The 71,984-nt window shown below is 26.2% G+C and overlaps 2 protein-coding genes across 5 annotated transcripts; both read left to right on the top strand.

Annotated features, from left to right (window-relative positions):
* The first annotated feature begins 16,287 nt into the window (after positions 1-16,287).
* Positions 16,288-54,586, top strand: LOC135924661 (uncharacterized). Of its 4 annotated transcripts, none has more exons than XM_065459748.1 (13): positions 16,288-16,396; positions 25,651-25,843; positions 25,892-26,133; positions 26,233-26,305; positions 31,207-31,411; positions 32,052-32,165; positions 34,171-34,273; positions 43,676-43,749; positions 51,978-52,273; positions 52,465-52,730; positions 53,064-53,105; positions 54,047-54,125; positions 54,301-54,586. In XM_065459748.1, the coding sequence occupies exons 1-13, from the start codon at positions 16,305-16,307 to the stop codon at positions 54,514-54,516; spliced, it is 1,995 nt and encodes a 664-aa protein (XP_065315820.1). In that variant the 5' UTR covers positions 16,288-16,304; the 3' UTR covers positions 54,517-54,586. The 4 variants fall into 4 exon arrangements, with proteins under 4 accessions (XP_065315820.1, XP_065315819.1, XP_065315823.1 ...); XM_065459747.1 differs by having other exon boundaries at positions 51,975-52,273; XM_065459749.1 differs by lacking the exon at positions 16,288-16,396 and adding an exon at positions 18,916-19,094 and having other exon boundaries at positions 51,975-52,273.
* A 4,544-nt stretch (positions 54,587-59,130) lies between these two features.
* On the top strand, positions 59,131-69,064 carry LOC135924210 (echinoderm microtubule-associated protein-like 1). The gene is made up of 8 exons (XM_065459257.1): positions 59,131-59,177; positions 60,276-60,440; positions 61,882-61,939; positions 67,691-67,777; positions 68,281-68,421; positions 68,470-68,628; positions 68,669-68,779; positions 68,840-69,064. Exons 1-8 carry the CDS (start codon positions 59,131-59,133, stop codon positions 69,062-69,064), a joined length of 993 nt encoding a protein of 330 aa, XP_065315329.1.
* The last annotated feature ends 2,920 nt before the right edge of the window (positions 69,065-71,984 follow it).

Raw genomic sequence — 71,984 nt, 5'->3', positions numbered from 1 at the left:
TCTCGCGTAATGCTCGGTTGTGATCGTAACCTCACTTTGGGTATTTAATCCTCCCATCCTCCTCCAATTTATTTTTGTCTAAACTTTTCCCATCATCCATTGGATTATATATAGCTGTTTCACTTTTGGGCAACTACATCATACCACAGCTCAGCTTTCACTTTTGAACAACTACATTGTATCACAGCTCAGCTTTCACTAGATCAAAATATTATGACCATGATTAGTTTTGCCCAATCTCTGCTTGATTTAATTTGCCTATAAATCATCAACTTGCTCGCTTATATGTCTGACTTTTATCTAGCTATAAATTGAACGTTCTATTTACTTGGGTCGCAAGAAACCTTTGCTCATTGGTCTACGATAATAAGATGTTGATACTTAATCCACGATGATATCGCTCTTGTGTTGGTCCACGGGGATATCGATCTTGTTAGTTCACAGTGATATCATTTTTGTTTTGGTAGACGAGTATATGGCACTTGTCTTTAATATCATTGAATTAATTTTCTAATTCCTTCTTAATACGTATTGTTCAAGTCAGCAATTACATAACAGGATTTTTACTGGATGCGAACCCCCCTTAAACTATATTTACTTCCCTCCCTAAAAATTCCCGGTACTCCCTTCATAAATAAGAATAACTTATAATATTAATGCTCTACTATCAACTATCAAAATATTGTGAATTTAAAAGAGTTACTTTTTAGAACTTAAATTCAATTAATAGCCCCCTCAATTACAAATTCATTATTATAGTATATTGTTTGGCATGAATATGAGTTTACTGATAGAATGCCTACTCCCTTTTATATTACATTTAAAATGATAGCGTAAAATTATCCATAAATAGTTTCTTTTGAAAATAATGTCTATATGATTATGTGTAATATATAGATTTGGTCGATGTTTAGCAATCATAGTATTAAAATACGTCTATAATTAAAGTATTAATTTATACTGCAATACATTTGCCTTATTTTATCTAATAATTTAATAGATAACCCCCTAATAAATTTATCATATCACTAGTATATCCACTTAAATGAAGATCCTCTTCACTCCCCCCCCCTTAAAAAAATTGGATGTAAACTGTTTCTACCCCCTCTCCCCATTCATGTAGACGCTAGTTCAAGTTCCCATATTTTGTCTCTATAAATAAGCAATGAATAAAAAGTTTGTCAAACCCTATAAAATCTTCAATTTTTATTATTTAATTCATTTCATGATTCGAGTTAGAGAAGAAAATTAAGATCATATCTGATTTATCCTATTTTATTAAAATGAGCCATATTCATACTGAAACTGAAATCTTAAAGTATTGCAATCTATGCTCAACTAAATATAAAATAATAATTGAAAAGTGTTTCAACCTCTAATTTCATACTCCAATTCAAGCTAATTTTATTATCTGTTACTCATTACAATTTTATAAAGTGTGGACTTATATAAGAAATAAGTTTGTCCTACAACTTTTATTGCATAAGGCATCAAAAACGAAATTCAATATGCAATACTAATAATACTACTAAAAAATACAATTCTTCTCTAAATGTATATATGTTAAAAACGGTGACAAAGAAAGGTTATTCTAATATTATATATTTTATCTTGGTCATAGGATAGTTGGTCTATTAATTATGTCATTTTTATTATTTTAATTAAAACAAATGTAATTATCAATCTAAAATAATTTTTAAATTACTATACTTTGAATAATATTTTATTTTAATATTTTTTACAAAAATTCCTAAGTTTCTTAAAATCTCAAAATTCAATTTAATTTACTAAATTAATGCGTATGATATTATTAATAAATTATTATACTTGTAGCCTCTAGTATTATAACAATATCAAATAAGAAATTTTTATATTTAGACCTTTATTTCATGTATGCACCAACTATCAGATATAGGTGTCCCAACGTACCCAGAGTATGGCATGTTTGAGCCAAATAAATATTTTTAGATTCATGTTTCTAAAATAAGTATAGTTTTAATAATATATATTAACTAATTCAAATAGCCTATACTTTTATGATTCAGAAGATGTTTTATTTATTTAGATAGGTCTAATATTATTGAATTCTCAGGTTTGTAATGAAAAGTGTCAAAACCATCATGGTCTCCCCTACTGGTTGCAGATATAGTTTCTAAGCTAAATTAGAAAATCTACGAAGTTTCAGTAACTTTTTTCTAAAAGGTTAGTGCATCATGTACTGGTATAATATATAGCCAAGAAAAATGTGACATACTTGCTCTAGATCGCTTGTATTAAATAGTCGTTGCTTGAAAATATTTGTTTGATATTTTCGCTATATACAAATTGGATTGCCCATTATCTTCACCCTGAATCCCATTCTCTGCATTTCCATGATACTTTATAAGTTTTAAATATTTAATTAAAAATTGCAATGATCTCGTAAAATTATAATTTAAATATTCTGAAACAATTTTAAGAACTTGAAATCTTGGATTAAATAGTTTCTAATATCTAATGTGCAAAATATTTAAGATAACTGCTTATTAATGAAAATATTATATAAAAAATTATTATAAAAAATAAATTACTTGCAAATCGGTAAGAGGAAACCTTTGATCAATTTTTTTTGCTTTTCTTTTAGACAAATGAAATTTGAGGTATCAGGCTTATCGATTTGTATATTTGTTTTTATTTCACTATGAAATACAAATAATAAACCTAAATTAATTGCTAGTCCCATTTATGAGGGAAGAAATTCTCTAGTTGGATTTAGTAAATGCTAATAATCAACTATATTCCATTCTTTATTGAAATGTTTTAAAGATTGTTTCCCTGTTTTATTTAGCCTATTATTTATATGTCTCATGTTGACACCGCAGATACTTTCTAGCAAAATTAATATGCTGTGCCAACGGTAGGGCAAGTTAATATTAAGGTTTTTATATTAATTCAACTTGGTGCATTGCAATAAGTACTAAATATACAAATATAATTCATAATTTCTTTATATTTCATTAATATTAATATTCAGATTTGATTAATAATAATTTAATTTATAAATATAATTATATAGCATTTTCAAAATTTTACATCTCGCGCTACTGCCATAAAAAAATTGGCGACGAGCCTAGCAGTTTTACTCATCTTAATTTGTGGCTTGTCAAAAAAATTGCCGCTAGCGTAGTCATTCTTTCGGTGCATCTAGTTCCATCATGTAAATCAGTGGCGTAGCTAAAAAATTCTTTAGGAGGTCCATATTTCTAAAATCCTAGAGGGAGAAACCCCCAGGCCTCCCGTTAACTGACCTTTGGCTCTTTTGTTAGGCCTTTGACCGGGTTTACCATAAAAATCATGTTTCTATCTACTTTTTCTTTATAAAATTTTTAGTAATATTGTTCATTTTAATTAAAAATTTGCCATTTAATCATTTTTATTAAATATTAACATTTCAAACTATTATGTTTTTAACTATTTTATAAGTTAAATTTTAACTGGTATAAAAAAAGAGGTAAAAGATGATTTATAACGGCACCAGGAATAGGTATTCTATACTAAATATATATAGGTAATATTTTACATTTCTCTAAAAAAATTCAAAGTCTTGAGCAATCAATTATATTTAAATGAGTTGTTTTTAAAGTTGATCAATGAATGGGGCAGTTAAAATCAATTTATTAATGAAATAAAATGGACTAATTTTATTACAAATATTTGCTTATTTAAAAAACGGTTTCAATTTAGAAATAAAATAATATATATGATATCAAAATTAAATTAAAAAAACAAATAAGAATTTATAATTTTATAAGCCACATGGTTTAATATATTAAAAATTATATGAACCAAAATATTCAATAATATTGGGGGGGGTATAAAGATATATTGTAAATATTTTCTGGCATATTAGAGCCGAGGATGGAAATAAAATTAGACATGCATATTTCGAATAATATTTTTTGAAAAACATTTTTGAAAAACAATTTTTAGTTTAATAATATCTATATTGTTAAACAAATTAGATACTTATAAATTTAATAATAAAATTTATATTGTTAAACTAATTACATAGTTTTAAAAATTCACTGTCTCACATTTCCTAAATTTGATGATATCTGAGGCATGCCAAATTCTAGACATCCGGAACAATTGGAATTAATATTTTATTATTTATAGATATCTTTATATAATTATAATATATTTTTCAAAATTTAGAAACAATTTCATCGGTTTGTAACTTTTTCACACCACTCAAGAAGAGAGAGCTTTTCATCCGAACTTTTAATGACATTGATTCAAATAATCAAAAAAAAACTAAAAAGATTTTGCCCAAATTTATTGAAAGACAACAGTCATTGAGACTTTTCATTGATTTATATGAAATATTTTTGCAGTGCTCGAATACATATCAAGCATAGAAAAAGATTTCGCAGACGTTGAAAATCTTTTGCAGGCTATTACGAAGACAATTTTTAATATCAATTCAATGCCTTTATTTTTTATTTAATTATACATATGATTTTTAGCAAAATGCTATAATAAAATGATTTGGATTTAAGGGAGGTTATGAATAGGGCAAAGGATATTGTTGAAATATTAACAAATATCAGAAATGTGGATGAAAAATTTCATGAAATATTCGAGAAAGTATTGAAATTTTTAAACCTAGAGTAGTTTCTAGACAATCCATTGGCTTAAATATTGATGCATCTACGATTGTGGATTTTTATAAAATAAATATTTTTATTCCCCTTATTGATACATTTTTATTTCAATTAAAGGAAAATTTATCAATTTATTTTAGAAAGCTTTTATTTTCTTTTGCTGGTTGAGTCTGAATTGTTGATTGCACTTGAAACACGAGAAGATATTAAGAAAATCTCAGAGTTATCAGGATAGCGTATGATAAGTTACTTTGTTATGTCGAATTTTCGTATAAAAACCTTGACAGAATAGAGTACTCTTTGAGACCAAAAAAGCTTTGCAGGCCCTTTCCATGTGTAATTGTACTTTCGAATATCAAAATTATGTTTATTATTTTAGCTACCTTACCGATTAGTACCTGCACTAATGAAAGGTTTTTTCTTTGAAAAAGTTAAAAACCTATTTAAAAAATAGCACCTATGAAAACCGTTTAAATGAGTCCTATTAAATTTAAGAAGATATTCTAGATAAAAATTTGATTCTAAGTAGACTTTTCTTTATAAATTCAAATCATAAAATTGCAATATGATTATAATATGTTCTTAATCATAAAATTTTTATATGCAAAACTTAATTATAATAAATTCTCAGTCATAATATTTATATATTTTTTTATTATATTATACTATTTTCAATAAAAATATTGCACTTGCATTAAGAATTATTTATATTTTGATAATATAGTCATTTGTATTAATTATAGTTGTTAAATTATATTTTTTTAAAATACCGTAATTTGCAACAAGAATTACTTATATTTTATTGTAATTATTTTTTAAAAAATACAGTTATTGAAGTTACGGGGCTTAAATTATGGGTATTTATAGCAGGAGACACCTCGTCAGTCAGTCCATGGGAGTGGGTATGGACCATAATAGGTTAATTAAGAAAAACTCGCGAATATGATATAAAATGGACACGTATTTTATAAAAAGAAAACTTTATTTAAATTTATCACGTAATAACAAATTAATTATTTATAAATTTACATATCAAAAAAATATAAGATTGTTCATAAACATAAAAATTAGTCCCTTTTATAGGGAAAATAAAAAGCGCAAATTTAAAAAATAAATTTGGCTCAACGTTTTTGCGAAAGGGAGTTGTGTTCGTTTTATCTTACATAATTGGAGATAAAACCAACCCCCCCCCCATACTTTTCGAAACTCAAATTATACCTCCGGGTTCAGGACAATCTCCGAGACCTAAATATCTAATTTATAATTACTGAACACTCAACAGGAATCCGAAAGTAGGAAAAATCCCTGATTAAAATAAAATACAAAAACTATATGTTTTACTTTTAATGTAATTATATCAAACAAAAGAGGGACTTAAAAAACTACGTTTCATTTTTATGTATTTAAGGCGAAACAAAGGAGGGATAAAAAAAATATTTTTAATTTATATATATTTAAGGCTAAACAAAAGAGGGACAAAAAAGGAACCAGTTTTGAGAAACCATATTTAACAGTTATTTACAATAAATTTTTAATATACAAATCTGTATAAAATTTGTACATTTTGAAATTTAAATATATAGTTAAATAAAGGGATGTTATTTATACCAAAATATTTTAATAATAAATAAAATCTATAATAAAATTCTCTGTAAAATTCTGTTATATGCAAAAATTGAATTAAAATAATTTTTAACATAGAATATATATTGAGTAATCATAAAAATGTGAGGTTGGGGGGGGGGGGGGCAAAATTTTTCTATACCGAATGAATTTTGAATTAATTTACAATTGAATACTAAACATTGAAAAAATTTTCAGAATAATGCTTTCAGTCGCTTATTAATCATAAATTTGGCCAAAATTTTGTTACTAATATTTTTTTTCATTTATGCTGGCTACTATAGTGCTTTGATATTAATAAAGCACATAATATTGGCAAATTTTAGAGTTAGTATTTCCAATTGTTCAGCCAACTTTAACAAGGATGATATAAAGATAAGTATTGAAAAATTAATATTATACAATATTTTATAGGGACCTGACCGAAGCCCGGAGAAAATGGCGTTTGGGGGCGAACCCCAAAAAAAATTTAAACACCCCCCCCCCCCAATGAATAAATCATATTTAATAAGGGTATATTAATTTTTTATCATTTATTTTATTAATCTTGATAATTTATAATATTACTATATTCACAAATTTTAATAGTTTCAAGTTCTGGTAATCTAATTTTAATATTTGATATGATAATCTCTAAACGGTCTATATACAATTTCATTTTTTCTTGATGATATTCTCGATAATCTTCATTTCTATGAAAAATTTATACATGTTTATGTTCTTTTATGATCTCATTTTCATAATGTCTTTTTTCTATGTTTCGTTCATATGGTTAATTTTTATGGTCATTATTTTAATTATGTCATTTATAATCATTTTGATATGTTTTTTGATAAAAGTTATATTTATTAAAATGTTTTTTTATATTTTTATTATGATAATATTAATTTTTTATATGATATTTATCCATTTTAAATTTATTATATTTTCTAATTTACTTATATCAATTCCAAAAATTAAACAATGGCAATATCTTTTTTTGAAAATTTTTTTGCATGTGCAAGGTCCCATATTCATTTCTTCATAAAGACCGAATTTTATTTCCATGTCTTTTGAATAGGATCTATAGACTAATCTTAGATATGTTAGAATTATGTTGGAATCTGCTATGATAATTAATATTTCATTTAAAATATCATTGATATATCAATTAAAAGATACCATCTTCTCCTCGAAGCTGCCAAAGCTGCCACCATGTTATTTAAAGAGTATGGTGATTGAGAACAGATTTATCTTTATTAAATATTGTATTTAACACATTATCTAATTGGCATCAAGTCAGATTTTAAATATATAACCAAAACTTTATTAAATCATGTTTCAAAATATATATATCTCAATTCAAAAACATCCTTTTATATATTTCAATAAATCGATTTATAAATAATAAGTAAATAATTTTCGATCATCGAAGTTGCGCAATAAATAAAATAAAATAAAATGTAATTTAAACGATGACATAAACTGAATTTAAGTTAATGATAAAATAATAAAAAATGTAAATTGTAACGCGATAAATTATAAGTAAGACTAAAATGTTTTAACTCATGCCATGAGGCATAAAACTAAAATATATTTATATATAACAGATAAATATAAACTAAATAGTATTGTATTATTTTGTGTAGCATATATTATTATTAACTATAAACTTTCTTGATGAAGCAAGAAATTTGAATTGCTTAAAAGTATATTACATGACATAGTTCCTGCATTTAAAGTTAAATACATATCCTATTTCTAGAAATAAAGCTTGAAACTAGAAAATTTTGAGAATATATTAAATATGCTCGAAATGAAAGAAAGGTATGAATTTAATGATAACAGCGTCTTAAACGGGAGGGGGGGGGGGGGGGGGGTGTTGGTAAGAACAGTTTGCATCCTATTTTCTTTGAAGGGCCTAGGGGCTAGGTTTTTAAGGGTAGGGGGAGTAGGCTAGGGATAAGATAAATTAACTGTGGGGGGGGGGGAGGTATTTATTAAATTTTTAGATAAAATATAGCAAAATAATTTGCTATAAAAATCAATACTTTTATTATAGACCGATTATATAATACAATGTTATTGGTAGTACATCGACCAGATTTTAGGCATTATTTTACAAATAAAACTTTCTGCTATCCCTTTAAATGTAATTTATTAGACATTCTTAACAAACTCATATTCATGCTAAACAAACTCATATTCATACCAAAAAACTCATATTCATATCAAACAAACCCATATTCATCCCAAACAATATTCTATAATAATGCCATCATTGTAAATGAGGGGTTTTGATTAAATCCATGTTCTAAAAAAATAACTCTTCATTCACAATATTTTAATAGTTGGTAGTAGTATATTAATTTAAGTTATTTTATTTTTAAATTTAAAAAGGTCTAATTAATAATGTAAAAATATCGTCACCAAAGGTGGCGAGAATTTTTTAGGAGGGGAGGGGGTCGATGTATGTTTTTGAGGAGGGTTTGAATTAATCAAAATCCTGTCCGCTAAATGATAATAATTCAACTTATGCAATGATTAAAATATTACTCAGCAGATAAGTTTTTAATTTTTATTATAAAATTTACATGAATATCCTAAATATATAATACATGTTTTACTATATTGAATTATGATAGCTACCGAACACGGAGATTGACAGACAAAAATGATCAATTCACATCATGTGGTTTTCTGAGATGGAATAAAGTTCTAGAATAATGGCTGGTGTTATGGATTTTATATATTGATTATAATGATGTTGTCATCGGAATATATATATGATTAATATTATAATTATTTATTTGATTGCATAAAAGAATTATATCAATTCTAGTGCAATTATATATATAACTATATATCATTGTTCTAATGACTTATATGCTATAAGATGCATTTAATAAAAAGTAAGGGATAAAGATAAAAAAATCTATTGATAAGAATTAAAATTATAATTCAACATAACTGTGTAATAAATATTTTACAAAGGTTTTATTTGTAAAAATATAATTGTTTATGAAGTATATTTTTGAATTATATCTTTTATTGTATCATTTCATAGAATCGCATTTTTCGTGTGTATTGAAATTCACAATCTATATTATAATTTTCCGATGTCCTCACTACGTCATCGTGACGTCATGTCATTGCTACATCATGTCATCGCTACGTCATGTCATCGGTACGTACTTATTTTTATTTTTTTATTGATGTTATTTTATTTTTTTTATATAAAATATTTTTAGACATAATGCAAAATAAAGTTGTTCATCTATATATACTAAAAAGGTTTATACTTTTCATTTTAGAATACTTAGCTTATGATGGATGATATTCCCACTATTTCTAGAGAGGTTAACCTAATATTGACTCCTCTTCAGATATTCCCACTATTTTTAGAGAGGTTAACCTAATATTGACTCCTCTTCAGGTTTAATACATTAATATATTTTTTTTTATTTATTCTTTTGTATTTATTTTAGATAACAAGCCATGTCCCAACCTCACTTAATGATTGTACAGGTGGTATATTGACTCCTCATCAGGTTCAATGCATTTATTTTTTTTATTTATTTTGTTTTTATTTTAGGTAACAAGCCATGTCCTAACCTCAGTTAATGATTGTACAGGTGGTGATTTATCCATCATTAATAAAAGAAAAAGATGGCAGATCAATCAAAAAAAGAAATGCACTAGGGATAGCGAGGACCTACAAAATAGAACATTCTCTTATTTATCAAGTATAATTTTTCTCAAAATTATATTGGGATTTTTTAATGTTAAATGTTAGTCTTATGTTATTATTTTTATAAAGTAATATATTTTACCTGTATAATAATTGGTAAATTAGAGATTTCCTCTTCATTAATTGTAAATTTTGGGCTTGGTTTCAAAATTAGGGAAGGTGGGTTAGAGTAATTCTTTTTAAATATTAAGATCTTGGATGCTTTTTTCTTGAACCTATATTGGGAATTTCAAAATTATTAGGGAAGGTGGGCTTGAGAAAATCTTTTTAAATATTAATATCTTGGATGCTTGGATATTTTATCCAGATATTGTAGGCTTGAACCTATATTGGGATTTTTTAATGTTAAAGGTTAGTTTGGATGCTTGGATATTTTTTCCAGATATTGTGGGCTTGAACCTATATTGGGATTTTTTAATGTTAAATGTTAGTCTTATTTAATATCTCTGGGCTTGGTTTCAAAATTATTAGGGAAGGTGGGTTAGAGAAATTCTTTTTAAATATTAAGATCTTGGATGCTTTTTTCTTGAACCTTTATTGGGATTTTTTAATGTTAAATGTTAGTCTTGGATGCTTGGATATTTTTTCCATGTTTAATGTTAGTCTTATTTTATTCTTTTTATAAAGTAATATATTTTACCTGTTTACTAATTGGTAAATCAGATATTTCCTCTTCATTATTTATAAAATTAATATCTCTGGGCTTGATTTCAAAATAATTAGGGAAGGTGGGCTTGAGAAAATCTTTTTAAATATTAAGATCTTGGATGCTTGGCTATTTTATCCAGTTTAACCTATATTGGGATTTTTATTATTAAATGTTCGTCTTGGATGCTTGGATATTTTTTCCAGATATTGTAGGGTAGAACCTATATTAGGATTTTTTAATGTTAAATGTTAGTCTTATGTTATAAATTTAATATCTCTGGGCTTGATTTCAAAATTATTAGGGAAGGTGGGCTTGAGATATTCTTTTTAAATATTAATATCTTGGATGCTTAGATATTTTATCCAGATTTTGTAGGCTTGAACCTATATTGGGATTTTTTAATGTTAAAGGTTAGTCTTGGATGCTTGGATATTTTTTCCCGATATTGTAGGCTTGAACCTATATTGGGATTTTTTAATGTTAAATGTTAGTCTTATTTAATATCTCTGGGCTTGGTTTCAAAATTATTAGGGAAGGTGGGTTAGAGAAATTCTTTTTAAATATTAAAATCTTGGATGCTTTTTTCTTGAACCTATATTGGGATTTTTTAATGTTAAATGTTAGTCTTGGATGCTTGGATATATTTTCCATGTTAAATGTTAGTCTTATGTTATTCTTTTTATAAAGTAATATATTTTACCTGTTTATTAATTGGTAAATCAGATATTTCCTCTTCATTAATTATAAATTTAATATCTCTGGGCTTGATTTCAAAATTATTAGGGAAGGTGGGCTTGAGAAAATCTTTTATAAATATTAAGATCTTGGATGCTTGGATCATTACATTTATCATGTTATTTTTTAACTTTTAGAATATCATAATAGACTTGATTAGTCCCCCCAAAAATTTTATTTGATGATAGCCCTCCAACTTATTAGAAATATGCATCTAATATTGACCCTTCTACCGGTTTTACAATATTTTAATGTTTGTTTAATTTCAACAATAGTATATTTATATTTTTGCCTGATTTCTTTATTTGTCTAGGCTAACCCTAATCCCTCACATTGCTACCAAACATGATGAATCTTTTATTAAAGATAAGCAAAGAATAAAATGGCGATTCAACAACCGCCTTACCCGTTTTAGAGTTACTGGTGGCCAAGATAATAAGGCACTGTGAACTCCTCTGGAGGTTTGTTTTGTTTTTTATCGAATGTTTTATATCTATATGTTTATTTTATACACCCAGTTGCCTCCAAATGATATTTCTATCACCACTACCACAATCCCTATGCCACCTCTGCCTAATTTTTAACAAATAAAAGCATTTAATTCCACTATCATTTACCTCATTAGGAGTTATTATAAATAATACTTTATCCGATTCCCTGAGAAACTTTCATGAATATTTAGAGAGATGTTCAAACGTGAATATGTAGTGCGGCCAATTTCATTAACATTATTAATGGGAAAATATGCGGTAGTTTTGTCATGGCCTTTATAACAATACTTACGACCGTTTTATGGTTGAGTTGACAATGTCGTTCATGATTCTATTTTAGAGGGGGATACTAAAACTGACACTTTGGCAGAAATATCATTTTGCGTTCTTCTTTTACCAGTAGCCCAGGGCCTCAGCTTTATCAGGACGCAATGGGTGTTGTACACTGCTTTGGTAATTCGTCATTATTCATTACTTTCACCTACAACCCTAAATGGGATGATATTATACATTAATTTTTTCTTCTGCAGACGACTGAAAGGATTTGCTCTTAATTTTACCAGACACACGGAGTAATAATTATTCCTCATCATTTTTTAAAAAAATTACCTAAATTTATATGGCAAGAAAAACAAATTTCTTAAAAAATATAAAAAAAATTGCATATAAGTTTCATTAGTATTGAATGGCATTTTTGTAATTTAAATAAATAGCATTTTTTTGTACTTAACAAAAGATATAGATAGCCCTTATCAAATTTTTTGATAAAAGGAGTTAACCCACTAATTGGTAAATCCGAGATTTCCCCTTCATGTGTTGATAAATTATTTAGAAAATTTAACTATCTCCGGGTTTGGGAAATAGTTTTGTAACTTAATATGGGATGGACTGGGCTTGAAAAATATTCCTCAAGATTAATATTTGCTTGCACTAGACTTGGGAATATCTTATACAAATTATTATGGGCCGGGCTAGGAAAAAATTTTCAAAATTATTATGGGTTGAGCTAGGCTTGAGAAATTTTTTTATAAATTATAAGGTCTTGAACGCGTGGAAATTTTTTCCAAATATTATGAGCTTGGACCTGGCTTGAAATTTTTAAATGTTAGTCTTATGTAACCAGTAATATATTTACAAAGAATTTTGGTATTGGGTACAAGCTCATTTAAATAGATTTTGACTCAAATAATAGTTTCCACTCTTATTCCTAATGGGTTGGACTCAATGACATTGCTTGGACTTGACCTAAATGGGGAGGGGGGGGGGGTTTAAAAATTATATAAATTGGATATGATTCTTAAATAAAAGGTAACATCTTTCTTAAAAAAATGAATAAAATTCTCATTCTCCGTCATTTTTGACGGGCTATCTACTAGTATAATATAAAATATTAAAAATAAATATTTTTGAAAAAAAAATAAATTAAACAATTTATTACATAACATTTATCCCCAATCTAATTGGTTCCGTCCGTATTCTTTTCGGATATCGATCTTGACTTTTAGTTTCTAATTTTTGTGTAATACTTCCATCAGCTTCTTGACTTATCAACTTTCTCCCTCTCCTTTAGTTTCATTTCAATCGTTATTGCTTACAAAATCCTCTTTGATTACTATATCTTTGGTTTTCTCTTCTACTTCGTTTCTCTTTTCTGCTTCGCACTCTCAGCTAATATATTTTAGGTTCTATTCTTTAACTAATAAATATGACGTATAATCGTTTTACTCTTTACATTTACTTCATATCGTAGTGATCCGAGTAAGCTTTTAATAATGAATTTTTCCCATTTTTTTCTTTGTTATTGTAAATGCGTGATCACACTTATTCATTTACTTTTGAGTATAGTATTCTAACTTCTCTTCTTTGTTCCCCCGTTTGAATATTTGGTCTAACAATTCTCTAGGTATAACTTTTAGTAGGATTTTGGCAGGACTTTATTCATTTTATGCCTCTGGTGTATTTCAGTAATTGTAGGGAAAAATAGCTAAACTGGTTTCCAAATCCCCTCGTTTCTTTTTCATGCTCTGTTTAAAATTTCGAGCTAAACGTTCCACAATGCCGTTAGTCTGAGGATTTATGGACTTCCGACACTAATTGTATTCCGTTTTTCACAAAAATCATTGAATTATGGCCCGTTATCAGTAACAATTATTTTATGAAATCCGAATTGGCAAAGATGTTTCTTAATATATTTTTATCGTGCTTTCGGTTGTAGTGCTAGTCATGGAAATTCTGGCCAGCGACTGCTAGCATCTATCACTACCAACCAATAATGATTTTGAAATGGTCCAGCATAATCAATATGTACTCGGTGCCATGCTGTTGGTGGTTTTGGCCAATTTTGAACTCTGTCTTTTGAGGCATATCGTGTTGTTCTTGGCATTCTCTACATTTTTCTACCCACGTTTCTATATCTTGGTTTATATTAGGCCACCACGCATATTTTCGGGCTCTCATCTTCATTTTTACCATTACGATATGCCCTTGATGTATCATGTCCAACACGTTGTTTCGGTATTGTTGTATTTCATTTTAGTTCTCAACAGTAAACAATCTCTCTGTGTTGTAATTTCATCTCTTCTTTGACTATACTCCTTTAAGCATATATCATAGTTTATTGGCCATCCGTCTTTTGTATATCTTTATACTTTAAAGAGTACATTATCTTACATTGTTTTTCTTTCAATTTCGTTTGCATTCAAAAGTGTTTGTTCTCCCAACTGTATCTGAACTAGTGTTTTTTATTTTGATATTGTGGTTCCCTGTAGAGATAATCGAGATAGCATGTCAACATTGGCTATTTGTCGATGACTTTTGAATTCCATTTTATATTGGTAACCTGCTAATAATAAAGGCTATCTTTGTATTCTGGCAGTGGTTGTTGTTGGTATATCTTTTCTTATATGAAATAAACTCATTAATGGCCTGTGGTCTGTTTGTAATGTGAATTTTTTACATAAATAAATTCTTTGAATTTTTTAACCTATCTCCTTACCCCCTTCTATATGTGACATTACTGCCTCAATTCCTATGGCTGACGGATCTATAGCTAGTATAATGGTTAATTTCGAATCATTATGTTTTAATACTAGAGTACTACTTATTTCTTGCTTTATTTTTTCATACGCGTCTTTGCATTCATTTGCCCATCTCCAAACTACTGCCTTTTCTAATAATTTGTATAATGACTTGGCTTTGTCTACAAAATTTGAAATAAATTTTGAATAGTATGTTACTGACCCTAGAATTGACTGTAATTGTTTTAAATTTGTTGGTTCTGGTGCTTCTTTTATTACCTCAGCTTGATATATTGTGTTCTAATTAATCGACCTTTTGTTTGAAAAATTTACATTTTTATATCTTTAGCTTGATATCATTTTTGTCTAGACATTTTAGTATCTTTTTAAAAATTTGTTTCGTGTTTCTTTCTATTTTTTATGGTTATTTTAATATCTAAATAACAAGCTACTTCTTCAAAATCTTTTAATAAATTCTCGATGACCCTTTGAAATAAAGAAGACGGCATACCAAATGATAGTGTTGTATATTTAAATTTTTATGCATATTAATCACAAGATATTTTTGTGACTCTACTCCCACTTTTATTTGAAAATAGGCATCTGAGAGGTCATATATTGAAAATTCATCTCTTTTCTCAAACTAGCTAATAAATCTTGGATTTTTGGTATTGGGTATGAATCAATGTTAATATTTTGATTTATAGTTCTTTTAAAATTCCCGCAAATTCGTAATGTTTTATCTTTCTTTTGAACAATTACTATGGGGATGCATAAAGTGACTGATTAATTATTTCTATTACTCCTAGTACTATTACAGGAAATCGATAAAATTAATTTGAAATAATTGAATATATAATAGGGGTATCAACAAACATAGAGATAGAAACAGTTTTTATCACTGTATATTAAGAACAATATGGATTTGTTTTGTGTTTTAAGGTAAACCTTTAGCTAGAAAAAGGAGAAGGAGAAGGAGAAGGAGAAGGAGGCGAAGGAGGAGAAGGAGGAGAAGGAGGAGAAGGAGGAGAAGGAGGAGAAGGAGGAGAAGGAGGAGAAGATGGAGAAGGAGGAGAAGGAGGAGAAGAGGAGGAGAAGGAGAAGAAGAAGAAGAAGAAGAAGAAGAAGAAGAAGAAGGATATACATGTTTAAAATTAAATACTAACTTTTATACAGCAGCTATAAATTATATTATATTTATATAAAGCGATGAAATAACATTTAAAAAACATTTTTTAAAAACTGTATGTTATTAATCATTCTAAAATATTTTTCAACTCTCAAAATACATATGAATGAAGTTATTCGTCCTATCGACTTTATCAATCTTATAAGTAACGTCAAAAATGGCAGATTGCACATCATTTTTATGGAAGATTCGATATATTCTATTTTACCACCAATTTTTAAAAAGAAATGTTCAATTATTCACAAGAAAGTAATATATCTCAAATTCTATCCCAAGAAACTAATAATTACATCGAAGAAAAGTGTCAAGACCAGAAAGCGTAAATCTATATTTTTATTTTATAGTAATGAAAAATATCTAATCATATTTTGCACTTTTTTTTCTAAAAATAAATCAGCAACTACAATTAAAAATATAATTAATCTATACATTTAAAAATGAATATTTAAGGCAATTACAAATTTAAAATTACTACAATATACATTTATATATTTGCTTCTTTATAAGACAGATGAATCAATATTGATACTAGATATTGACTGGTTCACACTTTATCAGTTAGTATTGACTGTTACTTTTAATTAATACCTATAACAATGACCAAAACCCTCAAAAATTAATTAGACCAAGTCCAAAATCTTTCTTAAAAAATTTGAATAAAACTTTTGGAAGTTTTAAAATTTTAATGAAATTATATGCTAATTTTCTAGATTATATTTTGGACATGTTTTTATTTTTATATTTAAAAAAGCTATTTTTCTTTCTATAAAATTTCAAAAGTTTGTGAATCATATTTTAATATTTTGGAATTAGCCTAAAAAAAATTTAAAATTTATTCTACCTTCTATATTAAAAATCTATGATGATTATGGTTGGCCACAACTCGTTTTATGATTTGTTGATTTATATTTCCTTGATTTTGATTGGCTTGGATGGGGTCCCCCCCCCATGTCCATGTCTAAATAATGTAATTTACTTATAAAATATATATGAAGAAATATAAAAGGGTTTCATATATTGCAAATTATCTTTCTTCCTAAATGATTATAATCCATTTTAAATTATAGCTATTTAATGAACATAAAATATTTTATCAACAAAAAAATAAAAAAAACTTAAAAATTTAATTTGTTAATAATTATAACCCAAACCTACAGGAAATATAATAATAGATTTATCATTACAATCTGATGTACCATTAATGTTTATAAATAAAATGAAGGAATTAATAAGATAAACAAGGAAGAAATTATAATGACTAGAGGTCTGTATTGGGTGGGTTTTTAGCCCATAAGCCTGCCCACCCCATGTTTTAAAAAAATTTAACTCACCCAGCCTGCCCATAGTTTTCAAAAAAATATACCTACCAACCCACCCATCCATTATTCTATAATTATTTACCCACCAGTCTAAAAAAATTTACCTGCCTACCCATTATTTATAAAAAAAATTTAACCCAAGCCCACATAAAATTTTAGCCATTTTCAATTTTTTAACCATCTAATAAAAAAAATAATTCAGTTTCAGCATTACACTTCTATAAAAAGTTTTATAATTTAGAAAATTACTATATTAAGCATAAGAAAATATTCAAATTATGGGTAATTTATTTGATCAAATAAAATATTAATAAAAAAATATATAATTGATATTATATGTAATTATAATGCAAAAAGAATAATGAATCAACTCTTCCAGCAATGCTATCCTTGTTCAGAAGAAGCACTTGCAGGAATTACCAATATTTTTTTTACTAATCTTGATAGTATTGGCAAATCTTTTTCTTGTCATTTCCACCAAAGTCTGATAACCATTTGAAGTATAATCTCTTCCTCAAGTGAGATCTTTTAAAATAAATTTTAAATTAATTGTAATGTGCAGCTTAAAATTTTGCTAAATTTTACATATTAAAACTGGTTACATTAAGATTTAAATATTTTGTTATGCCATTAGGTATGGTACTCTCTTGTGTAAAACCTTATCCTCCCATCTATTGTGGTTTAATATGACGTTTTACATTTAATAAGTAACTAAGTGAATTTTATAATTTATTAATACCCTTTAATTGAATTCTCTTTGCTTTTGGGAAAATGGGAAACATCAGATTTTCATCCACATTGATGTTATATTCTTCTATGCAAATCAAATCCAACATGTATTTTTACTTCATTAATTTCTATCAACATCCTCATTTTGTCAGAACTTTGCTATTAAAAATGTTGAAATTTTATGGAGCATATGGATTTCAAATTTTATAATTATAAAATTTTTAGCTCTTTTCTTTATTAAATCTATTTCTTTTTCGCAGTATGTTTTTATCACCATTATATCCTTATTTATTTGATTATGCTCATGTAGAAGAATATTATACCTACTTTTTTTATAAATAAAGAAAAAATGTGCATAATTCCCAAAATATAAATTTCATACCATATAAGAACATTTTGTTAGGCCTGCAGTCACCCTCAAGAGCATTAGTTGCATCTTTATATGGCTCCAAATAATCTCAATATTTTTAAACCTTCCTTTCCCATAGATCCCATTTTTTCAATCATATCACGAGATTGTAAAAACAAAAAAATCTCATATATTATATTGCTTTCTATTACATTTTATATCAATATATTGTAAGGTTTTGCTCAGATATTTTACTTTGCCACTTTGTTTGACATAAGTGGTCAACAATTTAGCAGTTGTCAAAATATTATTAATCTCAGGAGCATTTTCCAAAATAAAAGTTGGCTGGAATGCATTGCGAAGTATTTTGTTCAACAGCTGAACAGTTTAGTCTATTAAATCTAATATTTGAAAAAATACAAAAATATATAGTTCTTAAAATATGAATATTTTTTATTTAGATGTATACAGAATCTCTCAAAAATTATTATAATATCTACCTAAAAGATAAATTTTATAAGATTAATAAAAAAATTTACCCTTCCAGCACTTTTATAAATATTTGCTCCTTGATTCTTTACAATGATGAGCTTGGAAAAATATTCCTGGGAAACACCAAGGTTTAATATTTTTTAAAATAATTCTTTAAATTGTGAAATAAAAAGAATTTTTTTTTCTAATTTCCAATTTTGTATAATGGATTGATAGAGATATGTAATCAGTTTTAGTAAATTCCTCACACCACATATCAGTAGGACATGAGAAAATGAAATTTTTTTATCATTTATCCAATTTTAGGAAATATTTCCTTAAGATCCTCAGTAACTTTGGCTACATGCCTGCTAACTGTTGTGGGGCATGGAATAATTTTTTCCCAATTTTCCATATGTAGCCCCTTAGTTGTCAATTTTTTTTAAAGATAAAAAGATAAAAGAATAATTTAATAAAGATTAAAATCTTAATGTCTATAGCACAATATTCTACAAAATTGGCAATTAGATCTGATTTTATCATTTTGTTTAATCGAAATTTGTCTTTTTTGAAATATCCGGTTATTTTTTTTATTATCAATCAAATCTTCATAATTTGCAGATGAACATTGATGTCGAAGAAGGAGATGTGCCAATTTTGTTATTATATTATAGACAAATTTGCAATCATTACAGTGAATCTTCTAGCTTTTTGTCATTTTCATTAAAAATGATTTTAAATTGTTTCTACATTTAAGATTTGAGTTTATTATTATCAGAATCATTTTTGTTAACTTGTAAAAATTATTTTTATTTTTTAGATATATATTCTTTATTTATAATATAATATAATTTAAAAATAAAAATTAAATTAAAAAATATTTTTTTGTTAAAAATGTTATAAAAAATAAAAATGAAAAGAGCAAATATAAAGATAAACAATTATTACTCAAATAAAACAATACAATGCAGAAATATTCATTATTCGCCAAAAAAAGGAAATTTTAATTTTCATTCCTAAAAAGGACATTTTAATTTTTAACATCCAAAGAAGTTAATAAGAACAATTTTTTATTAATGTTTAATAATTTTAAATAACAAGAATTTAAAATATTTTTAACCCACCCACTCCATCCATAGTTTAAAATTTTTTTAACCCACCTAACACCTTCCCATTCTTGAATTTTTTTTAGCCCACCCACTTAGATGGGTGGGCAGACCCAAAACCCACCCTTTGCAGACCTCTAATAATGACTAAAAATTTCAAAACAATTTTGAGATGATATGAAAGTTTATGATTTTAAGATTTGTAAGCCTGCCCTTAGGCCCAAATTGTTCTAATATTTACATTGCATCAATTGAAGATTATTACAAATAAACCATCTTTTCATCACTTTTAGATAATTGACTCATATCATTGAATGGTTTTTGCTTCATCATACTCTATCTAATTTATAAATATTATTACCCTGCAACTTGATATTGAAAAAATTAAATCATAAGCCAATGTTGTTAAAACGATATATCTGAGAGCTGATATATTTTAAAATTTAAATCATGGTATGAAAAAATAATTTTAATAACAATCCTCCATTAATTGCCATTGTGGAATTTAATATTTTAAATTAGAAATGTACCGTAATGATTATTTCACTGTTTTTGTACAGGATTCTAAAAGTTTTAAACAATTTTAAAAAAATATTTATTAACTCTTAAATGTAGAATCTTGATTTAATCCAATAAAAAATTATTTAAAAATCTATTAGATATATTCAATAGAATAAATATAATTAATTGACAGTATTTAATATTTTATTCATATGATTCATGAATTTCCAACTTTTAACAAATGAATGCTAAATTAAAATTTTAAAATACAATTATTCATGTTTTTGGGAACTTGTAGTCCCACATTCATTTTTATAGAATGAGTTTTTTTAAATGTTAATATAGTTGTATATATTATATTTTTAAAGTATTTTTATTTTTTAAACTATGTGATACTGATATTTAATATATTGAAATTTAGTTATTTTAAAATTTTTCCATTCATTCTAAATTCAAGTTATTTTTATATTCAATTCATAAATGTTCTTGATCATATATTAATGCCTGTGCTGTCAACTTTAAAATCTTTTTTAAATAATTGCTAAATATTTTTTATTATACTGATTATTTTCTATTTCTACATAATGCAGTTTCAGTTAAAAATAATTAGAGTTTGGGACCTTAACCTAGACAAATCTGAGAATCAGAATCTGGAACCTCTCTTTTAAAATTTATAGTAGCATAGACTAGAGGTCTGCAGTGGGCAAGTTTTAGACAAAGAGTCCGCTCACTCATTTGAATTTCTTATCCTCCCACCCACCCAGTAATTTTTTTAAAAAATTAACCCCCCCCCCTTGCCCATTTATCTATAAAATTTGTTTAACCAGCCCGCCTTATGTTTAAATATTTCAATGGTTGGTTTGTTCTTTATATATTTATTTTAATGTATTTTAAATTAAACATTATATAATATGCAATATTATGAAATAAAACTGTTATTTTTAATTAATTGAAGTATATTCTGTTCATTTTGCCTGAAAAATATTAAAAATTCACTCGCCCATTATTTTAATTTTATTTAACCCGCTCAATGTTGAAAATATTTTAGAAAACCCGACAACACCCCCTAAAGTATGGGCAGGAGAGCTAAAAAAACCGCCCATTGCAGACTTCGTACATAGACCCATTTTAAAATTTCCAGATATTGGGTCTAACAAAAGTGAAACATATTTTTATGCATATAATTTAAAATGAAAGTGTATTGTTTAAATTTTTGAAAATATTCTTTGTTAATTAACTGAGTTTTGAATTAAAAACCTTGAACCCTATTATAACCAAATCCAACTTTAAAAATGTTCAGATGCGGAATCAGAAACATGTACAGGTTCCAAACTCTTAAACTAAACTATCAAATGAAAATAAAAAAAGCCTTTTATATTTTATGCCTTAGTGTAAATCGTACTAATTTTCACAAATATTCTAGCTTACAAGGAGCTGTGGTGTTTATCTTGTAATATGAATTTTAGTAGGAAAGATCATTTTATAATAATATTTTGTCTTTAAAAAATTAGCTTAGAAGAATTTGAATTTTCCAAAATTTAATGATTCATTTTTTGCTATTTCATTTAATTTTATTCATAGATATTGTTTTATAATTTGAATGCATATAATAACTCTTTAAATTTGCATATTTATAAAATGCTTTTTTATATTTTATTTATCATTTGAATAAATATTATTTCGCGTTATAATATATTTTGGTAACATTTTTATTATCGGTATAAATTTATAATAATTTTTGTTTATTCCTAGTTTTATTTTTTAAGGATACAAGTGTTTTATTTAAAAATAAGAATTTATTATAAAAATTATTAATAAATTTTAATATAAAATGCTAGGGGGTGCTTATATTTGACCCCATAGCCAAATGATATAAAGTGACCTTCATACCTCAATTGATATCCGTTGTCGGATGTTAAAAAACCTTCCTTCCGTCTCCTGAGATTTATTTAGCACAATTTCATAGTGTTTGGGAAAAATCTTAGGCTCTAGATCCAAAAATTGTGTCAGAAGCAATAGGATGTGATATTAGGTGTGTTATTGATTTATTAATATTTCTGAATACCGCTCTAACTACAGAATTGGCGCTAAAGATAGGCGCGAAATGATCAAAACATTTATAATCCCAGCTAGTGAGATTCCGTTACTTCATGGAATGAGTATTTTAGCTTTCATTTAATACCCTTATCGAGATATCTTTAAGTATGTTGTTAAATGGCTCTATTTGAGCATATTTTTAAAACGGCTAACTCAATATTTTAGCCAGAAAAATATTGTCAGAGCCTTGAGATTTCGCTAATAATGAACCTTTGTGCCATCTATGAGCAAAATTTTCAGGCTTACGTTATTTTCTTTTAGATAAAATATTGAGTTAGCCGTTTTTAAAAATCGAGCCATTTAACAACACTATCTTTAAGAGTAAGTTTTTGATCTCCGCCCAAATCCTAGACCAAGGGACCTAGAACAGAGATAGGTAGAAGTTAAAATTTTATGCCCGGGGTTTGAAAAAATATTATTATCAAGCCACGCTTCCGAAATTTTTATTTTTAAGACAAGTCTGAGATTTTTCGTCCAGCATAGATTTTTATTTTTGATAGTTTTTCAGACCTACACCGAATTTTTAAAATTCTTGAATTATTTTGGCTGTTAAAATTGTTTTAAATGGAAATTAAAAATATGAGCAGCAAATGAATATTAAACGCTCATTAATATGATTTTTCAGCTGATTAATTGATACAAGTTTAATTTTTAAAAAGTCCTGCCCAGATTTTTTATAATTTTCTAAGCACGGTCCACTCCGGATTTTTTAAATCATACCATTTTTCTTCCCGGACTGTATCTGGCCTGTGATAATAGCACTCAAAAATCTTTTTATTAGCTTCCATTTGATTCTCTTATCGAGATATATTTATAAAAAGACCCCTCCCCCTCACATTGACTACCCGACGACCTACAGTAATGATTAATTTTTATAGCGCGCAAAAATCTTATTAGCTTACATTTGATACCTTTTTTAGATATTTTTTTAGAAAAGTTTTATTTGGGGTCTAGAGTTATGATAAATTTTAATAACACAAAAAAATCCTTTTTTAGCTTAAATTTGACCTTTTTTCGAAATATATTTTAGAAAAGTTTTATCCCCCCATCTTTATACCACCCTCCGGCGTAATTATTTATTATAGCACTCAAAAAATCATAAATAATATAAGGTAAACTTAAGCGAAATGCACTTAAAAATAAAAAACATTTCCAATAGTAAATTTTATGAGAGATTTAATATTTAAAAAAAAATCGGAGAAAATCATAATTTTTAATTAGCAAAATCGTCTTAAATTAAAAAAAATATATATAATTAAGTAAAAATTTTTCACTTTAAAGCCGTACGCTAGGTCGACTTAATTTGGAGACTTCGCGCTTTTTAGTATAGGAAAAAGTATTTGATCGACGATACCCTATTTTGGTTATTTTAAGTATTTGGTGGCATTGCTATTTTTCGTATTTTATTCTCGTTTTTTGGTTTTTTTCTTTCTTTTTTAATAATAAGATAAATCAAAATAACACCAAACAATAACAATAACTAATAAAAATGATAGATTTTATAATTTTGTACTATATTATATTCCCTTTTTAGTTACTAAGTCACCTGTTTTAGAAAATAATTGTTCACATAGAACTGAAGCTGCTTGGATTGCCAAATAATCAATCTCTACCTAGATCCATTAATATGCAAAAAGAAAACCAACTTAAAAAAAGAACTTCATATTGATTTAATCTGTTATACATATTGACGTAACTGACTTTAAATTTTTTGGCACTGTTTTACAAGTGAGATATTGAAATGTTTTAACCATTTCTTAAACTTAACATATAAATACATTTCTCATAGTTTAAACTTAGATTGTAGATTTAACGTCGTTAATGGTAAAAGGCACATAACATGATAAAAATTTAGGAAATTAGTTTTATATATGAATTAAACTTGAATATTTTATATATTTATCTTGATAAAATTTGAAAATAACAAGTAGAGACTCATTTAGTGTTGTTAAACGACTCTATTTTAAAAAACGGGTAACCTCATATTTTCGCCAAATATTATACAATCCTTTTTGCTTATAGATGACCGAAAGTTTGGACATTTATTAATGAAATCTCGAGACTTACATGTTATTTTGGCTAAAATCTTAATTTAAAATTGACTCAATTATGTCCCCATATTAAAAATATTTTTTATAGCATAATTTTGTAATTTATATGGTGTTTTAAATTTTATTATATTTATAGTTCACGTGTTATCTTTAAATTTTATAAAACTTGAATAGAATCTGAAACTTCTTGATAATTTCTATATTTATTTAATAATTATAAAAAGATAGTTTACTTAATTATTATATCGATTCAAACTTAACCAAAGACCTAATACAAAAACCGCTGAATTTATTCTAAAGACTAATATCCGCTACGGTTTGGGGTCCAAACAGAGGAAACCGGAGGGTTGACCCTCACTATTTTTTAAAATAATTCATTAAAAAATGTGAAATAAATATTTATAAAAATTACGAACTATGGTTGGTACAAAGTCAAAAAAATTAATGATTCTCATATTTATACATTATGCATCCAAACTAAATTTCAGTAATAAATTAATTTAAAAAAAATAAAGTTTTGACTTTAGACGCATCTATGTCTTTGCTTTTTAAAATAAATATAATACATTATTATTTCTTAGGTTCTATGGAGACTTAAAAGAATGGTATCGGTGCATCTTTGTAAATATATTTTTATTTTTTAAAAATATTAAGCATTGATATTAAATTTATTATTTACAATCATTTAATTAAATGAAAACCGACACTTATAAAAATAAGTTTCATACATGATTTCCCCAAAGTTTAAAAGCTAGGAAGCTAAAATTTTGCCTAAATATAGGTAACGCGAACCTATCGAATGGGATCACTAAAAATTGACCATATCGGTATTGATTTTAGATTTAATATCAGACTTTGAAACTTTTTCTATCTTATTTTAGCAAGAAAATAGTTTTCAATCTCCTTTGTTTTACACAAAAAATTAATTAATTATATTTTTATGACCATAGAATTATATCATTATGCTTCAATAACAACTATATCCCAAACAATGTAAACACCCTGCCCTTTGATACCACTCCTGGGCATCGCATTCTAGACTATACCTCACAAATCTCCGGAGAGGACCTTCCCCAAGAAAAAATTGACGTAGAGTTTGATATATTTGGTTATGTAAATGCACCTACTCCGGCATATAATAACGTAAATTCATTTGATCTTCTTATTTGATTATTTTTTTTTAAAAAAAAGCTTCCCTTCTATAACAATGCACCCTTAAACTATGATTTTACTAGTCATGATCTAAATCAATTTTTAAACATTCCTAATGGCAATCCTGAAACTAGTCAATTAATATTTGAAAGTAACAAGAATAGTGAGATTGCATGTTTTGCAGATCCTTCGCATAACTCTTTCAATAACAACTATTGTGCTGATCTGATAAATCAGAGTTATAACCCATCTAGAACTTGGGATTCTATACATTTCAGCAAGTTTGTGTATTTATATCCATTTTATTTTATTTTTTTTGAGTGTTTTATAATAATTAAATTTAAGAGAATTTCCTTAACATTATTTTTTTCAAATTCTAGCAAAGAAAATAATGGGGGTCTAATTAACTTTCGACTAATCTTCGATGCTGAAAATCCCAATAATGAGGCATCGGTAATTTTTAATATGAAAATATATAACATTTTAACCTATAAGTTTTTAAGATCTAATATTCCCGATTCACTTAAATTGGGCCACCCAGTATATTTTAACATCAAATATGCTAAAATTATATTAAATATCTTTATTACAAAGTTAGTTACCAAAAAATGATTATAAACTAAATAATTTAATAGTGATAATATAAAATCCCAAATTCGCACACCTAATTTGCTATAAATAATGTTTGAGTAAAAATTTAAACTCGGATTCGAGTTGGATTCAAAATTATTTGTGTAAAGAACTAAATTCATTTTTTTATAACAGATAAATTTCTGCTATTAAATATTCACTTTATAAAATATCGTATTGCATCATATTTAATATATAAAAAACTAAGCGCTAAAAATAAAGGGTTTACCGATACCGCATTTAAGAGGTCGATCCAATTTTATTGATATGGCAGGAACGATATCAGCTGATTTGACAATCGTGAGAAATAGATATGAATTGAATAGAATGAAGCAAAAACATATTTTTTATCTACAATGCCGCTAAATGTAAGTTATCAAATAACAATATATTTATATTGTAATATAAAAACTGAGCCCTGCTATGTTAGACCAATTTTTTCCAATCCGATTCTATTCAAGAAAAAGATGTAAGGAATTTTGCTTAACCAATTTGATACGATAATTTTTTTCGAAGATCCGATACGAATTTTTATTTATTGGAATTTTAAAAAGGTACAATATTTTAATGAAATTCCTGTATTCATAAAAATATTAGGAAAAAAAATAATTTAAAAATTTGTCGAGATCAAAGCCAAGTCTGAAATAAATTTGAAAATCAAGGTCCGAATCCGACCTGGTCCGAGAAGATTTATATTTTAATTCGACCTATCCGAGTTTAGTTACATAGTATTTGGACTTGGATCTGTCCATGTAGAACTCTAATAAAAACTAACTGTATCTGCCTTACTTTTAGTTTAACTCGATATTTTGAGAATTCTTTAAATTGCCAAAATTTTAATTAAAATTTAGCAAAAATTACATATCTAAGATCAACAAAGATGAGTCTAATGATTTTTAAATAGGTATTTTGAAGATGAAGCTTAAAAAAATTGCTATAAATAATATAAATTTAAAATATTGATAATATTTTTCTCTTATTTAAGTAAAAGTGAAAGACTTGCACCTATTAAAGCATTAGGGATTCCCCATTAATGGGATACCCCAAGCGAAAATATGTTTTAAACAGAATTATTTCTGAAACTCCTTGTCCAACAAGGAGAATGAAATTGTAAAAGCTTGTCCAACGAGATGGAGTCATCATCATCAAGCAGTAACAGCTTTTATGGAGTTAGAAGAGCCGATTATTAATGCTCTTACTGAAATATCACAATGGTCTTAAGGGATATTTCCTCAGAAGCAAGCAAATTATTAAATTCAATACTTATACCAATTTTTTTTTCTCATTAGAATGTCTTAATAAATTATTTAATTATACAACTATTTTATGTAATACTTTTCAAAAACATTACATTGACTTGATTGAGACTATGAGAATAGGGGAGAGCATTTTATTAGAACTCAAGGAAATTTGGGCTAATGTTGATGGAGAATTTCATATATTATATGAGCAGAGTTATACGAGTTTAATATTTGTCTCCCTCCACTTGCAGCAAGGCTCATCGTCCAAACTTTAATATTTGGTCAGTAGAAGAGTATTATAAAGTCCCTTTCTTAGATACATTTATAACCCAAATAAATAAACGATTTTTAATTCATCAGGCAACACTTACCAATCTGCAGATATTACTTCCACAAAAGCCTTCACAACCTTTTTCAGAAAAGATTAACTATTGAATTCTATGAATGCTTTGCATCATTTCAAACATCTTTTAGATTATTTTCCCAATATATTAAAATTATTATATATATTAGCAACTCTTCCCATTAGTACTGTAACTAATGAGAGAACATTCTTTAAGAAGAATAAAAACACACCTGAGAAGTACAACTTCTAAAAGTAGATCGAATGGTTTGGCCCTTTTGAATATTCATAAGCACGGATGAGAAAATTAGCTCAATCCCAACGAAGTTTGTATTTTACATTATAAATATATAATAAGCCTTTTAATAATATTATTTGTGCACATTTATTTTTTAATATGTTATACATTTTTTCATGAATACTTTATAAGTTATTACATATAAAATACAATTATTCCTAAGAAACTTGTGTATTAATTTTATTTTTAAGATTTAAATTTTTTATATAAATTTTAAAGGCTCAAAAAATTTAAATTTCTATTTTGGGTCATATATTTTATAGTGATTCATATGGGTTATATCCACTTAATAAATTCACATTTATTTTTAGTTTTTTTATATGCCGGTTTATATATTTAATTTTTTAATGATTCATATTAATTTAAAATAAACTCCTAATAAATTTATGTTTGATATTTTTAAATAACAATAATTTTATCAAAAAAATTTAATTCAACCCCCCCCCCCCAGCAAATTCCTGTGTACATGTCTGGTGCATAATGCACCAAATTCAGAAGGAACTTTAATAAATTAGAACATTAATTTCTACTTTTTCCTTAACAATTTTCGAAGTTTATACTGAAAAATAAATGGTACATATAAATCTATTTTTAACAATTTATTCCTTCAATTTATATTCTAATTAACTTTTATTTACCTCATTCTTATATGAATGGCTTTTTTATATTATCTTTTTCATAAAATATGCGAAGCATTATTTTTACTATTTGGCAATGTTATTGAAAATAGCGAGTACCATAAAGCAAAAAAATATATTATAATAAAATTATGCTATATACGGCAGCATGCTAGGTTTGAAAGAAAGTTGCATTTAGGTAGCCCTTGTCGAATGTTATCAACTTTTGATTATGAAAAAGTTTAATTTATTTTACTAATATGGGTAAGTATATTTATTTGTTTGATCTTTTTAAACTTAAATCAAAAAATTATATTTTAAATAAAATTTAACTTGCAAATTTTGAGATTTCAGACTTCTATAATTAATTGATTTTTTTATCAGGGATGTAAACCCGAACCCTAAACTCTCGTATACTTGAACCCGGATTCTTTTTAAAAGTGAAGGGTTCTAGGTGTCATAAAAAATTTTAAAAATATTTTTTTAAAAAATAATATAAAATTTTTTAAATTTTATTCACTTTTTTTCTTGGGCATTTATTTTACCTTCGCGTTTTTCTTTCAATATTCTTCCTGGACTTCTATTTTATTTAGAGATTGATATCATAAATTATTTTATAGTGTAGGTAATAATATTTTATTATGTAAATTTATTAATAGATTTCCCCACAAATATACATTGCATCAGATGTGCAACCCATACTCTACAATTGGCTATTAATATTGCCTAAAAATAATCTCTTTAAAACTATTATTGATAAAGCAAGGGATATTGCAAAATATTTAAATACTCCCACAATTGTAAGAATATTATAATCGATGAAAAGGTAATTGCATTATTAGATTACACTACACGTTGGTCCTCAATTTGTATGATGCTAGAGCGATTATTTATTAACGATTTTATTGTAAAGTCATTTTTTCGGAAGATGATTGATGCAAATAAAGGACCTTACTAGTGTATTAGTTCCTAAAAATTACAACATTAAGATTACAATCAGAACTATGTTTATCTGATTTTTATGGCATATAAATTAGATGCCTATTAGATTTAGAAAGATTTCTAGTCCTTTTCCAAACGAAATATTAGAAAACATGAAAATTCAAGAGCAACAATATTTGCAAAATTATAAGCTTCTATATATTTAGACCCTCGATATCAAGTTTTATTGAATATTGTGCAAAAACAAATGGCTAATGGCCATCTTAAGGATTTATGGCATACGCAAAACTCCATTATTTACAATATATTAGAGGCTACGACAATAATACCTACTGGTTGGATGATGATAATAATGATAGCAACAAATTTTACTTTTAAATAGAGAAAGAAAAATCAAATTATCATCAGATAGAAAGGAGGATCAAAAAATGCCATTTGCATCTATAATAGACAAGTTCTCAGAAGTTAAGAGAATGAATAAGGTACAAATATTTTAAAATTCTGAGAAGAAAATTCTTCAATATATCCAGAATTATATATCTTGTATAGAATCGTTGTACCAGCGACACAAGTACAATAATTTATGTATTATAAATATATATCTATTTTCGGTAAGCGTAGAACTTGGATTATATTTGAAATATATATTGTCTAATTTATGTGGAAATCTCAAGGATGATATTTTAGAAGTTATTATAATTGTGCGATTGAATATAACATTTAAAATATAAATTATTTCATTTTAAAATTTTTTATTTGTAAATTATGAATGTGTGTATATTGAAGTATAATAATAAATGAATTAAAAAAAGTTTTATTTTGAGTCATTTATTTTATGTTCCCTAAACCCGGACCCTATTCCAGACCTGGATCGTCTAAGATTTCATATCCCTATTTTTTATCATTCCAAATATTTTTTATTATTCTAATTTCATGTTGTAAAAGCTAACAGATTTTTTGATAAGTTATTATTTTCTTTTCAGACTACCATTTTTTAAATAAAAAAGTTCAAACTATAGAGGGATTGAACCTATCATGATTGTTCACTAAATATTTTGCTACAATTGGATAAATATATTATTTCTATACGAATGAATCTATATACATATGGCCCAATTTAGCTGAATCAGGTTGATATTTATTTTTTTATGTGTTTTCACATGAAAATATAGATGGGGATCAGAGATTTTCAAATTAAACCCAAGAAGCATTTTATATTATAAGTCTTCTAACTACTTAATTAAAAGAATAAAAATACAACTCAACACAATTTGTTTTTTAAGTTTTCTCAGAAGCGGAAGAAATTATATGTATCCCGCAGCACGTACACATTCAAATTTGGTCTTAATACCGATTATATGAAAAGCCTTTTACAACACCTTGGCATTGACTCCGTGAAAATCAGAGCTACTCCCATGTTTAAAGACTTCGATAAGATGTCCCTTCCAGTCAGGGCTTGCTATTTGCACGAGAATATGGATAGCTTAGGTTTGAAATGAAATTATTTTTATATACTATATTTTTTTAGAGATGCACTAATTGCCGGATTGATTTTGGTACTGATTCGATTTCAGTCGACTTTTTATAGCAATCAGACAATTTCTAAAACTAATATTTGGCGATTCCGATTCAGCAAATTATGCATTTTTAATTTTTAAAATTCTATTTTTCACATTTATAAAAACCAAAGATTCGAATAGAACCGAAACCTAAGTAACCTGAAAAAATTTAGTCAGTGCCCAGAACCCCTCTTAAAATTTCAATGAATCAGAACCATTTAAACATTTACAGGAACCAGTTTTAACATTACAAATTATTTTATATGTATAATGTTCCAAATACTAAATGATTCATTTTAGGGAGTTTTTTTTATAATTGTTAAAAAAATTACATTTGCTTATTAACAGAATTTGGAACTAGAACCTAAAATTCTCAGAACCGCTTTAAATCTGAGAATCAACCAAAAATCTTTTGAATATTTTTAGGAGGAACTAACACCATGCATATGTCAGCCTAACACTATCAAATCCAAGGCCAAAATTAGGACTCGAATCCATATAAAAATATTGAGTCCAATCTATTAAACAATAAATTTATTTAAAAATAAAAGCTTATATTAAAATCATAGGTAGATCCCAAACTCGGAAACACTTTGTAATCAGTGGCGATATATGCAGCACGCACGAAAACAATCATGATAGGTTTAGCGTCAGTATCCCTATCAATATCGAACATTTTTTTGGTAATGGAATGTCCAAACTTGGAATTTAATATATTTTTTATTTTAATAAGAATTTTTAGTGGAAAATTAATTTGATTAATGGCATCATTTATGCTTCAAAAGGGATGGGCAGAGGTGGGTGCTTAACATCGTGAGCAGTAGGGGAAATGTGCCATGAATGTCCATGTTTTTGCTTTTTTGAAAAAAAGGTATTCAAATTTATGTTTAACCAAACAAATTTTATATCAATGTGTAGCCTAAATATTAATCTTTAAAATAAAATTAGAATCAAAGCTCTATGTATTATAGTTCATGAGCTAGGTGAGGTTATGTGAAAGTTGTTTTTCTCGCCAGTCAAAACATAGTATTTATTGACTGGCCATATACTATGTGTTAACTGGCCATAATATATTATTTAAGAATTTTATTATAAAAATAAAATAATACAATATGAAATACTTATAAAAGACTTATATTGATATTTCTACATTTTTTAGTTATATAAAAAATTAATTATACACTAATTTATTAAGTATTAAAATCTCAATTTATTACCACATCTATTTAATGATAATATTATAAATTAATATCTTAATTATCATTTTACTAAACATTCTTAAGCTTGTTCATCATTTTATTTCACCAAATGTTGTTTTGCAAGAGCTTTTCATTTTAATATGAATATGTAAATGAGCGAATTGTGGCCAATCAATACATGGCTAGTCAATACCCACCTCTCTATTATTATTAAGCGCCTTATATGTCTATTAAATATAGCTTTTAAAGTCTAATTTTTTGTATGAATAATGCTAAATGCCTAATGATAATATTTATATAAAATATCAATAATCTAAATTATTAATATTTTCACCAAACAAAAAAATGTGTAAGGTGATTTTTCCAGAAAGAGGTACTAAAAACAGTTTATTTGAAATATTTTTTTATTGAATTGTTATATTCAATAAATGAACTTAGATAAGGTACATATCATCAATATACACATTGACCAATTTTGAGAGAAATTGGTCCAATAGATAAAAAGTTAAAGGGTGGTGGCCAGTCTTCAACCATGGCCGTTTATGTCACATTTCCCCTATTAACATATAGTATCCTTAATTTTTTTAAAATGATTTAGAGGAATTTAAAGTTACCAAGACATTTATCGGCACTTATTATTTATTTAGCTGTAAAGTAACGGCGTTACTTTTTGAAGAAGGGAAACGCAATTTGTTTCTTTTTTAGTTATGGTAAAAATCATAATTTTATTTTATAAAATCGAAAAAATTTAATTAAATCACAATTTTTTCGATTTAAATCAAAAGAATAATTTTAACAATATTCCTGGAAAATCAAACATGCATTCATTTTGTTATTTAATATTTGTTTTCTTTTTCTGAGGAATTTATGAATAATAAAGTTAATTGTTAAATTAGAAATATTAAATTAATTAAAAAATATTTTATAATAAATCTTATCAATATTTGCCAATTTATAATAATTTTAATTCATTCTGATTCTAAGTATAAAATTTATCATTAAAAAAATAAATTACAATTTTTACAATGTTTATTTATTTAATTTAATATATTGTAAACTAGAATTTATAGGTATATAAACTGCATCTAAATTAATCGTAGTTTCAGCAAATGGTATATTTTTTTTAATAAACAGGGCAATAAATTTATTGAAATTTTTATTTTACAAATCAAATCAAATTAGGTTTTATGAATTAAAAAGATAATTTCAGAATTAACATACTTATAAGATCATTGATACTAATAAAATTTAGCAATTAAAAAATTTGTAAAATGAGGTATAATATGATGTTCTTATATTTGAACACAATAAACTAATAAAATTTTGAAATACAAGCAAAAAATTTAATTAATTTTAATCAAGCTAACCCTAAAAATTTTTTATATCAATTTGTAACCAATGACATCCTAAAATTGATTCAAAGATTTAGTAAGAGAAAATACAAGACATATCGGTTAAAGCAAATTTTTTTAAATACATATACACACAGAAGATACTATCGATATACCTCTCCAGTTTGTCTGTTTCAGTAGCTGCAGCGGCGGTATAAATAAACGAAATGTTCAACTTGTTTTTACTTTGGAAACCTCAACGTAAATTAATTATTATATATTCTAGAGATACAGAGTCATAACTTCAAAGGTATTAAAAAGCCTGTCCCTCCAAATAAATCACCCCTCCCCTTCCAAAAGCTGAAAAAATTTATTAATAAATATTTTTGATCTAATCTTACCACCATGATTCATGATATAAATATGATGAATATCGTATTCTTAAAATTCATACTATGTTGAATTGGTAATATTAGCCTTACTCAATAATTTACAGTGGCCTGCAAATAACAAAATTCTCAGGCCCGCCCCTGTGGAAATTTAGATTTTGTCTGCCCGATTTTTTTTGAAATATAAGGCCTAAACCAAAATATATGTTGTTGAACATCTTAATAAACAACTATTTATTGAAAACATTATACTCAAGAATTCTTCAAATGTATAACCACCCTGCCCGTTTTTTGCCTTTTTTAGACGTTACCCGGCCCAGCGGGTATTGCAAACCAATTATAGTTTCATATGGTTAATTTTAACCTAATATACTACCTTAATTCAAATTATATCGTCATAAATTTTATTTTCATAACTATTAAATTTCAACATAAATTTTCATATATAAAAGAGAATGTGGTAAAGCCGTAATTTATAAATAAGGCTTACATGTCCTATATATTTTGGGTAAAACAATCATTAAGATATTTAAATCTTAGTAAATAATATGCAAATTACTTAAATTAATGAATTTTTCAGATAAGTTCAAGGTTGATATCTTTTGTTTTCATTTTTATTATTTTCACTTTCTTTTGTTTTAATGCTTAAAATATTTTTTTATTACACCTTGATTCAGCTACAAAAAATACACGCTAACTGGGAGTGGTTATAGCTGGAACAATAGAAAAAATTATTTTTTCTAAAAAAAATTTTCTGTAGCTGTGACTGCTTTATATTTATACAAATTCCTAGACTTGGATGAACGTGAGTCTAGGAGTTATGACCAGGGTTGCCAGATCTCCCGCTTTTGGCGTGATTTCCCGATTTTCACTATAGTTTACGGTAAAATACGCCCTCTATTGATTTATCTCCCGTTTTTCCTAAAAAAATTGTTCCGAATTTTTTTATAAATTTTTTAAATAAACTTGCGCTATCATTTTTTATTTTAATTTACTTGTTTAATTTTTAGCCATATTGTGAGTAAACAAAGAATTCTAATCTTCAAAACTTTCCAATTAAAATAATAATATTTAATATCTCTTAAATTTAAAAGAATTCATATGATAAATCATATAATAATTCTTCTGATTCTGATGATGTATATGATTTATATGTAAAGAAGGTGAACTAATCGATATAATTTTAGAAATCAATCTATATAAAATGGTATTTTAGAGGTAAGCAATATTATTTAAAATTTTAATAGTTGTATATAGCCTAATAATAATTTTTGATTAATTAAATAAAGTTTTTTCATGATATTTATTTATTTTCTAATTTTATTCCATTAATTTAAAGAATATATAAATTACAGTTTAACAGTGCGCACAAATTGAGCGTTGCAAACCCAAATAATGCATTTCAAATGCATTCGTTTTAATTGGGCACATTCCGTTTTCCAATTGCACCCATTTCAAAAAACATAACTTGGTTAAGAATTCATTTATAAATTATGAGATTTTTTTTAATGTAAATTAATATATTTATATTTTTAGGGCATGGGATGACCCCCTTACCAAAAAATTTCTCAATTATTTAGAGATGAAATGATCTGGATCATAAGAAGTCTATGATTATAATGGAATATTTGACCATTATTGAAACTAAGTATAAATATAAATGAGTATGCTTACATTTATTTAAGGCTAGAAGAATTCCCACAGTGCGATAGCTTAATAAAATTATGCTTGGTAAGAAATCTGGGTCTGAAGAATCAAAGACCTCTTATAAATGGTTAGAATATTTAAAATTTATGGAGCCTACGATTGCTGATAGGCCAACCACTAGTAATTTTGATACTGGTGTGAGTATTAAATAAGTTATTCATCCCAAAGCCAAAAATTGGATGAAAAATTGTTGAATCTTATAAATAAGAAGCTATCTCCAAATAGGTAAAATTTATAATAATCTTAAAACGCATATATTTTATAAAGATTATTTCTACTTTCAATGCAAGAATGGATGCTTTTAGTATGTATAATCTATACTTATTAAATCTGAAGTACTAAAATTCCTCTACTCCATCATCATATAATTTCATAGAACCATATAGAAAATGGTGAAACAGCTCTTCAAATATATTAGCATAATTGAATAAATAATCTTGATAAAATATAAGCTTTTAAAATTATTATAAATTTTATCTATTTGGAGATGGCTTCTTATTTATAAGATTCAACAATTTTTCATCTAATTTTTGGCTGATAAGTTAACTCTTTTAATACTCTCATCAATATCAAAATTACTAGTAGTTGTAGGCTCCATAAATTTTAAATATTCTAACCATTTATATGAGGTCTTTGATCCTTCATATCCAGACTTCTTACCAATCTTAATTTTATTAAGCTGGTCTTTGTAATTTTTAATTTTGTTTTCAGACATTGGCATGATGGGAATTCTTCTAGCCTTAAATAAATGTAAGCATACTAATTTATACTTAGATCCAATAATGTTCAAATGTTCCATTATAATCATAGACTTCTTATGACCAGGATGTCCCTGATACCAGATTATTTCATCTACTACAAATAATTGAGAAATTTTTTGCTAATGACGTCATCCCATGCCCTTAAAATATAAATATATCAATTCTTACATTTTTAAAGTAGTATCCATTTCTTCTCGTATTTTTTTAGCTTTCACCTATGCTTCTTCAATATCTCTCTCCACTTTATTACTCATACTATTTCTTTTTATCTAATTTATATTTCTGATATCCCACCGGAGTATTCATATCGATTCCATTTGGATCTCCCACCAGAGTATCGCTATCAGGCTATTTTATTTTGATCTCTCACCGAAGTATCAAATGGACAGATATCCCACTGGAGTATCGTTATCAAGTCCATTGTAGATTGGTAGGCATTGTGCTTGAACGGCCCTCGAGGTCACCATTATCTTAGAGCTGGCCAAGAGATCACTGTCATCCTTAAATGGCCCACAGGTTTAGCTGGCCATTTTTCATTTGGTTTATGGACAAGTATCCTAGCACCCAGCTGTCCAAGTCTGTCGATGACCGGGGTGGCATTTCTCAGCTCAGAAATTCATCTTATTGTTTTTACACATCACTCATCCAAGAAAAACGTGAAAATTTTTACAGTTCCTTACCAGGATTGAACCTGAGACCTTCGGTTTCCAAGCATGCATCATATACCACTAGGCCACCCCTGCTGTATGAAAATCTAAATTATTATAAAAAATAGTATCCAAAAAAGCAAACTAAGTTACTTTTTTTTGAAATGGGGACAATTGGAAGGAAATGTAATTTAAACGAATGCATTATTTGGGTTTGAAACGCTCAATTTGTGGGCACTATGAAGACAAGTTTAACATCAAAAAAAATGTAAAAATAACTCAAATTTTATTTATTCATGGGTCAGAGAAGATAAAGAATGTAGCATAAATACAATTTGTATAATAGGCAATACAAAATTTAATATCAAACATGGTCAAGAGGTAATAAAAAACATTCAACAAGGCAAAAATATATTTCCACAAATTTATGTGATGATAATACTGCAATACCCGAAACGATATTAATCTATCACACGATAAAACATTCACATAGTTATTTATCTACAGATTGTGCTACAAACTTATTGCCTATACTCTTTTCCAGAGTTGTTAAAAGATACTTTTTAAATGGATCTAGATACAGATACCTTGTCTAAAAGTTATCTTGATACAGATACAATTTTTACAATGTATCTAGCTACAGATACAATTTTTTAATACTCTTATATAAGCTTTGCATAAACCTAGATTAGGATTCTATTGTGAAAATGTATAAAATGAGCTAAAAACTTTATTGACTAGATATCACATTTATCAAGATATAACGAAAATAATGATTTTTAGATTTTAATATAATATAGTATATGAAAATATATAATTAAATGATTATAAATAATTATTAGATTTCAGTAATAAAATATTTTCAAAATTTTGGTCATTAAGGCATCTCATTAATCCGTAAATACATTTTTAGCTACACTAAAAAGCCTTTCCACACCGGGGCACTTGATTGTATTATGATGTTATATTTTATGAATAACAATTTTATATCAGGATATTCTTTAAAAATACTAAAATCTCGACATTCATTTTCGAAAAAATTATTTAAAATTTGTTGAGTATCAAAATTTAAATCATTATTAACAATCATATCTGTTGCTGTGGGGTACTGAAAAAAATAAGATATTAAATTAATTGTTTTTTTCGCAGGTTGTTTGCAATCAGTTGAAGACCTTCCTAATTTATCAACTAATCTTTGTATTAATTGTTTTTTTCATTAACATTGTTTGACTTTTTCTCTTAAAATTTAAAATTACAATTGTAAACATTTATTTAGTATCAACCCTTAAATGTTTTACAATGTTGCAAGTTGAGGTAATGTTAACTTTTCGTATTTTTTTGTAGATATGGCAAACATTTTACTATCAGAGATTTGTTTTCTTTATTTTGAGATATTATTTTAAAATATGCTCTATAAATTGCCACGAAAACAATATCTAAACTTGTTGATGCTTCATTGATTATTACTTCTTCCTCTTCATCACTATTAATATTAATCTAAAATAAATTTTTAAATTTAGTATAATAAAATAAAATAAACTAATTTCATTGAAAATAAAATGGCAGATTTCTTGAGTTGCATTGTATTGTAATATCAAAATTTGTCTGGTTTATTGATAAACTCTGACATAATAATATTTAATGAATATTTATATTTTTTTTTAATGTATAAGTTTTAATATATATATATATTTAAATTATATGCTCATATGAAATAAAATAAATTTTGCATTCAAGTATTTTTGTTTATAATATAAAAAAGCTTTAAATAAAAGTATATCAAAATGTATCTTAAAAAGTATCTAAAAATAGATACATATACTTTAATCAAAAATCTATCTAGATACAGATACCACATTTTTATATATCTAGATACTATAACAACTCTGAAGATCATAGACAAGGATTCAATTGGACATGTAATCAGGCCACTATTCACCTTTTCTTGATTCATTACTGTTAAAACGGCTTAATTAAACAAGAAAATTTTGTTGTTATATCAGATTGTTTAAAGCCTACGCATGTGCATATTATTTATTTCAAACAAAATTGATCTTGTTTTTAAAAAAAGATTTGGCAGAGTAGCCAAAATTTATTATTTTTCTGATGGGGAAGCTATCAAATATTAAAAAAAAATTCATTAACCTTCTACAATCATGAAAATGATTTTGAGATAATGGAAGAGTGGCATTTATTTGCAACCACACCTGCTAAAAGTTCCACGATAGTTTCAGGAGCGTTACTAAACGGTTAGCAGCTTGAGCAAGCTTACAGCAATCAGAGAGATAAATTATACATTTGTGGGCAATGATGAATATCTAAGTATGAAAAATCATATTGAAAACAGACAGTAAGTAAAACAAATTTCTGGAACACAAAATTTTTATACTTTTATTTCCATAGAAGAAAATAGAATGAAAGTCAAAATTATTAAAACTCTTTGGGTGATTTAATATATAATATATTTCAAAATTTTTATATAATATTTATTTTTGATTGTATTTCGTATAATTATGAAATTATTTAGCCAAATAAAGTTATAAATAGGTTTAGAATATTTTGTCATGTAATTTCGAGAGAAAATTAACTAAAGAATAAACCACATTACCCCCCCCCCCCCAACTCTCAAATATTTTTTAAAAAATAATAAAGTAAAGCCCTTTCATTTAGACATAATTTTTAATTACAAATTATTAAGTAAGTTCATCAAATTTAAATATGATGATATTTATGTTAAATTTGATCAATTTTAGCTATATAAAGGTTCATAACCAGAGTTGCCAGATTCATTCAACAAAAAGAGGGAGAATATAATTCAAAATTTTTTTTTATAACAGATAATATTAATTTTTTCCCGGTGATTATTCCTTTATTATTTAAATGAATATATCTAATATGCAACAATTAAATAAAGGAAGATTGTATATTATTTTTTATTATAAAATTAATAAATATTATTTAAAAAATTAGTACATATTTTTCAAAAGATTTTATGTTATTATTAAATTTCGATTTTTTGTTACATATTCCTTAAAATCAATACAGGCATATAATTAAAATTATGTTTGATCATTAATTCTTCTTCTAATGCTGATAAAGATAACTGGCCACGATTTTTCCACCAGAAAATTTTCATTAACCTAAATAGACGCTCTGAATCAGCGTTTGAATGTTGTAACGAGAATATAATATTGCATATTTTTTCAAAATTTGGCGCAATGTTCTTTGAAAAAAAATACCCGTTTTAATGAGCCAAATTCGATATATTATTATTTTGTTCTATAATTGTATTTAAAGCAACGAATTCCTGACACATTATTAAGATGATTTGTCAATTCACCTAATTCGATATCTTTTATATTAAAATTCGAGCTTATTTGTAAATTCATATTTTTTTTCTAAATAAGAAATGATTTGTTTTAATGAATTTATTAGTTTCATTTTGGCGATTTTATTATGATCATCACATTTTATAAGATTTTGTCTTACAACCGAGCCATAAAGGTTATTGATAACTTGGGATTTTAAGTTGTAACTAATTTATTCATTAATGAAAACTTCTCCACTGCATTTGAATTTTCGGATTGAAATTTTTTAACCATGTTATTTAATGTCGTTCCTCTATTAATAATTAAGCCTAAATAAGCCTCATACCTTTTTAAAAAATCATTTTAATATTGAATTAGGAATTTTTGGGATAAAAAATAAGATATCAGCTTTCGAGAACTGGTATTAATGATATTCATATTGTTGGAATAAGTTGGGATAATATCTTGAGAATCAATAACTTTTTTAAAAACGATACCCGTTTTGTGGATCTACTGAATTCGGTATAACCTTTCATAGCAATTATTCTATGCCTATTGATAATAAAGCATGTCCTTTTCTTTATGTATTGTGAAATGTATGGCACAGGCAACCAATGGGGATAATATTTTCATTTAAAACTAATAATTCCGTCATTACACTTTGCCCTTTTACGAAATTCACACTTGGGTTATCGGCACAAAAAGCTGTTACATTTGATAGTGAGAGGTTACAATTTTTAAGGTTCTGCAAAAGTATAGACGCATGTCCTTCGATTAATCCGAGTCCGATGAAATTTTTTTATTACTTGGAAAGGTTTTTTTTAAAAATTAAAATAGCGCAGCATTAATAGGAATATTTTAGTATTTCCATTATTTGATATATCAGTTAATAAAAAAATGATGATTTATCAAATCCTCTAATATGTGTTTCTTAATTTCAAGACCTAGAATATTTAACACTATTTTGAGACTTTTGTTCTTCTACATTTTATGCCTTTAGCTATTTTTAAATCAGAATGATCTTGCACTACAAATGCATAATTTTCTTAAGGGTTAGTAATAACTAAGAATCCGTCAACATATAAGCTTGATTTTAATGAGTTTTAAAATTAGGATTGTTGTGAAGCTATAAGAATGAGGGATCAAATTATTTAATTTTTCTAAATAATCTACAAATTAGTTGGCGGATTTTGTCAGCGTTTCCAGAAATGTTATATAATCTATTGAATTCGCATCAAATAATAAATTATGGGTGCATCCAAAATCAAAATTTTGTAAAAATATTTAATTGTGAAATTTACGAAATCGAATTTGGACGCAAAATGTAATGCGAGAATCATTTCTTTCTTTTATTTTTGATTTATGGCAAAATAAATATTCAAAATTATTTTGCCAAGTAATTTCAATAGAAAATTAACCAACCACCTCTCAAATATTTTTTTTTAAAAAATAATAAATAAGGGTCTTTCATTTAGACATCAAGTAAATATTCATTAAATTTAAATATGATGATATTTATGTCAAGTTTGATCAATTTTAGCCAGGGTCATAACTCCTAGACCCAGGTTCATCCCAGTCTAGAATTTTGTTCAAATATAAAGCCGTCTGATATACATCTGCTTTTGTTTTTGGGTATTAATCAGGTATCTATCACATTTATTTATATGTCATATTAAAGAGCCATTATTTAGCTATATAATAAAATTAAATCATTATTCTAATTAAATTTTTTCTTGAGATATTTGAAAATCAATGAAGTGCATTTTGTCAAAAATGTACCATTTTTCCGCTTTTAAACTCCATATCTTAGTGAGTAAGTGGTAAAGTAAAATTTCATTTTTTTCTTAGTTATAGTATATACTTCCATTATACAAAATTTAAAAAAATGTCTGAGGGGTTTTGGTTGAAATCGACTTTTTTTGGTTGATTTGATATGGAATTTATCATATATATAAATTTAAGATTAGTAAAACATGTTGATAATATTTTAAATTTTGTGGGAATATTAGTTTTAACAAATCAGATACTTAATTACGTAAAGATAATTAAATTAATAAAATAACATTTCCATAAAGTTTAATACAAAATTACCTTACGCTGGACCGCCATTAATTTAAAAGTCGGCCGCGCGTAAATATATGTAACGACTGTTTTTTTATAATATATATAAGTTAAATTCTAGTCTTTATAAATTTGATTTAGTGAAAAACGCTAAATAAATTACAGTAATTTTTTATACTTCAAATTTAAAAGTCCAAATGCAAGATAGGGCCTATATGAAGAAAGAAATTCAATTGTTTCGTTAAATTTCGAAAGAAATATTAAAAGCTTCCCATCGTAGTTTGAAAGTTTAAGATAATGTTTTCCAATTCATTTTAAAACATTTTAAACGGATTTCTATTAGTTCTGGAATTACTTTCGAGTAAAAATAAATACAATACCATCTAGTTGAATATTTTATTTTAATGTCTTCATTCGAATATCATTATTGTGAATATCATGACTGTAATCCGCATTATATTATAATCGAAATACATATATATAAATATTTTATTTGTATTTATAAATATAACCATATAAATATATGATTATAAAATAAACATTTTTTAATTTGGTTTTAAAAATTATTCTTGGATTTTTTTTAGTCAGGCGATCTAATATGATTTAGGGTAGTAGACTAAATCAAATTCTTAAATTGTGAGGCTCCAATATACCATCATAATTTCTATTTAAAAACTTGTTTTAATTTTATCTTAAGATTAATAATCATTAATTTGTTACAAGTTATTGAGTGACAGCATATTTTTAAATGATCGAATAATAGGCTAATCATGATTATTTTATTTTAAAGTAACATAATTTTAGCTCAAACTTTGCTGGATCTCAGGGTTTGTGCAGCGGTTCTTCGTGATTTTAGAAAAGACGGTTTGATATTTTTTTATAATATATATTATTAAAAAAATGCTGATAACTTTATTTTGTAAAAAATTAACGCGCTATCTTTACTCGTTATATTTAGAATAACGCGTTAAAGAAGACAGCTAAACGATGAAATTCAAAAAAATAGAAAATCAAATTATGCATTCTACTTTTATCATAAAAATCTTAAGTAACATAAAACGTTTCATTAATAAAAATATTGACTCGTTATTCGTTTCTTTTCATAAAAGTAGCTAATGAAGTTATTTTGTCTCCAAAAAAAGGCGTACCCCCTTCCCCCTCCTACTCGAGGAATGAGTACTAGAGTATTGATTGTAACAAGTTGCATAGACAAGGGGAGTTTTGGGGATGAATTTCCCAATGGAAAATATAATTGGATTCAATTTTGTGAGACCAAAATTTGCTTTCATTTTTTTAAAATTGATTTTAAAAACCCCCTCCTTAATTTTCTATTTCTATAAAAATCATCTGAGAAATTTTTTCAATTAAAAAGTATCTCAAAAATATAAAGAAATTTTAACTAATTTACTTCTATATCTAATAAATAAACCGAAAAGAACAAATAACATCTATAAAGATCGTAAAATTATCAGAATCAAATATCTCGATTCTGAAAAAATGTAACCTTAATATCGTAATTGATTTTTTAATGGCGATTTAAAATCTGATATTTATGACTCAGCTAACTCATGCCGTTTTCGTTTTTATTTATCTAATAACTGGTTTCTGTTTATTGACTGGAGAAACTAAATATGTTTTTTTAAATACTAATCAGGCATTACATATTGGCAGTGCTTCTACAAATTTTATTCTCTTGAAATTTTTTAAAATTTATTTTGCCAATGATACTTTTTTTTCCTTTAAGCTGCCACCAAACGTTTCTGCTTCTAGAAGTTTGGCTGACTTCACATGGCTCGATGTCATGTTTGGCTTATAATCCGTTTAATTTTTGTGGTTGGCAAATTGAAGAATTAATAAGCAAGGCTTTGAATTTTAACCTAAATCAAATATTTTAAAATTCTATTCTCTGTTCTGACATGATACCAATTTTGATTTTTTTTTCTTCTAATTTTGTTAATAGCTTCTTTTCTTTATACTATAAACCACGATTAAAATAATATACAAGCACTAAACATTAATTAAATTTTCAGAATAAATGCTTTCAATCACTTTTTAATCGTAAGGTTTGCCAAAATTTTCTTGCTAATAATTTTTTCCTTATACTGGCTACTATATTGGTTAGGAACTCATAGGCACTAATAAAGCACGACATATTGTAATGCATTTCAGAATTCTGATTGTTCAGCCAATTTAACGGATATGATATACATATATTACATATTTTCAGTGTTGTTAAAGTGGTTTATCTATAAACGAGTGCTGCTATTTTTCGAAACTTGGAAGCAGGAGCGTTCTATTTTGAGATGGAGCGGGTATTACCGGATACAGAAGATATTAAATGGATGAAATAAAATTTTCATTTCCATCGTACAAGAAATATTTTTCTCTCCTATAAGAGGTTGAATGTTTGAGAGTTAAGGTTCTGAAATGAAAAATTTTCAACGTGCCGATATCTTGAACCTGATTAACAAAGCAGAAGGTTATGATTTCTACCATAACATTTACGTTGTGCCTGCCACAATATAAATTTAGTGGCCACAGTTGATGTGGAGAAAGCTTTATAAAATAGAAGATTTCAAATTTTATCCTAAGGCACATTTCAAAAATGTCAGTCTTTATGAAATGAACGAAAATGTCTACAAATCTTGCTACTAATAAAATAAAAAAATAGGGAAAATAATTGATATGGTCAAAACCACAAGATGAAATTCATATTATGAATTTCATGGTATTGTTAGACAAAGTATTAAGCGAAAAGGATTATAATATGTGAATTAAAGAATATAGCTAAGTAAATATTAATATAATCGTTATTTCTTTGAAATGAATAAATTTCAAGTTATGGAGATTTGGCAAAACCTTGACGATTCTTGAAGGTGAGCTTCATATGAATATGAGGTTTTTAACTTTAACCATTTCTAACCTCACTTCAGAATTAAATGATTTTGCAGATTTAGAGTTTTGCCATTCTCTTATAGAGTTTCTTATACGCGGTATTGACAAAGTTCATAATTTTAAAAATAAATTATATATTTTTAAATAACTTTATTGCATTTTTTTCAACCACTTATAATGATGATTAGAAATGTAACATAGAGGAAATTTCCCTTATAGTTTTCCTAATTTTATGTTTTTTTGATAAAATAGTCAGGATTTTTATCATATCTTAAAAAAATATTTTTTCTCTTGGTTCATATATCATAATTATGTTTTTTGTTTTCACCTTCATTTTCGATAATAAAATAATAGCTCAACTCTAGTAATGTTCATCGGTAGGAAATTTTTTTATCGACTGAAATATATTTAAAATGTTTAATAATAACTGAAAAAGGATATGGAGTAGGATTAAGGTTAAAGAGATTCTTTTTTCTAATTTTATTTTAACTAATAATATAAATTTCTGAAAAAATAATTTCATGAAATATGTAGATAATCTTGCAACACCATTTTTATGTTATAGTGTTCTTTTTCCATAATGCAACATGTATTTGGAAGAAATTATATTAATCTTTAAAAACAGCATTTAAATTGCTCTCAAAATATTTATTTAGTGAAATACAATTACTGAAAGATAAGATAAAATAAAAATTGGACCCTTATTAATGATGGGTGGACAAATAGTGGAATATATTTTAAATTTTATTATAGCAATCACAAGTCCCATTTTCTATAAATTAATTGAAACATAGACCAATATGCATACGGAGAATATATATATCTAGTGAATTTATTAGAGTAATTATAGAAATAAGAAACTCGAAAATTAACATCAAAATAAATAATACAAGTAATTAAGAAAGCCTGGTCACTTGTGAGAACTCAATTATCGAATGCAATGGGGCTGCATCTCAGACTTAATTTGCTTTAAAGGATTTAGCAAATGAAATATTGACAATTTAAATTTTAGTAGCAAATCCCAAATTATTATAGAAAACAACTATTTAAAGATTAAAATAGGATTGTTCATTAAAGTTGTCTAGCCCACCCACTCTCTGGACTGTATAGCTATTATAATTAATTGTCTGTTAAAAAATAAAAATATTTTGCCGCAATCTTCTATATTTTTATAGAGATTTTTTTTTCTCTTTAGCTTTCACCTTTTCTGGTGGTAAGCTCCTTCAATATCTCTCTCCACTTTATGTTATTCATACTATCTCGTTTATCTAATTTATACTTCTTCATATTAACTCTAACTTTATAGACCCATTGAAGTTTTGGCCTTCCTCTTTTACGTTTACCCATCACTTCCAAACTCTCAACCTTATTTCCTATGTAGTTCATAGGCCTTCTCATTGTATGCCCATACCACCTAAGTCTGTTTACCATTATCTTAGTATTAATGGGCACTACTACCTTTAAACTTCCTAGTATTCTCGTACTTCGCACCTTATCCTTTCTTGTTACCCAGCAATCATCCTCAACATTCTCATCTCCATAGTTTGTATACTTCTCTCGTCTGATTCTTTAGTTGGCCATGTTTCCTAACTATATAGAATAGTTGGTTGTACTATGGAACTGTAAATTTTTCCCTTCAATTTGTGTGGGATTCTTTTGTCAAAGAGCACTCCAGATAAAGATCTCCACATTAACCATTCTTAATTAATTTTACTTTTTATCTCTTTCTCTATTCTGCCGTTTGTTTGTATAGTGGAGCCCAAATATTTGCAACTTTCAATTGCCGATATCTGCCATTCATTTATATCAATGCTCTCTGTTTCATCTCCTCCTATCACCATATACTCCGTCTTTTCTCTATTTACTTTTAGTCCGTGCTTTTCTAGGATATTTATCCAGCTCACTAATCTTTCTTTCATTTCACTTTTGGATTCGGCAAGTATCACAATATCATCTGCAAATATCATATTCCACGGGACTGCTTGTGGTATAGACTGTGCTAATACATCTATTACTGTTATGAAGAGAAGTGGGCTGAGAGCCGACTCTTGATGAACTCCCTCGGCTATTGTGATGTTGAAGTACCAGTTGTGCTACGGACCATCGTTGTATGGCCCATATACATATCCTGTAGTATTCTTATATATTTTTCGGGAACCTTTTTGTGGCGTAGCGCCCACCAGATAAGTTTTCTTGGGATTCTATCGAAGGCCTTTTCTAGATCGAGAAAGACCATGTGTAGCTTTTTGTTCTTTTCCCTGTATTTTTCACTCATTTGCCTAATTGCGTGGATAGCATCAGTTATTGATCTTCCAGGCATAAAGCCAAACTGAGTCTCTCCTATTTCGATTATGTCTCTTAACCTTTTTTCTATGATTTTTTTTTCGTAGAGTTTAAGACAGTGTGACATTAGTTTTATGCCCCTGTAATTTTGGCAATTGTGTGGATCTCCTTTTTTTTGAAGAGAGGAACTAGATAGCTCTGCCTCAATTTTTGAAAGATCTCTTCATTTCCCAGTATTTATTGTACCTTTAAGGCTTTCTATTGGAATATCATCTGGACCCCTAGCTTTGTTGTTTTTCATATGCTTGAGGCATGTGATTATTTCTTGTTCTGTTATTGGTTGTACAAGGTTTTGACATGGGGAGTGTTCATCTAGATGTATTATGTGGGGATTAAAGTTGAGAAGCTCCTTAAAATATTCTTTCCATCTATTCATTATTTCTTTTTCCTTTATTATCAATTTCCCATCTTTATTTTTGATTACTTTCGGAGCTCCGTTTATATCCCTATAATTCTTTTCTCGCTGTTTGGCTAATCTGTATATTTTATTTTGCCCATCTTTGGTATGTAGTTCTTCATACATGTCATCGTATGCCATAGCTTTGGCCCTAGCCACCGCCTTTATAGCTATATTCTCTTGGATTTTTTGTAATTTGTCTTGTCATCTGGGTTTTGGGATTTGTACCATATTTTATATAGGGCTTTTTCTCCTTTATAGTGGTTTGTACCTCTTCATTCCACCACCATAGTTCTTTATATGATTTGTTGCCTCCCCTTGTCAAGCCTAGTATCGATTTGGCAGTGTCTATGAATCTGTATGAAAGGTCTGTCCACATTTTTTCACTGACTTGTGAGGAATCTATTGTTTCAATGTTTGCATTGATTGCAAAGGCATCTGTCATTGTTTTTAATTTACCCCATTTGATGCATGGTTCAAGTTTTATCTTATTTTGAGTGGATTTATTTGAGATGTGTAAATCCATGACTAGTAGCTTGTGTTGCGCTGCGATACCTTCTCCTGGGATGACTTTGCAGTCTATTACATCTTTTAATCTTCTACGAGAGATTAGTACCACTTTCACATGTTATTAAATGACTGTCTTTTTTCCTATAGTAGGTGTTGGTTAAGGCAAGGTCGAAGGCTTGCGCAAATTTCAGTACATGCTCTCCTTCATCATTTCTTTCTTCGTATCCAAAACCACTATGATGCCTTTTGTAGCTATCTCTTGCTTTTCCCACATGCGCATTTAAGTCACCACCTATTATGACTAGTCATCCTTAGGAATTTCCATTACAGCACCATCAAGGATAGCTCTAAAGTCATCTTTCTCCTCTTCTTTACAACCCGTTTGAAGAGCATATACTGAAAGGATGTGTAGTATTGATTGACCAATGCAGAGTTTTATCTTCATTAGTCTATCAGAGATCCTGTTGACTTCTACTACTGATGAGATTAGATCTTGACTGAGGATGATGCCGACACCGTTCCTATTGCTAACAATTCCATTATAGTACAATTTATACCCATCTCCAATCATTAAAGTCTTCTGATCTTTCCATTTCGTCTCTTGTATGCACGCTATATCAACTTTTCTCTTGTTCAACATTGGCGCCAATTCTCTCGTCTTACCTTTAAGTGTCCCAATATTCAAACTTGCTAACCTTGTCTTCTTTGCTTTGACCTTTATTTTACTTTTCGCAGGATGGAGGTCTACACCCTGCGCGTCGCTTGGAGGGAACGCCCTAGCTTTCATATTCGTATTTTCATTTGTGTCCTTCATTTTTGTTTATTGGACTAGTATCCTTAGCACCCGGCTGTCCAAGCCTGTCGCTGACCGGGGTGTCTAAGCTCCGAAAATCATCCTACCATATGTCTTTACACATCAGTTATCGAAGAAAAACCGGAAAATTTTTACGTTCCTTACCATGATCGAACCCGGGACCTTCTGTTTCCAAGCCTACATCATAACCCACTAGGCCACCAGTCGAAATATTTTTATAGAGATAAGAGACTTAATCTTCCTGATAATTAAGTTTTTAAATGATTTTGTACATCTTTACAATTTTATAAAGTAATTTCTACACAAATAGAGGAAGTGGAAGCGGACAAATCAAACTTATCGACGTTCCTCGAGCATTTATTTATATCAGAGAGATTTCTTACGGAACGAAATTATAGAGATTGAACAATTTTAAAAAAACCGGGAAAATATTTTGTGCTGGTACATACATTACCCTTGCTCATACACTTGACCCAAGATATTGTGGATTTCATTTTTGGAATCGTTTCAAAAGAAGATAACAGATTAAATAATTAATTGAAATTATATCATATCTGTTTAAATAATATATTTATAGTCTATATATTTTTAATAAAACATGAAAAAAAAGCAATATTGACCTGTAAAAAAATTTTTAAAGGAATTTTGCCGTTTTTCCCCAAAATTTCTCAGAAATTTTTCTTAATTATAGTTTCCAGCGAAATTTACATCCCTAATGATGATCAATTTAAATTGAGAATATATAAGTAAAAATCTAATTTCCAACACAAAAATACTTACAATTACATCTAAATACCCTCCAATGATTTAGAAGATTTTGATTGAGTAAATTGATTATAGGAAAGATAATATATTTAACAATACATCCCTAATGATGATAAGTTCAATTTAAATTGAGAATATATATGTAGAAATCTAATTTCTAACACAAAAATACTTACAATTACATCTAAATACTCCAATGATTTAGAAGATTTTTTTAGGATTGAATCAAATTGATTATAGGAAAGATAATATATTTAACAAAACAATACCACAATAATGCCACTCCTCCCTCTAGTGCTCCTGTTGAGTCCTTGTTTAGTATCAAAAAAATAAAAAGTTTTTATTTACGTTGTATTATAAAAATTAAAATCGAAGTAGCGGCTAAGAAGCTGCGCTCCTTTTTTAAAATTTGGATTGGGAGTGCGCTCCTTTTCAAACTCAGTAGCGGGAGCTAGGGGAGCTACCTCTTTTTAGAAAGAAGCGTAACAACTATACATTTTAAAATTATTCATAAAAATAACTGGGGAAAAGAATACCTAATCAAAATATTAGATGCATAACCTCACCCGCCCTTGGAAATATTCTGGTTACGCCACGCCACTCTCGGTGATTATTAACAATTTTCTAGTATAATTAATTTTTTTGGAAATTTTAAAAATATTATGAACTATTTAATTTTATGCTAATTTTGATAATACTATTGTAAAGAGAACTGTTGGCACGCGGTATAAAACTTTAAGAAGTAAGAATTTGAATGATCCTTAAAGCATGTAAAATGAAGGCTGCTAAAATAATAATAATTAAATATAAAATTAAATACTTTTAGCAATCAATCACATCTCCCTTAATTTCTTAATACAACCAAATTAAAAGTCAAAAAAATATAATCTAAAAAAGATAAATTAAAATGTAAAAAGGAAAAGAAACAAATTTCTAAAATTACTTCTCGTATAATATAATCCTGAATATATCATTTACATAATAAAATATATAAAAAAAATTATCTTCTGATGGCCTATATAATAATTCTTCTAATTTTTCCACTAGTAACAGTCAAATTTAATCATATAATAATTTTCTTGAACTCCCAAAATATAATTTATATTACTCGCAAAAATTATAATTCAACAAATGCTCATATTTTAATTAAAAAGAATAAATAACATTCACTCACAACAATTATTAAACCTTTTTTTAAACTATAAATGAAAATATAATAATTGCTTACAAACATATCCGGTTTAGCATTTATGAGACATTCCCGTTTGGATGGGGTGGACTTTTGACCTTCTCTAATAATTATGAATTTCTTCCCCACTGTTTAAAAACAACAAATAAAATCATTTACTTATTCTTAAACTTAAGAAGAGAGGATAATTTCTGCATCTTATTCAACTAATGAAGTTACGCTCCTTAGGGGCCGGTTCAACAACAAAAAATGCCAAAAAAGTGAAAGAACTTTAGTCAGCAATAAATCGTTGATCGGTGTTAACCTCAATGAACAAACGGCGAGCAAGAAGCCTAGAATATCCAACAATATATCTAGTATGGGCAATATGTCCTTAAACAATATATCGAAACATAGTCCTTTGTCTACTATTTCTGGCGATACGTTCCAGGAAAGTAGCAGTCCAAATTCGTTTCCTGCACCTAACTATCTAATAGTTTGTTTTCATTTGATATTTTATTATACATATAAAAAGGTTACCATGAAATGCTATAATATATTTTTTTATTAATAGAGCCTCACATAGGTTTTATTAATTGAACTAGGAATGTAAACAAATAAAGATACGATTCCATCCATTTATTTTTTCTATATATATTTTATTTAAAACTCATAATTGATACATAGATCCAGAATAAAGAACATCACACACTCCTATCATCAATTTTAAACAAACTCGAAAATTCTGAAAAATGCGCCGAGCATATGCTAAAGGACATAGTACTTCCGACAAATAATTATAATAACCACAATCATATTAACAACTATGATAATAATGTGCCGATACCAAATAAAAATTCCAATCTCAATGAGCAAAATGATTTGTTTGATAAATGTGAAGAAGATTTGGGAAGTTTTAGTTCTTCGCAAAGATTAAATTTTACTCAGGCAGAGTAAATTATATTCTTTTTTTATACCTAGTAGATTTCATATAATTTTTTAGTGATGACTATTATATTAGTAGATATTTCTTTCGTATATTTTATTAATTAAATTTATTTGTGTGGGCGATGTTTTTTAAAAAATTTATTGAGCAATTCGATTATAGGATCCACAGAAATGATTTTTTTTAAAAAATAATCCATTTTATATTATTTAATTGTAGAGATTTTTGATATTAATTTGCAAAGACGTTAAACATTTCAATTTTTGAATTGATATTTGCAAAAATCTTGCTTTAATTATAATATTATATTTATAATGTTTTTAAATAAATAAAACACCAGTATGAACAACCTGTCAATTGACATCATCAAACGAGGAATAGAGTAAATATTTTGAAATTTTATATTAACATTGACTATAAACTTTTCTAGAATCATTCTTCATTTTTTCAAATAAGTTATAGTAGTATATAACCGAGATCCATAGCGAACCGTTAATCTCAACCGAATCCTTATAATTCTATCAACCGTAACCGAGCCTTTATAACGATTTTCTTGAATCGGATTTAATTCGTTATGGTTTTTTTTATCTTCTTCAATCGGATTTAACTCATGTTTTTTTTATCTTTTATTATTGTAATTTAGACCATTTTTTATAATAGATATCCATCTTTTGTAAATTTGACAACCATTTTATTGATACTTTCTTTTTAGTTATAAAAGTAATTGTATTTTTTTTAAATTTCTTGCCGCACTTATTTTATATTTAAAATAAAATTAATTATTATACAATCATCATTAATTAAAGTTATATCATACTTAATATGTGTTCTGAAAATTTGAACCTACTATCTAGCCAGGCTAATATATTAAGATATGATTTACTTTGAACTAGATCTTTCGTTGTCCGACTAATAAAAAGTCATGTCCAACTATTTCAATTCCGATAAGAATTATTATAAACTGCGGCCCGGATTTATAATTTTTTTAGATATTATTTTTAAACCCTTAATCTTTACAAATTTAAATCGTATTTATATGATCATTAATCCGTCATTAAATATAACTAAGATTAGATAAGATGAAATTCGTATATTATAGAAAAATGGTTATTTTTTTATTCTTAATATTTTTCTGCTAATAGTAAATTTTAAAATATATATCACCATTATTTTAGTTTTTATTCACATTGATCTAATTATACTCAATATTTTTTAATAGTGTTAGTATACAATTCGATGAAATTTTTTTCTTTTGTGTATTCGTAAATTTCTATTGAATACGAACAATTTTTGAACAGAAAGGTAATTATTATTTATTTATAGCGCTTATTACCAACTAATTGAATTGGCCAAAGATCTAGAGACAAACCACAAAGATATCAAACTTCCTGATGATTTGAAAGTAACTTAACTATATATAAATTGATTATTAGTTTCTACTAGATAATAGAGCGCTTATAACTATTTCCTTTTTGTTTATATGTTAGGTTGTCGTTTAGTAAAAATTGATTGCATTTTTTTTTTCTGAATTATATGTTTTTTGCATACTATTTAATTAATAAAATAACAAAACACAGGAAATCAATAAAATTCCACCTCAGCACTTGACATCGGTAATGGATAATTTGGTGCTATGGAACAGAGATTTTAATAGAATCACCCAGCAATATTCTTTTAGTCTTCCTTCATCCCTTTCTTCCCAACAATTAAAACAGTCCCAAAATAATTGTATCCTCACAGATGATAATCTCTTGATTTATAGGTACAGGTTCCGACATAGTATTAAAAAATAATTAAAACATGAATCTTTTTTTTCCTTTATATTATTTTATTTATAAAAATCAGTTAATTTTCAAACTAGAGAAAGCATAATAAAATAAAGAATTATATAAATAATAATTATATTGTTAATCAGTTATATTTACAATTTTTTTTAATGTTTATTAAGTCAAGATTTTATATCATGTATTAGATGTCAAAATTTTATATTATATATTAGAAATCAAAATTTTATATCATATTTTGAATTTTTTCAACAAAAGTAAAATTATAACCGATTTATTTTAATTATTATTATATTGGCCTATGTTAAGATACCAAAACACTGTAAGTAGAAACTCAATAAAATCAAAAGTGCAATGCAATGTAAATTTTTTTTATGTTCGTTTTTAATAATATTTTATTATTTTTAGATAATGAAAATCGTATTGTATCTAATTGAGAAATGAAATTTAATTTTCATCTATATAACATAGATATTAATAGTGAAATGGAGGTATAAAACCGATTTTCATGAAACAATTTCTGATCAATTTTTTTATATCAATATTTTCTTTGGTCTTTAAGTCTAGATAGATGTAAAGTTTATAATTATAGTTTAACCTATAGTAATCGCTAGTGCTGTAAACATTTCTAAGAAAATCGAACGCGCAACGTTCCCCTCCAAAAATAGGAACGCGTTCACGTTCGTTCGAAACTTATGAATAAATTTTTGTTAAATTTCATTTGATATTTAATTTAATATAAAAAAATATTCTTATCTATGAAAAAAATAATTCCTTATAATTTTTAATATATAATATTTTAAATTGTGTTCCAAGTATCCTCAAATAATTAGTTCAATGTCAGTCCTCAACAATCTATTAAAATATAAAAACTTAAAAATAATAGCGAAATTTAAAATAATCACACTAAAAAAATTAAATTCTAAAAGATATTATATCAACTATGCATCTATTATAACAGCCATAATAATTTAATAAGCCTATACAACAATCTAAAATAAAATATTAACAGAATACTTATAAATATATAAAATAATAAATATTACAATTAATTATCTATTAAAATTAGAACTTGAAGATTTTGATTATACTCTATGACATTTTACATTTGGTAAAGGTAGAATTCTATTATGTTGCTTTGATTATTATATTGGACTATAGTAATGTATCATCATCTGATTCTGAATTCAGCATCAGATGATAATGGTGAAATAACAACATCCCATATAATATTAATGATACAAGTTAATAACCTATACTATAAGACAGGAATAGTGACTGGCTAAAATAACTCACATGTGATAAAGGAAACAATTGATTAAAAAATAATCTTGTTTCTTAAAAAATTCGGATTAATAATAAATTAATTTTTTTTCAAATGAATAGAAATAATAATTACTAAAATAACGAAAGTAAAAAACGAACGAGTTCGTCAAAGAAAAAAAAGGACGCATGCAGGCTCAAAGTTCGTTAAAAATGAAAGGAACACCTTTCATCATTTTTTTCAAAAAAATGAACTTCGTTCACAAACTCGTTCATTTACAAGTATTGATCATACAAATATTAGTAAATTATTAAATATAAGGGGGCAGAATTTTTCTACGTACAGAATTCTTAAGATTTTTTTTTTTAACTAATCTTAAAAACTCGAGGTTATCATTAAGAAGTATAACGCAAGGATAAAAGAAAAATCATATTTAGCAAAGAATCTGAATTAAAATTAATAGACCCTTTTGGGAGATAGTAAAGGAAATCTTCATTTACAATATAATTGGGATATTATTATGATCAGAAAAAATAAATTTTATGTTTCTGCCTAAAAAGTTACGTGTGTATATTATGAGTATCTTTATAGATATTTTTAAATTAACAAGGCACATGTTAACAAATTATGATTGCATTATTTTTGTATCTAAATGTTTATGAATAAAAAAAAATAAATAACAATTTTTTATAATATTTATTGGAAATCTTTTTTAGCCAGTTCCCTAAAATTTTCTTCATATTCAATTCCCGCAAATAATAAAATTATTATTCAATTCAAAGTTTTAATTTTCCCATTCCAAATTTTTTTAAAAAAACGGTTTCATTTTTCCATTCCAAATTTTGAAAAAAAAATGTTTATAAAAAATTTTTCTTTCATATAAAAGGTAAAATTTTGTTATAATAATAATGGTTTCATTTTAGGAATACAATTATGAAATTTTATTTTATTTTTATAGTGTATTATAAATTATAATAGAAATTTTTTAATAAAATATAGATTAAAAAAATAGAAGGAAAGCAGCAATGTAATTTATAAATTTATATAGAAAGATCAATATGCTGATAGATAAAATCAACTTTAAAATATTCATTATTTAAAAATGGATCCAAGTTTATTCACCCTTATCCAAATCTATAATAAATCATTAGCGATATATTATATTTTCTGAGAAATCAAATTAGAGAAAATTTCAGTTTTTATTTTCAAGTAAAAATTGCTTGTAGTTTTAAATCGAGTAATTAAGTTTAACGTTTTCGTTTTTATCCTGAGCGAAATAATATAATCTTTTAAAATACTAAAAAGTTTATAATTAATTATTGCAGAATTCAATTTTTGCAATGCTCTTTTTCAGATTAAAATTAAACTAATTTATTAAAACTACGTTTATATTTTTTGTTCAATCTTAATGAATGCCAATTATGGCTTTATACAGTCTACCAAACGGCTTGAAGCACTAAACTAACATGTATTGTAATAATTACATTTTACTTAAGTTTCATAATTAGTGCCTTCAAAAATTTGGCAAAATTAATGCTTAAGGCTGCATCTATTAGATTCCTATCAAATTTTTTGAAAATAGAACTATTATTTTACTTCTATATATAAATAATAAGAAAAGATAAAAAAAAATATCTATATGAAGATCGAAAAATCAGGAGATTTAAAAATATTTTAAATCAAGATTTAAAACCCGGTAATTATAGATTTTTTATATAGAATACACCTCGGTTTTGTTAGCAACTGGCAAAACTGTTTGAATTAATAAATAATAAACTAATCAGGCAATAAATATTGCCGCAACCCAAATATCACCAGTAAATCAAGGTTAACTAATGAACTTAATGTTATTCTTAAAACCGCGATTTCTACAAAATAAGACTTAGAAGAAAAGCATAGGACAGGGTAGCATAGAAAATTATATTCAAATAAAAAAAATTTCTAAAACAATTCTAAGCTCAATAATCATACCAATTTATTAAGGTTAAAAGAAAATTAAAAGCATTTCCATTTAATCGAATTTCAACCTATTTTTAAAAATAATTAATATCGTCTTAAAAATTTATGTTTTAAAATAGTCACCATTAGCAATTATCGCGATATATGATTCGCTAAATAGATTTCGTTATATTTTCGTCGCGGGTTTCGCGATAATGATTTCGTCATAAAATTTTAGCGATTATTATTGATTTACGATAAAAGTTTTGCTGTTATCTATTAGCAGAAAAGAGTTCCCGATAAGAGTTTAGCTATAAAAAGAATATTTGCTAATGTGGATTCGGGGTCACTATAAAATTCATTCACGATAAAAGTTTCTCTGAATTGATCCCTCTTGAATAAATAGTAAATAAATTTATTTGTCAGCTTATTGTTAACATCCACACAAAAAAGTAATTTTAATTTAATTCTTTTAATGATGTGGAACATTCATTATCTATTTTTTCTAAAGTATATTTAATATGAGAATGTTCGATTTTGGGAAAATTTCTTCCAATCTTTAGAGCGCGAGTGACTTGATTTCTGGAGATGTCTAAAATATTAGTGGTTAATTTACTTTTTTCATCATTCATTGTAAAAAATATTTATAAAATATGTTCCTTCTAAGTTCTAACCAATTATGCACAGATTTACATTTTTTAACTAATATTTTTTTTACCAATGAACAAATTTCCTCTTAGTGTTTTTAAGATAACACAATGATGGTCATTTTAGAAAAGAATTTAATTCTATATTACTTTCCAAATCATATAAAGCAAAAAATTATCCATGTAAAATTAAAGAATATTTCATAGTATTCTTTTCTATAAAAAAAGTATAAGTTTATTTTTATTCAAAAATAGGTATAGAGGCCCTGTCCTAGGTCGACTTTTACTTAATAAGAATAATTTAAAAAACGAGAATAAAATATGAAAAATAACAATGCCACCAAATACTTAAAACAAACCAAAATAGCGTTTCCTAGCTAAAGCTTTTCAGTCTATACTAAATAAAGGATTACTTAATCCAAATTACGTCTAATCAGGACATCGCCAAAATTCTTTTTATTAAAAAAATTAATGCTCTTTAAAATCGACTTTGCTCGAAAGAATGTTAGAGACTAAAAATATTTACAAAATGTTGTTAGGTATTTTGCTCTCTTATGATATGAGTTTCTATACCTTCGTGCATAATTTAACTAGCCCTAATTTTATTAGTCCTTTAACTAATAAAATCATTAACATCTAAAAATATATTTGACCAATATTTTACAAAGTATCCTAGCCAAAAAAAATTTTTTAATTATAAAGCGTTTCTTTTTTTAACCCATTGACGACCAACTTTAACTTATCATATTTTCATATTTATACACAAAATACCATATGAGAATAACTGCGCGAGCAGACATGGAATCACATGACATTAAAAGGTGCGAATTAACAAATTTTAACCAAGATTTTATTTTACTTTTAAAAATACAGGAAAGTGTATAGAAAATCTTAAAAAATTGTAAGATGCAATATAACCGACTTCAACACTGATGGGACCTTATCAGTTTCTAAAAATTTCTGCACTAAAGTTAGATTTAAAATATCCGACGAATCACAAAATTTATTAACATTTTTGAAATGTTATTCTTTACGTGAAAAGGTAAATAATTTTTTTTTTAATTTGGTATACTATCCATTAATATATTGAATCAAATAATATATAAATGATTACCATTAAATATGTAAATAAATTATAGTTATATTAGTTAATGAAAAAAATAATGTTAATTAATCTAAATAAATAATTTGAAAATTAAAAAAAGATTCTTGCCGAATTTCAAAATTCTAAATCTTCTGAAACACTATATAGTTTTTATATAATGATCTTGTAAAACAAAATTTGAATTCTTAGCTTTACTGGTTTATATGTAAGTGAGCTTCCTCTTTTTAAAAATAAAAAAAAATATCAAGTTCGATACTCGTTTTTTTTTCAATAAAAGGTAACTAATGAACTTCTCCTTTTCTTAAAAAAGAACCTCATAACTAATGACGTTAACTTTAGCACAGATAAAAATCTTATGGTTAATTAAATATATACTATTAATAAAAATTCTCTATTTAATTGGATAAAATTTAAAAAGATCTCTTATAAATGTATAACATAATAGATCTTGATCAGAAATTTAAAATAAAAAGTTTTATAAGTATAACAATAAATAATTATTGATTTTTACCATTCTATAGCTAATAAGGTTTTATTTAAAATATAATTTTTATATATTTATAATTTTCAATTTTTATTTAGATTAATTGTAGGAAATAGTTATGATCTATTTAAATGCAAAAAAAATTACGGAGTTATATTCATTTTATTTTTAAAATTTATTAGGTAATTATTTTGTTCTATGGATAATCTTGTAGATAAGAAAGAAAAATGTTTAGCATTATCCTGGGTGTAAGTGTTTTTTAATTATATAACAAGTTTATTACATACAATATTTAATTTAAATTAATTATGTTTAATTTTTTAAAAAAAGGTATGGATTCATTAACGAAAACAGTGATCTTGATAACTTACAACCTGCTATCAACGTGTTGAAAAGTGAAGAACTCATTTATTATATCGATTCTATAGTGGTCATATATTCTCCATGGCTGCATACTCAAAGATATTTTCTTCAACATATAAATCATATATCTTGGTAAATCTTAATTAAATATCAATTTTAACTGATTCTTTGAAATTCAATATCGACCATATTACACGAAATACGTTATCCCGAATTCGACTAACGCGTATGTTAATTACCGCGAAATATTTTCCCGATTGAATTACCATAAATGCATCATGAATGCGGTACCGCAAAAACATATTAAGAATGCAATTTTGGATTCTAAACTAAGTATAGGTAGTGATTTTTAAAAATAAAAATATTTTTTTAAAAAGTTAAAATTTTGAGTCTACTTTTTTTTTTTTATCTCGTTTTAGAAAATTGGAAACAAGAAATCCTGGGTATATAAAGCTTTGATTCCTGAATGAATATACTTTATATCCCTTGTTTTTATTTTTGTGAACTACACCTTCATATATTCCCAATATATGAACCTTTGATAAAATTTTGCAAATAGCAAGGGAAACAGAATACCCTCTTCAAGAATTTTTGATTTTTTTTAAAATAATAATATTAGTGCATTGTCGGTATAGGATTATAGTATTCATTTTATCTCCTCATTTTTTAATTTTACATAGAGCCATTGTAAAAAATGGTCATCCTGAGATAGTATTTTATTTTAATTATAATAATCTCACTGAAAATAATGAGTGATAAATTTTCATATATAACGGAATTATAGTTTCCCAAGCTTGATTCAAAATTTTTTAGATTTGCAGAAAGAATAAAAAATTAAATTTCAAATTGAAAAAAAATTGTAGAGGAGATTGAATAAAAAGTAAATTTCAAATTAAAATATTATTATTTTATATTCTATATCTACATAAAATAAGAATCTTTTCTTAAATGTCCTGCAATATTCATTTCAATTGGTATTAAAATCTGATTTACAGATTTTAAAATTAAAATATACTGCAATGCTTAAACCTATCAAATATGCTTTTTTTACTCATACAGTATTCTTATTCAAACAAATATTGGCCTCTTGCAAAAACTGTGATTTTTTTGCATAAATAAATTATCTCTTTGTTATTTTAGCTAACACATACAGTGCCCAAATTTTATTTTTTGATAATTTTAAATTTTAATAAATTTTAAGTTTTTCGAATAATTTTGATTTATTTAAAATATATTTTAATTCTTTAATATATTTTTGTTAATTTTAATATTGTTTCAAAATTATTTATATGTCTTTATATCCCAACCCGTTATAAATAATTTCAAAGATTTATCGGATGGGCCGAGCTTTGCATATCTCAGATTAAATTGATCTATTAAATGCTCACTTAAATGTTTTTAGCTATTTTTGTGTGTAAAAATAATAATGCCCTCTAATAGTGCTTTTGCGATAATTCATTTGAAAAGAAATTTTTCGCGGTCAGTAATTAGCTATCGCCTTAATAAATTGTAACCCTTACAAATAAAAAACAACATATTTTAAACATCCTTCTTTATTATTAACTATATAAAGTTTAACGGTTGATTATGAAGGTACGATGGTGGCAACAGGGGAACGTCACGATAACCAAGTTATAAAGCATGCTATTATTTATTCCTTTACTCATATAAATGCATTTAGAGATCTTCATGGTCCTGCCTGAACCAGCCCATTAAGATTTTTAATAGTAGTTTTCGGCCCGGCCCGTAGAAATTTTAGCCTGATTTGGTCAACACTATTTTTTGAGAATAAAAAAATTACCGGGTGACATTTTACAAGGGTAGGTCGGCCATCCAATTTTTACATCGCCATTTATATTGGGGTAGCGCCTCAAATTTTTTTTTTACCTTGAAACATTATTTTCGACAGTGATCTGCATCGGGCCTAATTTTTCGAGCCCGGTCCTGCCTGAAATTTATTTTAAAAATGTTTTGCCGGCCCGGCCCGAATTTATTTAAATATAGAAATTAATTTTTTATAATTACTCAAAATAAAAGACATATGTTATATGTCGTTTAGTTTCAATAAATAAAATCAAATATTTTTATTTTACATAAAAAATTCAATGTAAAATTGATAAATTTAGATATATTTAAAAAATTTCCAAGATCCGAACCAACCAGGCTCGAATTTTTTTTAAAAATATTAGGCTCGTCCAGGCCCGAACCCGATTTTTTTAAATAACGGGCAGGGTACGGGCCGGGCCTAACTTTGCAGATCTCTAATTTTCGATTTTTTTTATTTAATTTTTTACATGAACACTAAAATCAATCATTTATCTGAAATTTTTTCAAATAAAACTTAATAAATATTGTTTGGAATGAGAATTTAGAGAATACAAATAAAATAGTATAAATAAATTAACTACTAATTACTTTATTAAATAATATTAATTGTAATTAAATAAATTATAACAAAAATTAAAAATTAAAAAGCAAAATAAAAATAAAAATAAAAATTTTTAAAATTTCTTCTTGATATTACATCTTTTTATCGCTATATTTATACTACTAAAATTTACATTATAATCTCGTCGCATTCATATTCAAATTTTAATATTTAACTTTATATATAATTTACATCATATAATCTCTTCGTATTCATATTCAAATTTTAATATTTAACTTTATATATAAAAAAAGCTATTTTCCGTAACTATTCAAATTGATATAAACCACTATTTAATACAAATAAAAATAATAATGTTATAATTATTATAATACCCTTCCATTTACGTTGGATCCACCCTTTTGCGAATGAACAACTATCCACCAAATCTATTCTTCTTAATCTCTAATGTATTCTAATTTATAACTACAGCTGTCTTTTGCTTGTATTCTTATTTCTAAAAACCGTTCGTGTCTGATTACAGCTTGAACATTCATGTCTACGATAGATTGCTTATAACGATAACGCTCTTCTATAACATACTCTCTCTTGTCGTGATCCTACCGATACCAATCTCTTGTAACAATAACCATTTCTTGTAATAAAGATCTCTTATACGATAACTATTTCTTGTATCTTAAATGATCCCAAATAAAAATCCGATCTCTAATGAGCTCGATTGCGGCATGAATTTTCTAATGATGAAAGCTGTCTCTCTTTATGAAGATTTTGGTTAATCAACAACCTAATATTTTGCTAAATATTATCAACTTAATTCTCGGTTAAACGTATATCTTTAATAAAAATAACGAATTTCTTTTAGCTAAAACGATCATTTGTACGTATAACGATCTCTTGTGACCCTTTTAACAATCACGATCTCTTGAGACTAAAACGACTAATTATGTACTTTTTCGAACTACGATTATTTGCCGGGATATTGATACCATTGTTTCTTTGCTCTCATTCTTTATCGTGTCAATGATCATTTCATACATCCCCTTCCCCCTTTATTTAGAATTTCTTTTCAGAGTTAATTAGACTGAAGGTAGGCGCATCATAGTACATACTGGTTTTGCCAACAATGTTTGATATGAGAATTTAGAGCATACAAAATAACATAGAATAATTAAATTAACTACTAATTACTTTATTTAATAATATTAATTGTAATTAAATAAATCATAACAAAAATTAAAAAGTAAAATTTATAAAATTTTTTTCTTCTTGATATTACATCTTTTTATCGCTATATTTATACTACTAAAATTTACATCATATAATCTCTTCGTATTCATATTCAAATTTTATTATTTAACTTTATATATAAAAAAAGCTATTTTCCGTACCTATTCAAATTTATATAAACCATTATTTATATTTAATACAAATACAAAATTAATATTCTAATTATTATAACAAATATAAATACATTAGGAATTAAATTTTTATTGAATTATAATTATCGTGTATAGGTTTAAAAGGGAAGGGCATAATAAAGATCTTCTTGAATTTAAAGTAAGCCCATCACTGAAAACCAACTTTAGAAGTTTGCAGTCGGTATCAGAATATTTTTCTGGCTAGAACCGAAAGTCTAGAAAGTTCTATAAGTATTCCCAAAAGTTTAACATTATCTACCGGTTAAGATAAAGGAAAAAATATAACTTTCAGTATATCGTTGTTCACATGAGTATTGAGTTAATGTTTGTTTCATATCTTTATAAGTCAATAATTCGATTATATATTTACATAAAAATTGAATATAAGGTGTGAAACGTTTTTCTTTAAGGTAACAATTCAATTCATCATATTTAACTTTAAAATATGAGAATTTAACAGTGCGACTAATACCTCATAAAAATTATAATATTTGTAAATTATAATACGAAATTGCATATATTTTGATAAAGAAAAGGTATAATGATAATAATCAGACATTGGTTCCAATCATACTTTCTAATATCATTAAAATGATATGACATCATATAGTGACGATTTAGTTTTAAAGTTCTTCTTTCGTGTATATATGTATCATTATCACTTTGATCAAATTCAACCCGTTCTTCTAGTATGAATTTTAATCATCCAGATCGAATATATTTATTTCCGAGGTTGTGTGTTTATTTCTTCTGCTCATTTTTTTCTTTTCCAGAATTAATGACTTTTTCTAGATCTGAAGTCTTAAATCTTAATGCAACAATCTTTTAACTATATTTCCTATGTCTCAAACCTATGTGGTATTTATATTTACCTAGTCAAACATTTCTCCTTGGAATCGATCTTGCACCCATAACCATTCAAACTTTCTGTTACATTTATTGATTGGGCTTTTAAAGGATCTAAAAAGAATAATTTAAATCAATATATAATTTAACAAAGCTCTAGAATTAAAAATATTTTAACTTTTGCTGAAAATTAATTCATATATTACGATTTTATATAAATCAGATTTATTTTTTTAATTGAGAAAAGAATTGTTGAATTAATAAAATAGTATTTCAGTAATTAATCATAATAAATATTAATGTAATTAATAATAATTTATATCTATAATAATAAAAATAAGATTTTTATATGCCGGGCAAACGGCGCGATAATGTTTAAATCGGCGTCAAATAATTTGCAAAAAAGTCCGGCGGCGGTACAGGTCTATTACTACGAGAATTTCTCTTATGGAGAAAAACTTTTTATTATATTTAAAATTCAAATAGGTTTTATTTTTGAAAATTAAAGATAAAAAAACATAAGTTTTTTGAGAATCTAAACGGATATTATTGATTGTTTTTGTTATTATTCTATTTTTTAAGTGATGGGAATAATTTTATTTATATATTTATTTTCTAAATGTAAGAAGATATAATTTTATTTCACCATATCTATCATTAACATCATAAATATAAAAAAGGAAATTATACAAGTCATCATTTGGGACCCTATCGCGATGCAAATAATTTATAAAATAGGGGAAAATATATTAACTCGTATAGTATTGTCTCTTTCCTTTTCAAGAAATTCGGTAAATATCAATAATAATCAGAAAGTATTTATTTATTATTTTTTTTTATTACTGCAACATTCAAATTTCTTAATATTGTTTTATATTAAGATTTGATAATTATTTTAAAAAATAAGATAATATAAATTAAATATATAATTTTTTAACGGTTTATAACCGAACCTACGACCGATTTCAAAGACCGAACTAAATTGGTCCAAATCAAAAACTGGATCTCTCATCTTCGCTAAGTGATAATAATGTTTAAGATTAAATAATAAGAATATATTTTTAAATTTTGATAAAATATCTTGACAAAATTTTACAATGAACCCTGCATAAGTTCCCATTTAAAAAAAAAATTACTTTTATTTTTAGGAATATATATTTGATCACATCTATCACCCCCTCCCCAAGCTAATGACGATACACACTTTAAAAATCCCCCTCCTAATCCTCTCCTACCAAATTTAAATTCCCAAAAAAGGGAAATTCAAATCAAAATTTAACAAAAAAGAGAAAATCCAAGTCAAAATTAGTAAAAAAAATGAAATCAAAACTAAACTACTCCACTCCAATTTTAATTCAAATGACGATAACACCTTTATAACTACTTAACCCTCCCCTTCAATTTTAATGACGATATTGCGGACTCCTCCCCCCTCTCCATTCAGGGTAGAAATTTTTGAAAATCATCAAGACATCGTTATCTTTTTAATTTTGAAAAAGGGAAGAGGGCCGGGCCACTTTAAAAAATTTAAGAAAAAAAGGAAAATCCGTATTCAAAACATTTTAATTAAATATTTCAGGGATTGGGGGGAGGGGGCTTTCAAAATTCCAAGGGTTTATTTAAGCCTTCTTTCCTTACCTAATGATGCCACTGATTTCGTTAAGTTATAAATTTAAAAATTTTAGAAAAGGTAACTTGAGAGCTCTTCGGGTAAAATGTTTTAGATGATATGAATCTTATTATATTAATAAAAGTAATACACTAAAATCAGTTTTGTTAAAGTAGGGCGCTACTTCGCTACTTTTAAATTAAATATAATAATTGTTTATAAATAAATTCTTTTATAATTAAATTTGACATTATAATGAAATTTAATTATAATTTTTAAATAAATATTTTTGGAATTATCATTTTTTGTATTACAAATTAAATCGATCATCTGATCGAAAAGTAACGATATATTTGAAACTGAAATGGATGAGATAAATAAGATTGATGATAACGATATTATTCAAGAAGGGAATGATAATCTTGTTAATGATAATACTCTTAAGAGTGTTTCTCTTTCCGAAACTTGAGAAATATAATATATGTTAGATTAAATATGTTTTTTCCGGCAATATGATATTTTTTCAACTTTAAATCATTCTTTGAGAGCGTGTCTATTAATCTAAAATTCGGATTTTATCGGAAATATATTCCAACATGTTTAAAATACCTATCTTATGAATTGTAGATGATTTTACCGTTAGCCTAAAAGTTCATCACAAAATTATCTGAAATTCATAATACATTTCCGGTAAAATACAATTTCTATAAAAAAACGCGCTCAAAATATGGTTCAAAGTTGAAAAAATAACAAATTGCCGGAAAACACACATTGACGCTAACATATATTTTATATGTCGTATTAGGATATGGAATCCATGGAAATTCTGAATCTCTCAATTTTATATTATTACAGAAGGCGCTTTTTGAATTCGAAAAATCTGATTCGGTGAAATTTTGAACATTCCGGGCCGGGCCCAAAGATAATAAAAAATAAAAATCAAGATGTGGCCAAAATAATTCTATAAAAAGTTCCAGACTGGATTTGAAAATGGAAATTATTTTTTTCAAATCCTAGCCGAGCCTACAACTTCGACCTCTGCATGTTTCTGATATATATTATATAGAGAAATTATATGCATTTTAATTATTATTTAATCAATATTTAATATCACAATTAGAATTATTTGGCTAGCTTAGACAATAGCAATGATCATGTTATGTTACTATGGGATCTAAAAAAATCCAAAGTACTAGCTAGAATTTCGGTAACAATTTTTTGGTTGCTAAGCAATCTATTTCTTTTATTGATCCTTTGATATTTTTATTATAAGGTTATTAGAAAAGCAATGTGAACTAGTGAACTGCATCAGTCCTACTTTTTCAAACCCGGCAGCCCAAATCTGTTTTAAAAAAAATATCCGGTGCTCAATCCCGAACAAATTTTTTTTATTTTCCCCAAAAAGCCCACCCCGAAATAAAAATTAGTCCAACAGGCCAGGTCCGAATTTATTTAAATATCAAAGAATTTAATAAAAATTTTATAATATATCTTTTTATTTCATAAAATTGAATGATATCCTATTTAAAAATTTATGCCTTGACCTGGCCCGAATTTTTAAAAAAATATTATGTCCGACCCAGCCCAAACCGAAATTATTCTCTTGAGCAGATCTGGTTTGCAATTCTCTAATGTGAATCTCAATTTCAAATTATTTATCCTTTTTTTTATAATGCGTGATTTTAATTTGAAATATTTATATTTACTAAGTTAAATAAAATGGCAATTCGCAGAATAATATATGCAAGGGCTTTCCAAATTTTTACCATCGGTCGTTTTATTTTAAATGTGTGGAAGATCAACATATTTCTCGATACTTTTGAAGAATTAAACCAAATTTCTTATGAAAAAGTAAATATAATCATTTTATTCTTATAATAATCATTGTTTTTTTATAAGTTAATTACTTTATCAGAAAATTCAACAGAAATTTTTGAATTTACAAGCGTGGTTTACGACCAAAACAAAGAAATACTCATTACTGGAGATTCCTTAAACAATATAACAATGTGGAATCTTAACTTGAAAATTATTCGGCAAATTTTCCAAACACATGAAGTAAATTGTAAATATTATTTTTGAATTAATTTCTCAACAGTCATGTGTAACTGCTTTATTCTTCAACTTCAACAAATTGATATCCGGAGGCAAAGATGGTTACTTAAAATATTGGAATCATTTAACTTGTGATTTACTCGCCGTAATTAAAGTATGAATATGAATTTTGATGAAAATTACAATATACCTATCATTGAATCAAAAATATTAGATTCCTTATCGCGATGGTGGTATAGCTGCTATTCAATTATTAAACAATAACATCTATTTGGGAACGGACACTAACGCTATATTAAAAGTGGCATTCAAAACCGATATGACGCAAAAAAACTTTCTTGAAGATGATAATATGTTTTCAACCTTCGAATTGAACACAGATAATTACATATTAACTGCAGTAAATCATAATTATTTTAATATCATAACCTTATCATAAACATGAAAAGGGATATTGTACGAGAGGAAAGATAACGCTAGATTATTATGATTTATATTTTTGAGCTTAGTTTCTTTCTATATTGAACTTAAAAAGACACTATCATTTGCCAACCTAAATAGTTAAGGAATATCTATATCAAAATTAGCGCATACTCTGCGAATAAAAAAATCATTGTATTATAAATAAAGTGCTAATCTAATAAAGTTTCTAAATATTATAGGAATTCATATATATAATTTTTTATATAAATTTAGAGTCACTGTAAAAATTTGACAGATGCCCATTTCGCAAACTCTACAGAGAGATACTTGTGTACAAGTAGTCTTGATGGTACTATAATAGTATTAGATACGATAAATCACACTATCGTTCGAAAAATTTTGATTGATGTATATGTTTTTCCATTTTTATAGAGTATAATATATGTATTTTACTTAAAAAATATAAATAATATTTGCATTTGATAGTAATTAAATTATTTAAACATTATATTATATTTCAACCGATGGATTAAATTGTAATTTAAATTTAGAAAATTTCCATAATTTGTTTCGATATCAATATCATGATTCATATGATAGTACTTGTAACTGATGAGGAAGAGTAATAATATATATATTAGATAAAAATTATAATAGTTATCAGGATTATAGGCTTAAAACTCTTGCCTCCAAATGAAATAGCCAATAAAAATAGCCTAATAATGGATTCAGAAAATGTTTTAACAGCACGTAAGTTATTTCAACTTTATTTTAATTGATAAATTCGGTAATTTATTTTTGGGTTATAATTATTAGAGGTCTACAAGCCTCTTCTGAAAACGGGCTGAAAAATATAAGACTTTACAAATCCGGGTTGGGTTTAAAATATTCAAGAAATTAAAAATCAATGGGGAAAATGTTGGTAAATCTTATAATGAAGCGTTTAATATTTATTTACTGCTCATATTAAATTCCCTTTGAAACAATTTGTAAAATATAGCCAAAATTATTCAAAATAACAAAATTTTAACATTTTCAGGCCGGGCCTTAAGTTTATTTTTATGATCTTCTTTCATCATCTATTTCGGCTTTGGATTCCATGGTCATCCACTAAGTCTTTTCAGAGCTTTTGTTTCTATTGCGAGACTATTGATTTGATGGTTAAGATGGGTTTAATCTTTAAAAATTGACCCTTCGGATCCTTTGTTGTGTTTGAAAGATCAACTAAAGTGTCATAAATAGCTAACTTGATATCAAATCATTTTTACACTTTCAAATTTCCCATCGAGTCGATATTGGTTTCAATATAAAATATAAAATTTAATATCTATATTCTTTGTTTTGAATACTAATTATTTATTTAGTTATTTTATTTGATATAAAACAAAATATTTAAACTTGGCGACCCTTAACATTTCGAAAAATTTAGTGGCTGTCAACTAAGCACGGCTCTACCTCACAGTTTGAAACAGCTTAGAACCCAGAAAATTTATTCCACTTTCTCTAATAATTTTAAATCCCATAACTGATGATTACTAAAATTTATTTTTAAAATTCATCTGTAAAACAATTATCTACAAAAATTAATGGAAATAATGGCGCCATATGTCAAAAATACTGTATTTTACAGAGAAACTTTTATAGAGAAAACAAAAATATAGAATGCACTTATAGAGAAAACAATTATAGAGAATGTCGTTTATAGAGAAAATTTTATAGAGAAAGTTTTATATAGAGAATGACGTTTATAGAGAATGCACTTACAGAGAAGACAATTATAGAGAATGTCGTTTATAGAGAATAATTTTATAGAGAATAATTTTACAGAGAATGATTTTACAGAGAATGATTTTACAGAGAATGATTTTACAGAGAATGATTTTACAGAGAATGATTTTATAGAGAATGATTTTACAGAGAATGATTTTATAGAGAATGTATTTTATAGAGAATTATTTTACAGGAATTATTTTATAATGAATGTATTTTATAGAATTATTTTATAAAGAATATTATTTTATAGAGAATTATTTTATAAAGAATTTTATTTAAGAATATGATTATTTTATAAAAAATGTTATTTATAGTCATAGGAAAAAAAATTACAGTATTTGACATAATATTATATATTAGAATTACCTTATATAAGAGAATAATTGGGTAGTTTTTGAATTATTAATCGGTACAGAAAATTATTTGTTTTTCTTTGCACAAGGTTTTTCGATTATTAGATGAATTAATGGTAGAACAAAATTTTGACATGATTTGTAAGGAAAATCATATAGTAAAAGAATAAAAAAATTTTTTACAAATTTAAATTTATTATTTAATTATATTTATTTAAATTAAGTAGCTAGTTACTTTTGGCAGTTACTTTCTAAAAAATGTAGCCAGCGACAGTTACGATTTTGTAAATGTAATTAGTTATAAATATTTTTTAGCTAAAGTGTAGCTAGTTAATGGTAACCACTTAATTTGACAAAACTAATGTTGAGATTTTCATTTATAAGCTTTTTTTTATTTTCAGAAAAATTTATTTAATTCTTACTTATATTATTATTCTTCCTAAAAATTTTCAATTATAGATGGGACACACCGATAATCCATTTTTAAGTTAGTTGTTTGTCGTAAGAGATAAACAAATTTTGACATGATTTGTAAGGAATTTTACGAAATTTATTTTTAAAGATAAGAATACAAAATAAAATATATAGTGTTGTTAAAAGTTACTTTGGCAATGTGACTTAAAGAATATGTTTAATACTATTTGTATATGAAGTTTTTATAAGATAAACCTTGATAATATACTGAGCTTAGCAATATTCATTTCGAAATATCAAATAAATTTTTATTCATAAAAAAATCCAAATAAACAATAGTATAAATAATATACCAATATAAAAAATACAATTATATGATTAAATTAAACATTTAAA

Source organism: Gordionus sp. m RMFG-2023, chromosome 2, assembly GCF_954871325.1.
Source record: "Gordionus sp. m RMFG-2023 chromosome 2, tfGorSpeb1-WG-v2, whole genome shotgun sequence".
Taxonomy (NCBI): Eukaryota; Metazoa; Nematomorpha; class Gordioida; order Chordodea; family Parachordodidae; genus Gordionus; species Gordionus sp. m RMFG-2023.
Note: the sequence above shows the minus strand (reverse complement) of the source record. Positions and strands in the feature narration are given on the sequence as shown.

What these genes read in the sequence shown, in the direction of transcription:
- LOC135924661 (XM_065459747.1), top strand. Translation starts at nt 16,305, where the DNA reads ATGTTCAATTATTCACAAGAAAGTAATATATCTCAAATTCTATCCCAA. An exon ending in CAATATCGAACATTTTTTTG is followed by an intron (nt 32,166 to 34,170) that starts GTAATGGAATGT and finishes ATATACACACAG; the next exon opens with AAGATACTATCGATATACCT. An exon ending in CTGCACCTAACTATCTAATA is followed by an intron (nt 52,274 to 52,464) that starts GTTTGTTTTCAT and finishes ATTGATACATAG; the next exon opens with ATCCAGAATAAAGAACATCA.
- LOC135924210 (XM_065459257.1), top strand. Translation starts at nt 59,131, where the DNA reads ATGAGAATAACTGCGCGAGCAGACATGGAATCACATGACATTAAAAG. An exon ending in GAATCACATGACATTAAAAG is followed by an intron (nt 59,178 to 60,275) that starts GTGCGAATTAAC and finishes TTTTAAAAAAAG; the next exon opens with GTATGGATTCATTAACGAAA. An exon ending in CATATAAATCATATATCTTG is followed by an intron (nt 60,441 to 61,881) that starts GTAAATCTTAAT and finishes AACTATATAAAG; the next exon opens with TTTAACGGTTGATTATGAAG.